The sequence below is a fragment of the Sarcophilus harrisii genome, chromosome 1 (assembly GCF_902635505.1).
Source record: "Sarcophilus harrisii chromosome 1, mSarHar1.11, whole genome shotgun sequence".
In the NCBI taxonomy this organism is placed as follows: Eukaryota; Metazoa; Chordata; class Mammalia; order Dasyuromorphia; family Dasyuridae; genus Sarcophilus; species Sarcophilus harrisii.
The window spans coordinates 256,074,821-256,146,909 of NC_045426.1; the positions used below are offsets into that span (position 1 = coordinate 256,074,821).

The 72,089-nt window shown below is 39.5% G+C and overlaps 1 long non-coding RNA gene across 1 annotated transcript; it reads right to left on the minus strand.

The window, feature by feature from the left end:
* Positions 1-11,976: 11,976 nt before the first annotated feature.
* Positions 11,977-57,318, minus strand: LOC116419650. Its single transcript, XR_004229915.1, has 3 exons — positions 56,940-57,318; positions 32,439-32,559; positions 11,977-12,573 (listed from the first exon to the last, which is right to left on the minus strand). It is a non-coding gene; the product is annotated as an uncharacterized LOC116419650 (long non-coding RNA).
* Between the last annotated feature and the right edge of the window lie 14,771 nt (positions 57,319-72,089).

Sequence of the window (72,089 nt, forward strand, 5' to 3'; positions counted from 1 at the left end):
TAAAAAAAGGTTTTGTACAAACAAAACCAATGCAGACAGATTAAAAGGGAAGCAGTAGACTGGGAAAAAATTTTACATCCAAGGATTTTGAAAAAGGCCTCATTTCTAAAATATATAGAGAATTGATTCAAATTTATAAGAACATAAGCCATTCTCCAATCTGAACCAATCATTCTCCTAGACTAATGATATTTGAGGGGAGTAGAGAGATATAATTCTATCCCACTGTCTCTTAGAGATAGGCAAAGGAAGGAAAAAATGTCCAGCTATTCTCTTGTTCCTGCCCTTAAAACAGGAGTCACAGTCTCTCTAGGAGAGGGCTCACCATATTCCAAAAAGATCTACTCATGCAACCTGCAAGCCATGTCTATACATTTAATCAATCCATTGGGGCACATAGCTTCCAAAAATATATCCAAATAATTAGGGAAGTTATTAGGGAAAGGTGCTAACAACTAGGGAAATTGGGAAAAGCCTTATGTAAGAGATGGTTGAATGTCAAGACCCTAAGGAAAGCTAAGGATTTTAAGAGGTAGGAGTGAGAGTACATTTCAGATGCAGAATCAGGAAAGGGAATGTTTATGGGGAAAAACAAGAAGCACTCAGACTTACAGAAAAGATCTGAAAAAAGTTTTTGGAAGCATATCTACAGACCCAGCTGCTCCTGCTCAGGATACAGCAACGAACAGTTTATATGGGCCCAGGAGTCTTTGCAGGCCAAAATCTCCCACCTCCGCAACAGTGGATTCATTCGTAAAAAATCAAAATGTTTTCTTTGCAGAAAGTATGCTCCCAGTTAAGATGCTCCAGTGTGAGAAACTGTACCACCCCGTAACGCCTCACTTGCCAAGGTCAATACAGCCCCAGTATCTCCAAACCAGGCCGTGCTGTCAAGGCAGCTGTCGCTTCCTTATCATCAGCACTAAGCCCCCCAAACAAACTCCAGCCAAACTAGAAACAGTCCCACCTGTTTCTCAGTTTGTTTAAAAAAGAAAGTAAGTAAGTAAGATGAGCAAAGACTCTCCCTGGAAGGGAAAGATAAGGCCTTGGATACGCCAGAATGATGCCTGCTGGAAAGAAATCTCTTTTAAACCTGTGCAAGAGAGCTTTTAGCTTGTGGGCTATTTTTCAGCTCTTTTCAAGTTCGTAGTTGGCTGAAGACATGTGAAACAAATTGGATAGCAGCTCAGCTCCCAGCACTGATGGGACACAGTTTCTCCCTGGCTGCCCTTGGTGAATGCTTTTCCAAGGGAGGCTGCGGATGCGGGTGGGTGGGTGGATGCCGAGCCAACCAGGGCCAGCGTGGTTACTTGGGAAAGGCTTGGAGGCTCAGGTGAAGCAGGATCCTCCCCTGCTCCCTCTTCTCAGGCTCCTTCCCCCCGATTCCCCCCAGGCTCAGCCTCTCAGGCCAGGTCCACCGAGCTGCGGCTTCAGCAAAGCCCAGTAGATTATATCCTGAGCCTGGGCCGTCATAGGCTATGTTTTTCAACCCTTCTGTTTTGTTTTAAGTGGAGCAGTGGGGCCCCCAAACAGTTCCAGAAAATTGTTCACTTTCAGTGTTTTATTGGCATGTGGAAATGGTTTTGTCTGGTTTTTAAGTCTGGCTGATTGCTAACCACCCCGCTTCCCGCCCACCCCTCCCCATTCCCACCATCCTGCCCACTCACAGAAAAGAGGTTGACAACTGCTAACATACAGCACAGCCCGAGCTTAATCACCCTTGTCTCTGCTGTGGCTCTCTGGCTGGGAGACATGCCGGCTGGTTTCCTTTTCCTACATGTAGTCATAGAATAAATTGTTGTTAAGGAAGGACTTTGGATACAAAGGTCTTTTTTTCCTCTCTCATTTTTTCTTTCTTTCTCCCTTCTTCCCTCTCTTTTTCTCTTTGTCTGTCTGTGTCTTCTCCCTGTCTCCTTCCTCCTCCTTCTCTTCTTCTTCCTCTTCTTTCTCCTCCTCCTCCTCTTCTTTCTCTTCCTCCTCTTTTTTCTTCTCCTCCTTCTTTTTCTTCTTCTTTTCTTTCTCTCTGTCTTTGTCTGTCTCTCTTTTTCCTTTTTCCTCTCTGTGTCCTTCCTTCCTTCCCAAGATCCTTTGTGTTTTCAGACTAGATTGATACTCTGACCCGAGATTATCACCTCCTCCAAAAGAAAATTTCCTATTTCAGTTTAAATCCTCTGTCTGGCTTTGCTTTCCATCAAGCTGAGCCTTTGGAAGTTTATGTGGAAAGACACTTAGAGATCATCTTTTGTTGTCTCCCCTCATAGAATGTCAGCTCCTTGAATGCAGACATTTTCATTTTTGTTTTTGTGTCCCTAGCCACCTGTGTGGTTCCTAGCACACAGTAAGCATTTAATAAATGAGTATCAGTTGATTCCTCTGATCTAACTTTCTTATTGGACTGAGGCAGAACCTGAATCTGGACACCAGGAGTGATCTGCTCAGGTCCTGTAGTATCTTAGAAACTGAGTAGGGACAAGAATTCAGAATTTCTGACTCTTCCTCCAGGGCTGTTTCCTGTCATCAAGATGCCAGTCAGTATCAAGTAGCAACAGCTGCTTCAAAACAACAATAACAACAATTATAAGAAGAACAAGAAGCAACAGCTTATCTGATTTTTAAAATATCCCTGTGAGACAGATGCTGTTCTTATTCCCATTTTACAGATGAAGATACCATGGCTGAGAGAAATTAAGTTGAGGGTGATATAGCTAGTAAACATCTGAGGCAAGTCCTCCTACCTCCAACTCCAGACCAGGATGCTCTTGGCTACCTCATTTAGACCTTGTATTAAGGTAGAAAAATAATGGAGAGGCAAGGGTTAGCAGCAGATTACTCAGTTTGGGGCTCTTCCCATGGAGTCAGTCACATATACTGGATCCTTTTTTTTTCTCACTTGAAACACTTAGAGTTAAGTGACTTCCCAGGGTCACACAGCTAGTAAGTATCTAAGGCTAGATTTGGATCCACTGTACCACTCAGTTGCTCCTCTCTGGCTCCCTTCTGAGAGAGATACACCTTGCTAAAACGAGCCAGGGAATTTCTAATCTCTCTCTTAATTGGGCATTCTCACTGGTTGTCTTCTTACTAGAACACTCTATCTCCTCCTTTTTGCCTCTTATTTACACTAGCTTCCTTCAAGTCCCTAGCTAAAATCCCAATTTCTACAAAAAGCTTTCCCAAAGCTTCTTAATGCTCCTATCTTCCCTCTGGGATTATCTCCAATTTATTCTTTGAATATTTTATATATAATGATTTGCAGATCATCTTCCCCCAGTAGATGGTGACCAACCTACTTGAGAGCAGAGTCAGGTTTTTTGCCTTTTTTTGTATTCCTAGAGCTTAACATGGTGCCCAGTACTTGGTAGGTGCTTAATGAAGGCACAATGATATGTAGGGTCAAATTAACCAAGGTGTCACAACTATTAAGTACCTGAGTCAAAATTTGAACTCAGGTCTCCCTGGCTCAGAATCCAACCCTCTATTTGTGGTACCATTCTGTCTCAGAATCTAACACCCCAATTGTTCTAGGATGGGAAAAACTCCCTAAATCAAGCCCCCATTACCTTTTTGCTAGGGTTATTACAAGCATCTCCTAATTGGTTTTTCTGCCCCCCAGTCTTTCTCCTTATCAATTCATCTTCTACAAAGATGGCAAAGTAATATATTTTTTTTTTGAGGCAACTGGGATTAAGTGACTTGCTCAGTGCTAGTGTCTGAGGCCATATTTGAACTCAGACCCTCCTGACTCCAGGGCTGGTACCCTATCCACCGCACCACCTAGCTCCCCCAAAGTGATATTCTTAAAACACAAGTCTGACCATGCTGAAGAAGCACATTCTTAACTTGAGGCTAAAAATACAAATTCCTCTGTTTGTCTTTTAAAGTCCTTCACAATCTGTCTTCCTTCTACCTTTCCAGATTTATTAGACAGTATTCTCTTTTACACACTTTGTATTCCCGCCAAACAGACCTCCTCCCTATCCTATGACACTCCTTTGCTCTCACTCATTTCTCTGGGCCTTTCTTTGCTCTGACTGTCTTCCCAGGCCTGGAATACTGCCCCTCTCCACTTCTGGTACTCGGAACTCTTGGCTCCTTTGAGACTGAACTCAAGTACTGTCTCTTTAAAGATATCTTTCCTGATTCCCCTAATGGACAGCAATCTGCTCCCTGCCCAAAGTACTTAGTATTTATTTTCTACATATCTTGTATTTACTTTTCTGCTGTATTTCTTGTATTGCCTCCGAAGAACACAGGGACTATTTCATTTCTGACTTTATCCTCAATATCTAAAACAGTGTTTGACAGGAAGTAGATGTGAAATTAATGCTTGTTGACCAAATGAACGAATGAATAAGTAAAAGAGTGAATGAATGAAAAGGTGGTGATAGAAATAAGGGAGGAACTACACAGGAATGCAATTCTGCAACCTCTGTCTTCTGTTTGTAAACTGTGAAGTAAAATTCATCAACTAGTGGCGAGTCCTCAGGTGATGTCTCTGTGAACTGAACGTGGCTGGTTGGAATGTAAGCTCTTTAAGGACAAGATCTGTCTTGCTTGCTTGTATTTGCATCCCCAGGATTTAGCGCATGTCCAGCACACATCCAGAAGCATGTGATAAAAGCTCTTTCTAACAATCATCATCTATCTAATCTATCTCTCTATCCATCCATCTTTTTCTATCTATAATCCGTCTAGTTTTCTCGATGTGTCTATCATCCACCTTGCTATCTCTTTCATCTATCCATCCATCTCTCTCTCTACCTGTCTGTCCACCATCCATCCATTTATCTGTATTCCACCTTTCTATATATTTTTCATCTATACATTTCTGTCTCTGTCTCTGTCTACCTGTCCATCATTCATCTGTCATCTATCTAAAATATGAGACTGTGTCTTCCATCTACCTGTCTATCTTTCTATCCATCTATATATCTGTCTGTCTGTGGGTCTGTCTTTCTATCTGTCAAAATGTCTATTTATCTATCTGCCTAGTTATCTACTTGCATTCTTTTTGACTCTAGAAAGAGTCTGCCAGACTTTACATTCAGTTGAAAGAGACAAGAAACTAATATAAGTTTCACTGAACTGTTAATACTTCATTACAAGAGACTTCTATGAAGTGGAAATAATCTGTAAATGTTTGTCATAATAAAAACAAAACATATCGATAAAACTTTTAAAAGTAAATGAAGAGAAAACCCAGGATCATCTTTGCACCACAATGGGGCTTCCAACAAGGACTTCAAGAAAGGATAGAAAACTGCTGTTCATCCTTCATTTCCAAAGAGTACCAATGACATCACAGGTACAGTGACATCATGGGGTAAAATAGTGGATAGTGGATAATGCCTTGTCTTGTAAGTGAATTGGATTTAAGTGAAACAGAGCTGTGCCAAGTCATCAGACTCACTTATTCTTCCAGAGTCATCAAAATTCAGTGGCAGGATGAAAGTCAAGATGATGGGCAATGATAAATAAATGTTACTTTTATTGAGAATATTATTAGTATTCTTCCTCCTCCCTTCTCCTTTTCCACCTATGGAAGTCCTTCCCATTTATCCTTTATAACTAACTTTTAAATACCACTTCCTCCACGAAGCCTTCCCTTGCCCCACTCTTAGGCAAATAAATACTTTTTTTTTTTTTACACAGAATAAGTAAGCAGGACAGCTAGCTGTCAGGAGACAGTGCTGGAGTAGTGGGAAGGATTTTAAAATTTATATTCCTTCCTGGAGTAATAATAATGATGATGATGACAAAACCATTCATAAAACACCTTATATAAGTTTATCCCAGATGTCTTAGTGCAATTTTAAGTTTTAATAGCTCAAAAGATTAAGATTAAGCCCTTTTTGTAGTGGCAAGGAATTGGAAATTGAGTGGATCCGTTGGGGAATGACTGAATCAGTTATGGTATATGAATGTATTGGAATATTATTGTTCTATAAGAAATGATGAACAGGCTGACTTCAAAAAGGCTCGGAAAGACTTACATAAAATGATGCTGAGTGAAGTGAGTAGAACCAAGAGAATATTATTCACAGTAACAACAAGATTATATGATGATCAACTGTCGATAGACTTGGCTCTTTTCAGCTATGAGGTGATTCAAGGCAATTGCAATAAACTTGTGATGGAGAGAGCCATCTGTATCCAGAAAGAAAACTGTGAAGACTGAATGTGGATCAAAGCTTAGCATTTTCACTTTGTTGCTGTTGTTGTTGTTTGCTTGCTTGGTTTTTTCCCTTTTAATCTATTTTTTCTTGCACAGAATGATGAAAATGGAAATATATTTAGAAGAATTGCACATGTATAACCTATATATATATATATGTACACACACATATATATTATATATACACATCAGCCTTGGGGGAAGGGGAATTTGGAACACAAGGTTTTGCAAAGGTGAATATTCAAAACTGTACTTGGAAAAAAAGAAAATGCTATTAAGCAAACAATAAAAAACAACCCCAGTCTATTATATTCCTCAAAACACAGAGTTTTGTTTTTGTTTTTTAAATAATGAAGCACTAATCACTATTGATGAGAGAAATGCAAATTAAGACAACTCTGAGATACCACTACACACCTGTCATATTGGGTAGAACGACAGGGAAAGATAATGATGAATGTTGGAGGGGATGTGGGAAAACTGGGATGCTGATGCATTGTTGGTGGAGTTGTGAACGGATCCAACCATTCTGGAGAGCAATCGGGAACTATGCTCAAAAAGTTGTGAAACTGTGCATACCCTTTGACTCAGCAGTGTTACTACTGGGCTTATACCCCAAAGAGATATTAAAGAAGGGAAAGGGACCTGTATGTGCAAGAATGTTTGTGGCAGCCCTGTTTGTAGTTGCCAGAAACTGGAAACTGAGTGGATGCCCATCAATTGGAGAATGGCTGAATAAGTTGTGGTATATGGATATTATGGAATATTATTGTTCGGTAAGAAACGACTAACAGGATAATTTCAGAAAGGCCTGGAGAGACTTACATGAACTGATGCTGAGTGAAATGAGCAGGACCAGGAATCATTGTACACAGCAACAGCAAGACTATATGATGATCAATTCTGATGGATGTGGCTCTTTTCAACAATGAGATGATTCAAACCAGTTCCAATTGTTCAGTGATGAAGAGAGCCATCTACACCCAGAGACAACCATGGGAACAGAGTGTGAAACACAGCAGAGCATTCTCTCTCCCTGTTGTTGTTTGCTCACATTGTGGTTTTCTTTCTCAGTTTTTTTCTTTCTTCTTGATCTGATTTTTCTTGTGCAGCAAGATAACTGTATAAATATCTATACATATATTGGATTTAACATATATTTTAACATATATAACATATATTGGCCTATCTGCCAGCTAGGGGAGGGGGTGGGGGGAAGGAGGGGAAAATTTTGAACAAAAGGTTTTGCAAGGGTCAATGTTGGAAAATTACCCATGCATATGCTCTGTGAATAAAAAGCTCTAATTAAAAAAAAAAGAAAGAAAGAAAATAATGAAGCTCTGCTATCACTAAAAATTCTTAGCAAAATTTTTGGCAAACAAAAAGGTTTTTTGCATCATTCATATTAAAAATATTGTTTTTCATCTAAAAAAGAGATTAAGTTTAAAACTGCATTGAGGCATTTTAAACACCCCATAGATTATGTCATTTGATCTTCCTGTAAAATAGGAGCTATTTAGCATCATTTTACAGAGGAGGAAACTGAGGCTGGAAGAAAGTAAATGAATTGGCAAAGGGTCCCATACCCGCAAACATCTCATGATTTGTACTCTTCATTTGTCACAAGAGCCTGACATTTATTCCCTGAACTTGTATCTTTGTTTTCCTTTATGCATGTCTGACCTCCCCAGTCAAATTATTAAGTGACATGTCTTCCATGTCTTTGAGTTGTCTACATAGGAACTTTAGATATATTCCTTGGTGCTAGTAAAAGGTGGTACTCATAACAGGAAAAGAAAAATGCTACAGGGGAGAGAGCTCTGGAGTTGGAGAACCTGGATTCAGATTTTGGATCAGTTCTTTACTAGCTGTGTGACTTTGGAGAAGTAACCTATTCTCTCTAAATTTCATTGTCTATAGAAATATATTTAACATGATTGTACATGTATAATATATATCCGATGATTGCTTATTGTCTGGGGGAGGAGGGAGGCAGGAAGAAAAATTTGGAACTCAAAATTTTATAGACAAGAATGTTGAAAACTATCTGTACATGTAATTGGAAAAAAATACTATTAAGTGGGAAAAAAAATGAATTCCATTATCCTTGCTTGTAAAAAGAGAGGATTGGACAAGATAGGACCCTTCTAGATCCATGATCATATGTATGCAGTAGAAGTTTATTTTTTATTGAGTGTTATTTCCTGGCAAGCAATTTGATATGTTATACATGTTCAATCATGCAAAAAAAATACCAAATTAGTCATGTTATGAAAGAAGACACAGTCCCAAAGGAAAAAATGTTTTAAAAAATACATAAGGTGAAAAATAGTATGCTTCAGTCTGCATTCAGACTCCATCACATATTTCCATCTGCAGCATTTAGCACAGTATCTGACACATGTTAAGTGCTTAATAAATGTTTGTTGACTGACTGATTGAAATTGTAATAATAATAATAATAATAATAAGGATGGAATTTCAGGGATCTGAGTAGGAGATATCTGGAGATATATTAAAGACAGATTGAAGCATATTATTTTTTAATATTCTATACCTTTTTCCATTTTTCCCCATGAGACTAAATCTTCTTTCATAACATGACTAATATTTTTATATTTTTGAATATATATAACCCATATCAAATTGTTTATCATCTCAAGGAGGGGAGAGAGATGAGGGAGGAGGAGAGAAAATTTGAAAGAATCTTCATATTCAGATCTTCATATTCAGCAAGTGGTCATTCCCTCTATGTACAATTTACATTATATTCTGTTTATTCTTATTACAAATATTGGGAAAACCATGGAAAATATATTAGGTGGTAAATGACGAAAAGGCAGAAAATATATCTCAGAGTATGACTTTATCCAGTGCTTCTGACTCCTTAAGTGAGGGCTTAATGGACCATTTTGACAATCAAATGAGGGAATCCTAATAGAACAAAAACTCTTGAAGTTAGAAATTTTTTTTTAAAACTATTTTAAGAGTAATATTCAAAGTGTATAGAAATAGCTTTTTTATATTAATATGGGATTGGAAATTGATATGTCCATCAATTGAGGAATGGCTGAACAAGTTGTAGGATATAATTGTATTGGAATATTAGTTATAAGAAATGATGAACAGGTTGATTTCAGAAAAACCTGGAGACATATTAACTTATGGGAAGTGAAGTAAGCAGAATCAGGAGAACATTATCCATAGTAACAATACTATATAATGATCAACTGTGAATGACTTACTTATTCTCAGCAATACAACTATTCAAGACAATTCCTAAGGACTCATGATGAAAAATTCTATCAACCTCCAGAGAAAGAACTGATGGGAGACTAAAGACAGACTGAAGCATACTATTTTTAAATATTCTGTATCTTTTTCCATTTTTTCCTATGAGACTGTGTCTTCTTTCATAACATGACTAATAAGGTAATATTATTATATTTTTGAATATATATAACCCATATCAAATTGCTTATCTCGAGGAGTGGGGGAGATGAGGGAGGAGGAGAGAAAACTTGAAACTCAAAAATTTTTAAATGAATATTAAAAATTGTCTTTGTATGTAACTGAGAAAACAATAAAATATTTTTAAAAAATATTTTAAAAATAAAAAATAAAAATATTTTTATAGAGTCTCTAGTTTGAATTTAGAAAGGTTCAAATGCTAGTTCTGACACTAGTGTGACCATAGGAAAATCACTCAATCCCTCTGAGTCTTAGGTGTATGAATTATAGACAGATTACTATTTGCACTGGTAAAGAATCCTGTACCAACAAAATCAGACATTTTTGAGACATTTTCAATCCCTTCTACATAGTAGCTATTTAGCAAATATTTGTGGAATTGAAATGAATTTTGCTTTCCTTTCTCCTAACACTTCAGTTATTTGTGGGAATCAGCTTAGGGTTGGAAACCCTTATGCAGCCATATCCCAGTAAATTGGCAAAGATGATGACAAAACATGGAAATAGTAAATGTTGGAAAGGTTGTGGAAAGTTTGGCCTTCTTATATTTTGTTGGTGGAGTTGTGAACCAAATTAGCCATTCTGGAAAGCAATTCAAAACTATACTTAGAATAGGAAACAAAGAAGATGCCCACTGATTGGGGAAATTGGTATTGAAATAGGGATTGGACCTGTGGATTCATTGATATCAGAAACTCTCAGATAAAGAGGCTCCATTTACCATTGAAGACTGGCACTTCCTCAGCAACTTATAATCTTAGAGAGTTGCTCATAGGACTAAAAATGAATAATACATAAAAGCATATGAAGACTTATATGAACTGATAAAAAATAAAATAAACTGAACTAGAGAATGATATACATAATTACTACAACAATGTAAATGGATAAAAGGCTATTAAAAATGTAAATGGAAAGAACAAACAAAAATCTCAAAATCAAATTACAATGACCATTAAAAAGGTCCTTCCCTCCTTCTTTCTATCCTTTCATTTCTTTTTCCCTCCCTCCCTTTTTTCCTTTCTTCCATCCTTCCATTTTTTGGCTCCAAAGAAGGGATGTGAGAATACATCTGTCTCCTTTTTTTGCAGAACTGAGGGAATGTGGTTATGGAATACTTCATATACTGTAGGACTTAGCTGATGTTTTGGTTAGTTTTGCTGACATGTTTTTTTCTCCCTTTATTTTTTTATTCTTTGTAATAAGGAATGGCTCTTTGGTTAGGGGAAGAGAGAGGGGGCTATATTAGAAAACAAAGGTGATATAAAAGAAAAAGTTATCAATAAAGTTTAATTTAAAAAATAAGTCAAACTGTCTTGGGAGAGAGGTCAATATGTGCTGGACCAGTTCTGAAAACTGTGTGGGAAAGGGGCATGGCCCCAAAAGGAGGAGATAAAAGCAGCTTGCCAGTGCCTGGTCTAAAGTGGCCTGATCATTTCTTCTGGGCCATTCTTATTCAAAGGCTGCTATAGGTCCATTGCCCATGAGTCATTACTTTAAACACCACTGGAAAGGACTATATAAAATCTAATTCCCATTCTGTGTGTAAGGACTGCACGTTAAAGTGCTGACACCGAGTTTTTATTATTATTCAGCACAGGATGTATTGATTTTTTTTTTTTAACATTCCCTTCCCCTAGCATTTTCTGCCCATCCAATTGCACTAAAAGGTTTAAGTCAACTCTTTGGCCCAGAAGGGGATTCTGTAACCTAGAATCCTGCCATGGAGAGAGTAATTTGACATGGGCAGAGTTGTAGGCAGTTCTCTGTCCTTTCCTCTAAGGAAGTGCCCTTGTACTTATGGCATACAGGCAGGAGCGGAACCACCCCAGAGCCACTCAGGGTGGTTTCCAGAACACTGGCCAATCAAGTAATAGCTGTCATCCTCAGAAATCTGATGGGGGTAGGGGGTTGGGGCAGAGGGAATAGTCTGATAAGGGAGTTAAAGACGTGAGCAGGAGCTGGAGCCAAAAAAAAAAAAAAAAAAAAAAAAAAGACCGTGGGTTTTATAAATGAAAAAGGAAGGAAGGGAGGAAAGAAGGGATGGAAGGAAGGAAAGAAGGGATAAAAGAATGGAAAGAAGGAAGGAAGAAAGGAAAGAAGGAAGGAAGGATGGATGGATGAGAGAGGTGGAGGGAGGGAGGAGGGAGAAAGGGAGGATAGAAGGGAAGAAATAAAGAAGGGAGAGAGGGAGGAAAGGAAGAAGGAAGAAAGGAAAGGAGGGAGGGAGGGAGAGAGGGAAGGAGGAAGGAAGGCAGAAAAGAAGGAAAGGAAGGAAGGAAGAAAAGAAAGAAGGAAGGAAAGGAGGAAGGGAGGGAAGGAAGGAAACATTCAAGGGCCTACAATGTGCCAGACACTATGCTAAGAGCTTTACAAATATCATCTCATTTGATCTTTACAAAACTGGATGGTAGGCAGTATTACTGTCGCTCCCCTTTTACAGATGAGGAAGCTGAGCTGTGTCCAAGATGACCAGGTAGTAGGTGACAGAGCTGTGCTTTTTGACTCCACAATCTTTGACTTCAAAATTATTGCACCATGTTGCACTGGAACTGAGAGATTGAAGTCAGTTGCCCAGGGTCACAATACTCTTTTGCTCCTCATTCGTGCTATTTCTCACAACCACCTAGAAATCTATCCGGCCCCATCAGCACACTCCTTTGGTAGTTTGGGCATTCTTATGGGCAATACACCTGAGCAAATGATCAGATAGCTTTGGGAGTAGTCCAAGGACAGCTTCATGACTTATCTAGAAATTCCGTAGGTTCAGCTCTGCTTTTAATTGGTTCATTGGGTGCTTTCTTTCCCTTTTAAACTTGGATTCATGTCACAGTTCAGCAATAAAATTAATTCTCCAGTTGGGTTGAAGGTTCAGCAAAGAATCCAGGCTCATTCCAGTTCGTGATCTCTCCTGGTTCAAGTCCCACCTGGAAATAGAATGAGACTTTAATTCATTTCTCATTATAACAAGTATAGTGCCTGGGGAGACACCTTAAAAACTATGATTTAGTCCTGGCTCCGGTTCAAGACTCTAACAAGCATGTATTAAACACCAACTATATACAAGGGATTGTGCTTGGGAAGAGGGATGCAAAATAAAACAAGGCTCTCAAGGAATCCTAGTCCTATGATATTATATAAGTAGATAAGTATATAGGTAATATGAGGAGGGAGAAACTCTTTGGGGGAATCAAGAAAAGGAGGAGTTATCTGAACTGAGCCTTGGAGGAAGCCTAAGAAATGTAAGCAATGGATAAAAGAAGCAAGTGCGTTCCAGATTTGGGGAGACAATCTGTGGAAAAACTAATATGGAAAGCCAAGTGTGAGGTGGTCACTGACTATGTGACCTTGGAAAAGATGCTCCTCCTACATGGGTCTAGGTTTCTTCCTCTATAAGAGGGATTGAAAAGGTTAGTTTCTAAGATCCCTCCCAGTTCTATAGTTGATTCTATAAGCGTAGATGTCAGTCAGATGGCAAGTTGTCTGTGTGTGATGAATGGGAGATAAAGGCCAGGGAGTTGGGGAGGTTAGGAGTCAGGAACTTCCCAGAAGCAAGAGTTCTTGGTTTCTTTCCCTGTAGATCCTATGATAGCTTATCCATTTAGAAAATATTCCACTCCACACCCTCGTGTCTCCTCCACCACTCTCTCAAATATTCAATTTTCCCCTGAAGTTTCCCTCAGCAAAACATTGTCCCCACTTCCCAGTAGAACCAAGGCACTTAGGAAAATAAACTTAATTACTAGAGACGGGAGCCTCTACCACTCCAGAACCTGTTAATAGTTCTGGTCTCTTTATTCTGCATTAGGAGCATGACCCTATTACAAACCACGCTTGCTATGTTAATATGTTACTAGACCAATCACTCACATGAATATTTTATGTACATTTACTTGCTAAACTCCAGGAAAAGAAAAAAAAACCCAAGACTTTTAAAACACGGACACAAAGAAATGGGAAAAAAAAAAAAAGTTGAAACCAGAAATTCCAGACAAGAATAGGACCTTTTGCTTTTTAGTGATGCTTGCCCTCTCTAGCCCTCTGCAAATGAGGACCATAAAGGACTTTATTATACCCATTTTACAGATGCACTAAGAGTGCATGCCATTTTCATGTGGAGCTCAAAGCATTTTTACAGGCTGCAGTTTGTGGTCAGTGCTCAATTCATAAATGGGGAAGGAGACTCAGAGAAACTTTATGATATTATACAAGTATGTACAAATGAGGTACAAGATAATTTGGGAGAAGGCATTAATAATGCACTGACAGCTGAAGAATCAATGAAAGCCTTGTGTAGAAAGTAGCACAAGCTATAGATTCAAGCACAATCCTGCTAAAAGGAGGAAGTTAGATTAAATCAGTGATTCTCACTTCTGAATTCCTTCATATTTATAGTCCATGGGGTTCATACTAACAATAATTTAATAGTGCTTTAAGAAGCAAATGATTGGGGGCAGTGAGGTGTTATGATGGATAGAGTTCTAGAATCAGGAGCATCTGAATTCAAATCTGGCCTCTGATACTTATTGTCTGATCCTGGGTAAGCAATTTACTCTGTCTGCCTCAGTTTCCTCATCTGTAAAATGAGCTGGAGAAAAAAATGTCAAACTACTCCAGTATCTGTGCCAAAAACCAACAACATCAAATAAAAATGGTGTTATGAAGATGAAGTGAGATGTTTGTAAAGTGCTTTGTAAATGTTAAAGTACTATCTAAATGCTAGCTATTATTTTATTATCATTATACTTCCCTTCCCTTCACTTTCTTGACCTTATACTATGATGTTGAAAAACTGAGGAAGAGGAAAAGATATCAATGACTAAAGCTTCCTTGCAGTCTTTCTTCATACACACAGCCTCTTTCTTTCCTCAGAAGCCTTAGGGTAATCATATTCTATATTGTTCATTGGACAGATTGCTGCCTCAGGTTCTTTTTGTGCAGGCTGTGTGTATGGAGAAAGAAAAAAAAATTGTTTAAATTCAACTAATTTTTATGGGATGCTTTTTAAAAAAAAATGAAACTTAGATTTCTCTGTATCTTTTCTCCCCCTCCAGAAAACCATTCCTTTTAATTAAAAAAGAAAAAAAAATTGTAGAAGTAGCCATCATATTGAAAAAGTTTGATTTTGCAAATTAAGACAACTTTAAGATACCACTACACACCTCTCAGATTGGCTAAGATGACAGGAAAAGATAATGATGAATGTTGGCGGGGATGTGGGAAAACTGGGACACTGATACATTGTTGGTGGAGTTGTGAACTGATCCAGGCATTCTGAAGAGCAATTTGGAATTGTACTCAAAAAGTTATCAAACTGTGCATACCCTTTGATCCAGCAGTGTTACTACTGGGCTTATACCCCAAAGAGATCTTAAAGGAGGGAAAGAGACCTGTATGTGCCAAAATGTTTGTGGCAGCTCTGTTTGTAGTGGCTAGAAACTGGAAACTGAGTGGATGCCCATCAGTTGGAGAATGGTTGGGTAAATTGTGGTATATGAATGTTATGGAATATTATTGTTCTGTAAGAAATGACCAGCAGGATGATTTCAGAGAGGCCTGGAGAGACTTACACGAACTGATGCTGAGTGAAATGAGCAGGACCAGGAATCATTGTACACGGCAACAGCAAGACTATATGATGATCAATTCTGATGGATGTGGCTCTCTTCAACAATGAGATGATTCAAACCAATTCCAGTTGTTCAGTGATGAAGAGAGCCATCTACACCCAGAGAGAGGACTGGGAATTGAGTATGGATTACAACATAACATTCTCACTCTCTCTATTGTTGTTTGCTTGCATTTTGTTTTCTTTCGCAGTTCTTGTTTTCCTTCTTGATCCAATTTTTCTTAGCAGCAAGATAACTGTATAAATATGTATACATATATTGGATTTAACAAATATTTTAACATATTTAACATGTATTGGACTATCTGCCAGGTAGGGGAGGGAATGGAGGGAAGGAAGGAATAATTGGGAACAGAAGGCTTTGTAAGGGTCAATATTGAAAAATTATCCATGCATGTGTTTTGTAAATAAAAAGCTTTAATATAAAAAAGGGGAAGAATAAATTAATTAAAAAAAAAGAAAAAGTTTGATTTCATATGCTGTATTCTGCACCCCATGGTCTCCTACATTTCTTCAAAGAAGCAAGGGAGGAGTCTTCTCCTATCTTTTCTTTGGCACTCATAATTCTGCAGCATTCAATTTCAATTGTTTTGTTGTTGTTCTTTCCACTTACATTATTATAGTCATAGTGTCTCTTGTTTTTCTGCTTACTTCATTTTGCATCAGTTTGCATAAGTTCTCCCACACTTCTCCTGATTTCTTACAGTATAATAATATTCCATCACCTTCATTTACCTCAACATGTTTAGTCATTCCTTAATCAATGGGCAGCTACTTTGTCTCCAGTTCTTTGCAATTACAAAAAGTTCAGTTCTGAATACTGTTTCATCTTCTTAACTATGTGTGTATTTATTATGTGTGTATTATCTGTTTTTTCTCTCTCTTTGCTCTATTTCTGACTCTCTGGACTTTATCATCACACCTTACCTTTCTTCAGCAAATTCTCTTTAAGCCTATGATTTTCTCACCCTGGAAGATCCTTCCTCTTCTATAATCCCTTTCTTCCACTGATTAGTTCCTCTCCAGATTTTGAGGAAGGATTCTTGCCAACTATACTTCAATCTTTTCCAGACCCTATCACTATCTCTCTAGATTTTTGCCACTGTTTCCTCCAGTCCCCAATCAGCTCCTTTTTTTCTTGATGTTTCCTCTATTATAGTGTAAACCCCTTGATATCTTTCTTTATTCCTGAATTTTTAGCCTTATTGCTTACCACAGTGCATAGAACAGAGTAAGTATTTAATAAATATTTCTTTACTTTACTTGGAAAAATTAGGTTGAGAGGCCTGCCACAATACCATAGAATGGATTTCTTAATATTCTTCACAGTGTCACTAAATAAAGACTGGTTGCTTGATCTTCATAGATGCCATAGCTCATTTAAACAACTCTTGAAATTCATGCTAAATGAGGTACTATTTGCATCCTCAAAAGAGAGTGAATAGACTTGTGATGGAAAGAGTCATCCACATCCAGAGTGAAGACTATGAAGACTGAATGTGGATCACAACATAATATTTTCATTTTTTTGTTCCTGTTTGATTGTTTTTTCTTTCTTTTTCATTTTCCCCCTTTTATTCTGATTTTTCTTGCACAGCATGATAAATGTGGAAATATGTTTAGAAGAACTGCACATGTTTAATCTATATGGGATCATTTGCAGTCCAAGGAAGGGGGTAGAAGGAGAGAGAAGGAGAAAAATTTGGAACACAAGGAATTGCAAGGGTGAGTATTGAAAGCTATCTTTGTGTGTATTTTGAAAAATAAAAAGATTTTTTTTAAAAAGAGAGAGATGGCCTTAGAATTAGGAAGACCCAGTGCCTAGTTGTATACGGTATATGAATGACACTGGACATATTACTTAATCTCTTAGAATTCAGGCACCTCTCAAGATTGTTAATTGAAAAGCAGAAGCTAATGTTTGGCAGAACGATTTTTCTTCCTGGGAGCTTTCTAAACCAATGAAATTATAGGTTTAGGCTGGAAAAAAAGGCACTGGGGGAAGACAGAGAAAGTGGTTTACATTAAGTTCATTGAATCACTGAATAAACACGACAAATATCTCATCTGCAACTCACAACAACCTTCTGGAGTAGATGCTTCTATTGTCTCCATTTTACAGTTGAGAAAATTAAGGTTAAGTGATTTTCCCAGGAGCACTCAACTAGCTATGTGTTTGAGGCCTGCTGACTCCAAGTCCAGGGCTCTTTCCATTTTGCTACTTAGATACTTCTTAAGATACTTCTAAAGATGACCTCAGATGCTTTATAACCTCCAAGTAACTAGGTGGTACAGGGGATAGAAAAGCAGTGTCAGGAGGACCCAAGTTCACACCCAAACTCAGATATTTAACACTTATTGTGTGACTCTGGGAAAGTCACTTAACCTAATTACCAAACAAACAAATCAACAATCTATCTATCTTGGAGGTGAGAAGCAGGAGATGAGATTCATCATTGTCCTTTGGAATCAAGGCTGGCCATTTCATTCATCAATTACTTTTTTTTTTCTTTTTATGTCATTATAAACTTTTTATTTTTTATTTATTTTTATTTTATTTTATTTTTTTATTTAATAGCCTTTTATTTGCAGGTTATATGTATGGGTAACTTTACAGCATTAACAATTGCCAAACCTCTTGTTCCAATTTTTCACCTCTTACTCCCCTACCCCCTCCCCCAGATAGCAGGATGACCAGTAGATGTTAAATATATTAAAATATAAATTAGATACACAATAAGTATACATGACCAAACCGTTATTTTGCTGTACAAAAAGAATCAGACTCTGAAATATTGTACAATTAGCTTGTGAAAGAAATCAAAAATGCAGGTGGGCAAAAATATAGGGATTGGGAATTCAATGTAATGGTTTTTAGTCATCTCCCAGAGTTCTTTCTCTGGGCATAGCCATCAATTACTTTTAAAAGTTGTTTGCTTTTACATCATTTCTGTTATTGTATAAATTATAAGACATAATCTTTTGACTTCTAATCCAGAGTTTTCTTTCCTGTAGCACATTCCCTCTCCAAACTGTTGTACCAGAGAATCAGTTTACACAAACATACTTTTTTTTTTTCAAAGTTGCTTTTTCTATGAATCCTTGGGTGGAACCATAGCTAAAATCTTCTAGAATTCAAAATCTACTCTTGTTCCTTCTCTCTAAAAAGCATTGAAAGTTTAGTTTAGGACCTGAAGATAAAATAAAATTGAATTAAAAATGAAAAATAAAATGAAAACACAGGTTATCCTACAAGAAACTGAGTAGATGTTCAATTGGACTTCAGGATGATTCCCCTAACCCTGATAAATTTGGGCCAAATAATATTATTCAGTCTGACAATATGAGGACCAGATTTCCTTATTGTCTAAATGTAATAAATGGTATATAGAATTTTTTAAAAATGCATTTTATTTTATTATTATTGTTATTATAACTTTTTATTGACAGAACCCATGCCTGAATAATTTTTTACATTATCCCTTGCACCCACTTCTGTTCCGACTTTTCCCCTCCCTCTCTCTACCCCCTCCCCTGGATGGCAAGCAGTCCTATACATGTTAAATATGTTTTAGTATATCCTAGATACAATATATGTGTGCAGAACCATACCTCTTGTTGCTCAGGGAGAATTGGATTCAGAAGGTAAAAATAACCTGGGAAGAAAAACAAAAAATGCACACAGTTCACACTCATTTCCCAGTGTTCCTTCTCTGAATGTAGCTGCTTTTATCCATCACTGATCAATTAGAACTGAATTAGATCTTCTCTTTGTCAAAGAAATCCACTTCCATCAGAATACATCCTCATACAGTATCATTGTTGACGTATATAATGATCTCCTGGTTCTGCTCATTTCACTTAGCATCAGTTCATTTAAGTCTCTCCAAGCCTCTGTATTCATCCTGCTGGTCATTTCTTAGAGAACAATAATATTCCATAACATTCAGGTATATAGAATGTTTAAGAAGACTAGCACCTCTGGTGTGAGAGCTTGCAGGACCTTCTTCAGGGCTGCTCATCCATTTTTGGTGTCTGTAATTCACTCAACTTTTACTTGTGGCTCCAATAAGCAGATCTGAATTCAAACAGCTTCAGATATTTACCACCTCATTCACTTGGGCAAGTCACTTAATCTCTGGCTGCCTCAGTTTCCTCAACTGTAAAATGTATACAATAGCATTTATTTCATAGACTTACTGTGAGGATCAAATAAAATACCATATTCAAAGCACTTTGCAATCTTAAGAGTGTTATAGAAGCTATAGCATGTATAGTGGTCACATGCCTATAAAATCATGTATTCAGGATGGAAAAATATGATAACATATTCCATTAAAGAGACAACATGGCATCCTGGATAGTGTCTTAGATGCAGCTAGATTGCACGGCGGATAAAACACTGGCAGTGGAGGCAGGAGGACCTGAGTTCAAATTTTACCTCAGATACTTATTGACTGGGTGACTCTGGGCAAGTCACTTAATCCTGAGTGCCTTTCCAAAACAAAAAAGAAAACCTTCCTATACAACATTTACTAGCTATGTGACCATAGGAAAGTAATTTAATCTTCCCAAGTTTCAATTTCCCCAACTGTACATGGGGATAATATTGTTGTATTGCTAATGTTCAAATAAGGTATCTATAATACAATTTGCAAGCATTAAGGTACTATTTAACTCTTAGTTATTGTTACTTACAGAGCATTTGGAGGGAACTTTCATTTGAGAATCTCAAAGCACTTTGTCTTATAACTTATGATGTTTTACAGTACCCCCTTCCCTCAGTTTGAAATTCTGTCCATTTTCTAGGTAGGGAAATTGTTCACAAAGATGCTTTGTTCTGGATACATGTATTTCAATGTCATCTAAGACATCTAAAGTCTTTTTGATTGCCATATCACCTAGACCCCCAGTTCTATTTTAAATGAACTGATATTTAGCTTTGTCAGCCAAATTTTATAAACTGTAGTATTTGCCATATAGTGATATCACTTGTCATAGAGTATGTTCATGTCTAACTAAAGAAGGGTGACTTTCAGTTTGGAAGCTCTCACTCTCACCTATATAAATCCAGCTAGGCTTTCACACATTAGTGTGAATAAGGATTCCCAGCAAACAGCGGCACTATTTAAATTTGTATTGCATATTTCCATTAGACTACAATAAGTTATCATATAATAGTTTACATATAATTTTGAATAGTGTCAATTCAAATAATACAACGATTTGTAAAGGTTGTTATTTGTGCTAACCAGGACCTGACTGTATTTTCTCCATTCATTGGCAGAGAGCCATGCCTCTGGTTGGGGCAAACAGATGTGATTAATGTTGGTGGAAACTTTCTGAAAAATGTACTGAACAGCCAGCACCATTGAGTTGGTACCATCTGGGTCTTCCTTACATGATGATTAAACTGGAAAATGTCCATGACAAACGAAACTGAACTTTTCCTTTGGGAGCACATTAACAGGTTCAGTTCTTGCCCTGGGCAACCTTTTCAAAGGAAAATTTTTAGGAAAGCTTTTGTAATGGCTGAAAGGGGGGCCAAGAGGGAAGAAATTATCTATTTTCTCACATCATGTTATATTTAAATGTAATAAGGAGAAATGACAGGAAGATCATAATTTGGTGCAGATGTTCAAAAGGGAAGAGGTGTTAGCCATTTACATATGTACTTAAGAGCAACTTTCACTCTTTCTACTCTTCCTATGAATCACTGCCCCTCTGCCTGATCACCTTAACTTTTGTTCCTCTTCATTTTTCCGTCCATCTCCCTCCCAAAATCTCCTCTAAACATTTCCCTTTATTATCTCATTACTTCCCCTTCTTTTCTACTTCCCTCCTGCCATCATTCACTCTTTCATTCATTCACATAGTAACAATAATAATAGCTAATATTTATATAGAACCTACTATGTGCTAGGCACTGTGCTAAGTGCTTTACAATTACTATCTCACTTGTTTCTCATAAACAACCCCATGAGGGAGGTACTGTCGTTGTTGTTATTGTTGCTCATTCTTAATTTTTTTTTTTTTTTTTTTTGCTGAGGCAATTGGGGCTAAGTGACTTGCCCACGGTCACACAGCCAGGAAGTATTAAGTGTCTGAGGCCACATTTGAACTCAGGTCCTCCCGACTTCGGGGCTGGTGGTCTATGCACTGTGCCACCTAGCTGCCCCCTCATCCTTCATCCTTGAAGAGGACCAATGATATCAGGAGGATGCTGTCTTGACTTGTAAGTGAATTGAATTTAAGTGAGACAGGGCTGGGCAAAGTTATCAGCCCCACTCTTTTACAGAATCATCAGGAATCTAGGGGCAAGGCATAGGTCAAGATAACTGGTGGTGGCCTTGGATGCAGGGGGAGATCTTGGTCATTTTAAGCTTTTCCTCAGGTCTCAATTTGTCTGATCCTTCAGCAATTAGAGGCTAATAAGAACTGAGGCAAAAAATGGCCTAATTTGCTTTCATAAAAGAAGGGAAAAATCAGGTACTCTTATGAGTCCCATTTTACAAATGAGGAAACTGAGCTTGACAGAGATAAGTGACTTTCTGAGTCAAACAACCAGTATCTGAGGTTGGATTTGAATTCAATTCTTTCTTATTCGAGAGCAAATCCTCTCCATTTCATTTGATCTATCCCTCTATTCACTCCATCACTTAGATACCTGGATACTTAATAACTATTTGTTGTATTCATTCATTCATAGAATATTTATGGTTTTCTCATGTGGAGATTGGATGGAAAGGTTACAGTATATCAAGGTTTCTTATTGGATAGATTTCAGGGGGTCAGTGAATTTCAATGGAAAAAAAATTTTCATCTTTATTTTCACTAACCTCTAGCTAAGAAATGTGGCATTTCCCTTAATTGCTTAAAGATGCTGTTCTAAGAAGGGGTCCAAAGGCTTCCACAGGCAGATTATTACCAAAGGGGGGCCATGACACAAAAGGAATGTTGCATTAGAGCACCTCTAAGGTCATTTACAGCTTTGCCGGTCTATTTTTCTAAGGTACTCTGTGCAAGATATAATGCAAGGTACTATGGGAATTGAAGGATGAATTTTAAAAACATGGTCCCTATCCTTAAGGAACTAACATAATCTTCTTCTTCTATTATCAGCTCTTCTATGCTATGCCCTTCTCCATTTTGCTTACTTTTATTCTTTGTGGCTTCTTTATTATTGAGTCCATCCCTCCTTCTCTGGACTTCTGACCATTCTGCCCTTTCTATCACCCTTCCTAGTTATGCTTAGAACAAGCTTCAGTACCTTCAGGACCAATTTAGGGCAAGTTCTATCCTGCAGGAAAGGTTCATGTGAGGTTTGGCATCTGTGTCAAGTGATTTTATTTGCAGCCTGGTGGGCAAGACCGCCAAGATCCTAACGGCAGATAAGCGCACCTCATTCTGCAAAGCCTTACAAAATATGCTTATGAGGACACAGTAGATTATTGCTGCTGCTGCGAGCTTGGAGATAAACTGACCCCTGGCAAGATGGCTCACAATGTATGCATGATCCTAGTCTTAGAGAAACTACAGGAGAGAGTGGGGATGGCTCAGCATAAATCTCCTTACTTTTAAAGAGACAACTTTTGTGTACAGGGGGAAGAGAGACAGACAGACACAGAGGGATAGAGACAGAGATAGAGAGAGGCAAAGACAGAGAAACAAAGAAATAGAGACAGAGAGCAAGATAGAAACCAGAGAAGAAGATGAGAGACAAAAAGAGATAGAGAGACACAGAAAGAGTGACAGAGAGGAACAGAAAGTCAAACAGAGGGAGGAGGCAGGGAGAGAGACAGAAAAAGACAAAAAGAGACAGAAAGACAGAGAGAAACAGAGACATACACACAGAGAAAGAGAGACAGAGAGAAACAGAGAGACACACAGAGAAACAGAGAGACAAAGAGAGGGAGGGAAGAAAAGAGAGGGAAGGAGAGACAGAGACAGAAAGGAGAGATGAGAAAGATGAGAGACAGAGAGACAGAGTCACAGAAAATAATAGAGAGGAACAGAGAAGTAGACAGAAGGAGGGAGACAGAGAGACACAGACAGAGACAGAGAGACAGAGAAACAGAAACATAGAGTCACAGAGACAGAGGGACAGAGAATCAGAGACAGAGAGCACATTCTAGACTTGGAGTGAGGAAAACCTGAGTTTCGATTTGGTCAGAGATACTCATTAGTTGGGTGACCCTGAGTAAATCACTTAACTTCTATCAATTTCTTCAACTGTAAAATGAACATGTTGTAATGTAATGTACATGTAATAATAGCGCCTTATAACCCCCACCTGTCAAGGATTGTTGTGAGGATAATAAGATAATCTTTGTAAAGCACTTAGTACAATCCTCTAACATTTTTGGTTGTTCAATAGTTTTTCAGTTAAGAGCCACTCTTCATGACTCCATTTGGGGTTTTCTTGGGAAAGACTCTGGTAGAGTATTTTGCCATTTCCTTCTCCAGTTCATTTTACAGCTGAGGAAACTGAGGCAAATGGGGTGAAGTGACTTATTGCAGGCTGAGTGCCTGAAGCTGAATTTAAATTCAGTAAGATGAGTCTTTTCTGGCTCCAGGACCAGCACTCTATCCATTGGGACATCCAGCTATCCTCTGGAACATCATAGGTGCTATAAAAATACTTCTTCCTTCCTTCCTTTCTTCCCAGTCCCAATACAAGAAGCCAGTGTAGTATATTATTAGTTTCTGAAGAGACAACAGCACCATTCAGCAGGAACCAGGTTACTGGCTCAGTTCCATTTAATAAAAATAATTAATAATAATAACATTTACTTATAGAGCATTTTGTAAGTAAGGATCATTTGATCATCTCGATAACTCTGGAAAATAGATGCTATTATTATCCCCTTTTACAGGGAAGGAGACTGAGGATGAGAGAGATTAAATGGCTTGTTAGTAAGTTGTTACAGTTAGTAAGTGTCTGAGGCTAGATTTGAACTCATCTTCCTAAATTCAAGATTTGCATTCTATCCGTGCTGTCTCAAATAACAATTTATATGGCACTTTAAGGCTTGAAAGTGCTTTTTGCACAACAACCCAGTGAGGAAAGTGCAAATATTATTATCTTATTTTATAGATGAGGAAACTCAGACAGGTCAATTGATTTTTCCTAGAGTCACACAGCTAATATCCTTGATCCTAATGAATCTGCTTAATATTGTTTCTATAGAGGTCAACATGACAGAAAAGATCAATTATGAAGGTTAGATCTAAAATATTCTTTCTGGTCAGACAAATTTGGGTTATCTAAGTGAAATTTAAGGAACTTTTTCTAAACATTGTGGTGCAGGGGTAAGAATGCTGAATTTTGAGTCCAGAAACTTAAATTCAACTCTCACTGATTCATTAGGATCAAGGATCACCATTCTATCCACTATACAACTTACTTATCTGAATAGCATATATAAAGTACTTTGCGCATTTTACTCATTTTGAACAAAAGTCAGTGAAAGAGAGGGTTTGTCTCAACTCAGAAATGGACAGATCACTCCATCTGACTTGTCAGTACAATAGGCATAATAATATTTACACAAGGATGTCATTGTGCAAAAATGTTTGTAGCAGCCCTTTTTGTAGTGGCAAGGAACTAGAAATTAAGTGGTTGCCCATCAGTTGGAGAATGGTTGAATAAGTTATGGCATATGAAAGTAATGCAATATTATTGTTCTATAAGAAATGATAAGTAGGCTGATTTCAGAAAAGTCTGGAAAGACTTACATGCATTGTTGCTGAATGAAGTGAGCAGTACCAAGAGAGGTTTGTGTACAGCAACAAGATTACGTGATAATGAACTGTGATAGACTTGGCTCTTCTCAACAATGCAGTGATTTAAGGCAATTCCAATAGACTTGGGATAGAAAATGCCATTCACATCCAAAGAGAAATATGGAGACTGGATGTGGATTGAAGCGTAGTGTTTACACCTTTAGTTGTTCTTTGCTTAATTCCTTTTTCTTTCTTTCTTGTGATTCTTTCCCCCTTTTACCTGATTTTTCTTGCACAACACGACAAATATGGAAATGTTTAAAAGAATCGCACATGTTTACCCTATATCAGATTGCTTGCTGTCTTAGGAAGGGGCTGGTAAGAGAGGGAGGGAGAAAAATTTGGAACGCAAAGTCTTGCAAAAGTAATATTGAAAACTATTTTTACATGTATTTGGAAAAATAAATCACTATTGAGAACAAACAACAAATATGTCATGAGAAAAGGCCTTTGTAAATTTTAAAGTAGTATAGAAATAACAACTATTATGATCAGTAGGAGACTGTTAGCTTTGTTCTTCAGATTGCACTGACCCAGATTTTGAGTTCTAATCTTCCTGATGCTGCAGCCACAGCTGGATAGAACATTAGAATTTTAGAGCTAGCAGGAAACCAAATCCCACTTTAAAATAACAACAACAACAACAGCATAATTCATTTTTGCATAAAACTTTTGGGTTTACAAAACACTTTCCTCCCGTCCAACAGTCCCAGGATGTAAGCAATGCAAAATTATTCCCATTTTATAGATGAGGAAATTGAGGCACTCTCCCTGTAATTACTCCCTCCTCTCCCTCTTCCCCGGAAAGAGTGAATTAAAAAAAAAAAAAAAAAAAACAAGACTCATTGTATATTTCTATAGTATGAGAAAACGAATTCTTGCATTAGCCATACCTGAAAATGTATCTCCTTTGCATCTTAAATTTCTCTCTTCTCTCTCAGGAGATGAAGAGACCCCTTTCATCTTCATTCTTTTGGATTCATGGTTTATTATTGTATTGATCAGGGTTTCAAGTTATTTCAGAGTTGATCTATAATTTTCTGTGTATGTGTGTGTGTCTGTGTTTATGTCTGTATATATCTTTGTGTAAGTTATTTTCTTAGCCCTGGCTTACTCTCTGTTTTGTATCAGTTCATAAAGTTCTTCCCAATTTCTTCTGAAATTGTCTATCTCATTATTTCTTATGGCACAATTATATTCCATCACATCCATATACCATCATTTACACATTCTTTAATAGGAAAATACCTCCTTATTTTAAAATTTTTAATGACCATGAAAATAATTTCTATAAACTAAACAGTTCCTGTTCTTAAAGTGTGTTTATTCTGTTAGTAAATAACATCTATACAGATGAATAAATGTGTGCAAAGTAATTTTGATGAAGGAAGGGCACTAACAATTATAACGAGATTTCCTAACTGGAAATAAAGCTAGTGTATGTTTAAGGTCGGATTGAGGTGAAGGTTTACTGGTGATCATTGTTTCCAGAGCAATGGTTCTCAAAGTGTAGTCCAGAGAATCCTGAGGGTCTCTGAAACCCTTTCAAAGGGTTTACAAATTCAAAATTAGTTTTTTATTTCTAATATAGCTATATCTATAAATATCTGTATCTAAAATATAGCTATAAATATAACCCATATAAACAAAACTTTTTGGACTGATCCTGAATAATTTTTAATAGTATAAAGGTACACTGAGAACAAAAGTTTGAGAGCTACTGATTTAGAGAAACATGCATGCTCAGCTGGCCTATAGCAAAAAGTTTCCCATCACTTCTTTTCTTTAAAAAGGATGGACTTGATTCTCATAGTAGCCTCTCTCCACACTTGCTTCTGATTAGTGAAGTATTAGAGTAGGCACTTTAATATTTTCATCCCACCCCTCCCATGCAGATGCCACAGAGGGCCCACCCAGTGTCACGGATCTCCTTCTGTTCTCTTGCTATTACAATGATAGCATCTGGGCGCATGTGTTGTCCATAAGTTGATTCACCCTCTTTCTATGTGACTGGCTAATTTTTTTTTCTTTTTCTAATAATATATGTCTCTGATGACATAATTTATTTTCCTTATATAGTATAATTTCTTATTTTTACAGGCTACAACTTGCTGACTTCCATCATATTCTTCTCCATTGGGCAGCTGTCCATGAATGCAATCATGTGAAATTAGTAATAAAGGAGAATGGGGTAGAAAGACCTTTTTGCTTAGTAGAAAGAGTGAGAAGACTTGGGTTGTAGTTCTGACTGGACCAAATCATGGAATAAAGATTCAAATCACTTTCTGTCTCTGGGTTTTAGTTCTTTCCTTTGTCAAATAAAGGAGTTAAGGCTGGATGAGATCTAAGAACTCTTTCTACTCTAACATTTTATCAATCAGTCAGTCACTAAGCATTTATTAATTTATTATATGCTGGGTATCCTGCTGGGTGCCGGGGATACAATGTTTCTAAGTCACTTTATTTTAAAATCTGGAGGTGTTTTGGGAGATCTAATATAATCTCTATCATTTTTTAGTGCTGCTCAGAAATTGTCAGTCATTGGGGCAGCTAGGTGGTGCAGTGGATGGAGAACCAGCCCAGTTAGGAGGACCTGAGTTCAAATCTGGCGTCAAACACTTCCTAGCTGTGTGACCCTGGGCAAGTCACTTAATCCCAACTGCCTCAGTTTAAAAAAAAATCTCAGTCATATATTGAGCACCATGTAATTAGATTGTAATTCATTTGAATATACAGAGCAGTTTTTCTATCTCTGCAGAAGGACTGATTGCAACATTGACTTTAGCATCTCATCTCTAAGCCCCTTATGCTACATGCAGTGAATCCACCTTTTTAAATGAGGTAGCTGGGTGGTACAGTAGTTAGAACATTGTTCCTAGGATAGCCTAAGTTCAAATTTGGCCTCAGATACTTAGGAGTTTCATGACTCTGGGTAAGGCACTTAATATCTCTCAGCCTAAATTTCCCCATCTGTAAAATGGAGATGATCATAATAGCACCTGCTTCCCAGTATTAGTTGAAGGGAGAAGATGAGATAATATTTGTAAAGTGCTTTGCAAATCTTAAGGCTCTCTATAAATGCCACTTCTTGTATTATAGTTATTAAGTAAGCAGTCAGAGGAATTGGCTTGGTGTGTGCGTTGGAAATTTGCTTAGTTCCCAGCATCCAGTTGTTTTGAAAGAGGATTCTGGCAGAGAATGGTTAAAATGGGGGAAAAAAATAAACCACATCATTAACATGCATACCATGTTTCTCTAGTAACATCACTGCAATACCATCTTTTCTGTTTTTAAATCTGCAGCAGAGAGAGACCTACCAGAGAAAGAGTGCAAGAGACAGAAATAAAGATAGAAGAACAGAGAATGAATGAGAAATTAAGAGAGAATGAGAGAAACGGGAATTGAGAGAAATTCTGAGAGAAACCGAGCAAGAGGCAAAAAGAAGAGGGAGTAGAAAGAGAAATGGAGGGATGAGCAGAGATGGGGAGAGAGAGAGAGAGAGAGAGAGAGAGAGAGAAAGAGAGAGAGAGAGAGAGAGAGAGAGAGATGGTGTAATGTAAACTGAGCTTTTGCTAGGACCCTGGAAACATCAAGTGATTCTTTATGTGGCAATAGATTTGGTCCTGCCAGTCTGAGCCCCAAGTCCCCCCTCCTCTTCTCTCCCCAAGCCTGAAATTCCATCCATTTATCAAACATCCAGATAAGAGCCCTGGCTGGCCCTGAACCCTGGAAATCTGTTCCAATCCGAGCCCATCGTCTCTCTGGAGGATTTCTTTCTTCTTAAATGGTGTTCAAAAGTACCCGGAGCTTTTGAAAAGAGGCCTGTCCCCGGAGACAGAGATTAAAAAGACGAGTGTGGAATTGGAGTTCTAGAATTGGCTTTAACTTTTTTTTTCTTTTACTCCCCTCCTCCCCTCTCTCCCCAAATGGAGGAGAAGGCAGCATAGAGAGTGTAGTGTGAGTCACTCTTGTTATTCTCCTCATGCAGCAGGAAACATTTCTGTGAGTATAATGTATCACATGGTGAGATCCTGGGTTAGCTCTAATTGCTTCTATTTGCATAATGAAGCTGGACTGAGCATCCTGCTGGTATTTGAAAGGAGAAAATCAAAATCAGCTCCAGGTAAACAGTTCCTCCTCCCCCTCCCCCCCTTGTAATTTTGTCACTTGCTTCCTCTGTTAATGCTGAGTACAGGATTCCTTCTTTTCTTTCTTTTTCTTCCTCCCTTCTTCTTTCCTTCCCTTCCTTCCTTCCTTCCTTTTTTCCTTCCTTCCTTTTTCCCTCCCTCCCTTCCTCCTTCCCCCTTCCTTCCTTTCTCCCTCTTTTCCTCCTTCCCTCCTTTCCTTCCTTCCATCATCCCTTACCTTTCTCCCTCCCTTCCTTCATCCCTTGCCTTTCTTCCTCCCTTCCACCAACATCCCTTGCCTTCTTTCCTTCCTTCCTTCCTTCCTTTCTTTCTTTCTTTCTTTCTTTCTTTCTTTCTTTCTTTCTTTCTTTCTTTCTTTCTTTCTTTCTTTCTTTCTTTCTTTCTTTCTTTCTTTCTTTTTCTCTTCTCCTCACTCTTCTCTGAAGCAAACAGTGAAACAATCCATTCTCCATTAATCAGACTTAGTACTGAACTGCACCCAGGTGCAGCTTTCCTTCATCAGACAGGACATGGGACAGGAATTCTTTTTTTGTTTTGTTTTGTTTTGTTTTGTTTGTGGTGGTGGTGGAGGAGGAGGTGTCTGAGAAGAGGAAAGAAAAGGTTCAAGGGATCTCTCAGGATTGGCAATTGGGTTCCAGGTGTATTGATGGCCAAAATCAGGGTTTGCTTAGCATTTATACTTGGTGCAAACAGTTATTAGCAGGAGGCAATTATGCGGAGTATGTGTTAGGTTCTTTCTTTCTTTTAAAGGAATTGTAACCTGTGGGAGGCAAAATGAAGTTTAGAAATCAGCTTCAAAGGAATCAGGCTCTCTACTGGGAATTGGTACAGATCTAATCCTGGCTTGGAAGCAGCTCTTAGTTTAGAGAAGGCGTGCCCAATTTTCCCCAGTTTCCAAGCTCCGTTTACCCTGGCATGACTGCTGACAACCACAGTGCTTAAAGGCCCAGGTGCCAAAGCTCCTTAGACTCCAGTGCCTCAGAGGTTCCTTCCAGCTCTCAAAATTCCACGCTTTTATTACTCCAAGAAGAAGGAGAACAGCTTTCTCAGACTTCTATCATTCCCCTCCAGGCCACTGGCGGGTCTAGTCTGATTAGAGTCATCCACCTTTATTAAGACTAGAATTTACCTGTTTTCTTTAATTTTCTCTCATATGTCTCTGTCTCTTTCTCTCTTTTTTCTCTCTCTTCTTTTCTCTATTTCTCTCCCTCTCTGTGTGTCTCCCTCTTCTCCTCTTCTTCCCTTCTCTCTCCTCTCCTCTTTTTTTCTTTCCGTCTCTCCTTCTTCCCCTCCTCCTCTCTCCCTTTCTCCCCTTCTTTTCTTTTTTCTCTCTCTTTCTGTCTCTGGTTCTCTCTGTTCTCTGTTCTCTCTGTCTCTCTCTATCTCTCTCTTTTAGCCAGAGACAAAAAAGACTTTGTTTGCAGTGTCCTATTCTGCACCACTGGAGAAAGGTAGGGGGAAAAGGCATCTGGCTGGAGTCTAGGATAAGATAACCAGGCACTCTCCAGCCATCTGAGAGGTTTCTTTGTTGGCTTTTGGTGCTATCATTTTCTTCTAGCCCATTGATTAATGTGTAAAATGCAATATTTTCCTCCTGAGTGGCCTGAGATATCTGTCAGACCCACACCCTTGTGGAATGCTGTGTGATAAGACCTTAGGACTTAGAATATCTCCTGGTGATGTTGGGCCAGGATAAAATTTAAGATCTGACTGCTCTTAATGTTTCGATGACCAGATCCTAGAAGACTATCTCTGAACCAACTCTGATTTTGGGGGGGTCCAGACCTCTGGGAGACAGCTGTCAATATATATCTCAGATGACTGATTTTACTCATCATTGTTTTTTTTTTTTTTTTTTTTTTTTTTTTTTTTTTTAAATCTAGTCCAACACCCTTCATTTTTACAGATGAACAAAATTAAGGCTCAGGGAAATAAAATGACTTAGTTCACAGAAGCAGCATGCATCAGAGGTGGGATTAAATCAAAGTTTCTATAATCAGTGTTTTTTCTTTATGTACTACAAGACTTTTCTCTCTCTCTCTCTTTTTATTTTTTTGCTGAGGCAATTGGGGTTAAGTGACTTGCCCAGGGTCACACAGCTAGGAAGTGTTAAGTGTCTGAAGCCACATTAGAACTCAGGTCCTCCTGACTTCAGGGCTGGTTCTCTATCCACTATACCACCTAGCTGCCCCAAGACTTCTCTTATAATGGGTATGACCTCCTAGAATGAGGTATGAGGTCATTGCCATTTGAACCATAGAATCTCAGAACTGAAAAGCATGAACTGAGATCATCCAAAGTAGGGGTTCATAATCTGGGGGTTTGTGGTCCACCCAAGAGGTCAATGCACCAATTTTTTGAGAGGGGAGGAGATATATGTGAACTTGGATGAGAAAAAAAATTACATCTTTATTCACTAACCTCTAACTGAAATTGAGAATTTCCTTCAATTACAGGCAACATAATATAGACAAAAGACATTTTGTTCATTGTAAAATAACAACCTTATTCTGAAAAAGCTACTACTCTTCTTCCCCCGGAGGCCCCAACAAACACAGAAAAGCACCTAAAACAACTCTCCCATTTGACAGCAGAAGAAATGGCAGCATAAAGCAATGGGGAGAGAGCTAGATTTCAGTCTGAAACCTAGCTCTGCCACTTAGCTACCTGTGTGATTTGGACAAGTCTTTGACCCTTAGTTTCTTTATGTGTAAAAAGAGGAGGTGAGACCCAATGACCTGTGGAGCCCCTGGCTTGCTGTAATCTGAGGATCCCATAAGGCCTCAAGGAGAAATCTCTAGCTAGAAGTCAGATGCTAGTTAGTGGCTGGGGATGAATTTCAGAAAGGAAACCACTATCCTCGCAGCTAACTTCCATGCTTCTGTACCCTTACTCCTCCTCCCTTTTTCTCTCCCACCTTCATTATGATTTTTTTTTTTTTGTAGATTTTAAAAGGTCTGGTGTTGATAAGGAGAAACCCCAGCAAACCAAGAAAGATTAAGAGCCCAGCAACCTGACCTCTTCAACTTAGCTGGGGGTTAAGGGGGTGTAAATCCTCTGATACTGAATCCAGCTTCAGCAGGAAAGGGGTTGGATGAGTTAGAATGAGATGCATTGTCCTGGCTAACAGGTCAGTAACAGAACTTTTTGCCCATTGGCAGTCCATATCTATTTGTCTTTTAGCTCTCTGCTCCCATGAGAACTGCTGAGACATGGCTTATTTTCAAACCTGGGGTGCAATGGTCCCATATTACTCCAAGCAGCCTTCTTCCTGGTGAGATCTGCAGAATGTTGAAAGTGTCTTCTAAAATGGCAGACCGCCTGGAAATGTCATCAATTGTACCTTGGTTCTGAAATAAAAAATTCAAAGATTGCTTCAGAGAAATAAACAAAAAAGCAAGAGAAAACAAGAATACTAAGTGGTTCCTTTTTTTCCCCCCCAGTGGGACAATTCTTATCCTTTTTGATCCAGCTGCAGAGAGCTCTCACCTCAAAAATCTGACTTTTTTCCCTCGCCCCCCCCTTAGATAACTGAACATTTTTCAGTGAATAAGCCGAGTAGAATATTGCATAAGTGTGAGTACAGGGATACCACACTCCGAAGCAGAGAGTGCTTTTACTGCAGTCCTGACAAGGGAAAGATTGGTTCCTGTGCAGAAATCACAAATATTTGTACCAAAGAGCATGTTACCTGAGTGCATCACAAACCCAACTTCATAAGGGATAGATAGGATTTCTTTAGATCTTCTAATAGAATTATAAGTAGGGTAGTATGATCAGTGCTTTGCTCTGGAGCACTAAAATTTGCTGCTGGATCTCAAAGTTCCTTAGATAATAGGGAGCTTACCATCAAGTCTGCAAGAATAGTTAAGAGTTAGGAAGCTATAACAGGCCATTTTCTCCACACCCCACCCCCACCCCCACCTTATAGAATTCCAAGTGGGCTCTTCAGCGGCTTCTGCCCCACTTTCCTTCCTTGCTTGCCCCAAACACCCCTGGCTTTCTCATCTAGTCAGGTGCCCTAGGGAGCTATCACCCTGCCCAAGTATGTTCTCCTAAGATCCATTCTTTTACCTGATTTTGGGAGTCAAGGTTCAGGCTGGGCCAGGGCTTGCTGCCACTTTGTCTTTTTATACTGACTCATCCTGGCCTCTGGCATTTTTTCTGTTCCCTGAGATTTCTCCATTTATGCATCAGTTTTGGCCACAAGCTGCCATCATGAGTCAGGGACCTTCCACCATCCACCTGACTCCTTTCTGATGGGGAATGTCGGAGGTGCAGCAGTGGCACAGTTGGATTGGGAGAGAACATTTAAGGTCGTTGATGTTTCAGCTCAGACATGTTTAGTCTAGAGAAGAGAAGACTTAGGGGGTTGTGATAGCTATCTTTAAATATTTATAGGATTATCATATGGAGGAGGGATTAGACTGACTTATTGTGCTGGGTTCCGGAGGAGAGAACTAGCACTAATGGGTAGAAGCTAGGAGGCCATATTTCAGCTGTACATAATGATGAATATTCTAACAATTAGAGGTGTCCACTACCAGAATAGACTTTCTTGTCAGATAGTGAGTTTCCTGTCATAAGAGGTGTTGTTGAAGATGTCTATAAGATTCATCTAAATAATGTTGAAAGCCCCTTCTAGCTCTAAGAATTTCTTGTTGTAATATTCCGTCTCTCATCTGGTTAATCAACCAATAACAAAAATAATAATTAACATTTATATAGTGTTGTAAAGTTTACAAAATATCTCACATAGATCATCTCATCTTCAAAAGAGCTTTGTGTTATAGATACACTTTACAGATGAGGAAACTAAGTTAAGTGACATACCTGGATCACACAGGTCTTGAAGTTTTTTTTTTTCCAGCTTAGGGATTGTCTTTCTTATCTTTCTGGTCAAGCCTCACTGTCTGGTCAAAGAATTCCTATAACTTACCTCTCCCTCCACAATACATTTCAGAATAAAGAGAAAGCATAATTATATTTTTCTTCATTGTTTTTCATTTGGTTTTAAGGCCTCTGTAGCAGTTGTCTGTTTTTTTGGTTTTTTATTGCAAACGCTTCAAAGGCTTATACGAAGCTTATAAGGTTTTTCTGAATTACTTAGTATTCTTTATTGAGGCTGGGGGGAAGGGGGCCAGAACCAGCCCTCATTGTTTCAATATGGGAATGAAACAAATCAGACTTCTTTTGAGTTGATTTGGAAGAGTTTAAGACTGACTATATTCCTATGAGCTTCAGGTCTTTTTTAAGCTCTATTGGCAAAGCCATCTCACCCCTTTCCCAGCTGGCTCTCTAATTACATCAGAATCATATATGTACAAGTAGAAGGAACTTTCAAGGTCATTGAATTCCCCTTCCCTTTCAATTTCTAGGGCAGAAAACTGAGGTCTAGGCAATAAGTGGGGAGGGGAGAGTTAAACATAGAAATTCCAAATCAAGTGCTCTCTCTATTGAACCTAAAACAGCGCTTCAGGACAACAAACGAATTTTCTAACCTAAGAACAAGTTTGGGTGTTCTTCCCAGCCTTGGGCAGCCTCCCGCCCACTGCAGGGATTTACTTGATGCTGCTTGAGTCTGCTGCCGGGCTGAAATGCCCCAGTTCTCCCTTTTCTAAATTGATAGGAGTTTCAGAAAGCATGAGAGTATTCAGGAGAGTCTTTAGCACAAGAGACAACCACCAGTCTTTCTTAAGTATGGGGAAAAAAAGAATTCTTTCTTCAACAGGACAGAGCATGGTGCTTTACTTCCTGGATCCTACAACAACCTCATTGAGATGGGAGGAAGATGAGAGGAAGAGAGAGACAGAGAGACACAAAGAGAGAGAGAGAGAGACGGAGAGAGACAGAGAGAGACAGAGAGAGACAAAGAGAGACAAAGAGACAGAGAGAGACAGACAGAAATACAGAGACCGAGAGAGAGAGAGAGACAAAGAAGACAGACAGAGAGAGAGAGAGAGAGAATAGCAGACTGCCAAGGTTCTTTGGTATTTTTTTCTAGGATTTTAAAAGCATTATTTATTTATTTTTTGTTTGTTTTTTGCTGAGGTAATTGGGCTTAAGTGACTTGCCCAGGGTCACATAGCTAGGAAGCGTTAAGTTTCTTAGACCAGATTTGAACTCAGGTCCTCCTGACTTCAAGGCCGGTGATCTATCCACCCTGCTACCTAGGTACCCCTAAAAGCGTTATTTATATTTTAATTTATGTTACTGTGTCCCAACAATTTTTTCAATCCTTCTGAATGTTAGGAATAAAGTCTATTATCAGCAAGGAAAACCATGATGGATTTGGGGCACTAATAGTTGGTCAGCCTTGCAATAACCTTGGTTGGGAACTGGATTAAGTTGGTTTTTCAGAAGCCAAATCCCCTAGCACAGAAGTGTTTTTCCCCCTTTCCCTCCAGCTTCAAGTCCTGCCCATTCTGGGGCTCAAGGTTTGTTCCAGAGGCCTGCATCTGTGGGTTTCTATGGTGACGATGGAAGAAGGGACCAGTGGGTGTCGCTACAGTCTATGGAATAGATGGGCTAGCTCCCTGGGAGAGTGGTGGATTTACTAGTACTAGCAAAGACCCTAAACATAGGCTTTTAGATTCCTTGTATAAACAGCCTTACTGTACAACAGCAGTCCTTTAAAAAAAAAAAAAAATTTTTTTTTTTTATCACAGCTGTGCCTACCATGCGTATTTATGCGTTCTTCCTTGGCTGCCATTGTCCCAGCAGTTAAAAGCTTTCTATCTGCAAACACACACACACCCCTCACCAAACAAACACTGAATAAAGCCCCTCTTGAGATCCAAGTGGATAGCTAAGCTTTCCTCCCCTCTAGAAGGTCATTACTTTGGGTTCTGGTCCCAAAGGTGGGACTGGATTCCTGGATACATAGAGTTCTTTTGACGGTCCGGCTCTCCTGAATCAAAATGACCTATAACAGTGAAATCTACCACAAACTTGCCTCCAAATCTTATATAAGTACCTTCCCGGCTTTGTAAAATGAAGAAATTAAATTAGGTTTTCCCTAAGGACACTTCCATCTCTGATTGGACATATGGTCCTAGCTAGCAATGGCCTTTGTGTCCTGGCTGAGTTAGAAGAAGCCCTGGTCAAAACAGGAGGTGCTTCACTAGTACATGGGGAGTGAGGTGGACTGGCTGTTCTAGATATCCATCTTTGGAGTCAGGAAAGAAAAGTGACTAAACTGTGTGTTCCCTTTGACCCAGCAGTCAATGCCACTTCTGGGACTATATCCTGGTAAAGCCAAAAACAGAAACCAAAGTACCATATAGATCAAAAGATCCTCAGTAGCCAGAGATTTAGAGCTAGAAGGGATCTTTGTGGCTAGCTAGTCCAACTCCATTATACAGAGGGGAATTTAAGTGATTTGACTAAAGGTAAGAGGCGATGGAAGGCTTTTAACCCTGGTTTTCTCACTTTAAATTCATCATTTTTTCCCCACTGCACCACATTCAAAACAAACAAAGCAGGTGCCCATCCGTAGTGGAATGGCTAAAAATAACTGATATATGAATGTAATAGAATATTGTGCAGGAAGAAAAGATAAATATAAGGAATTCAGAGACATGTGGGAAGATTTCTGTGGATGTACAGAATGAAATAAGATCTAAAATAATAGTATACACAACAAAATAAATGAAAAGATCACTAAAAGGAAGTCAGAATCTGAATAATTGAAAAAACAGTGATAATCTCAAAGAGCAAATAATAAATCACACGTCCCTCCTTACTCTTAGGAAAGGTGGGGGACTATTAGGGCAGAATGTCCCGTTCAAATATTTATCAAATAGAGTCACTATGTGAAGTGTTTTTGCTTAATTGTTTTTCTTTGTTGTAAAGGAGAGTTTAATTTGGATGGGGGGGAAGAAAATGACTAGGCTATAAAAGATAAAAACAATCTATATGTATGCACCTTTATATGTGTATATATGTCTCTGAGTATACATAAATACATTTATATATATATATGCATACATATATACATTTATACACACACACAGATACAAATACAGAGAGAAAGAAAAATAGAGACAGAGAAACAGAGATAGACACAGAGACAAAGAAAGAGAAAGCGTGTGTCATGGCATCGGCTCCCTGATGTCATGGTCCTCTTTGAGACGAGAAACATGTTTGTGTGTGTGTGTTAATCCAGAAAGAATTGCCACTTTGCAGACTCTTCTGTTGAAGCACCTTTGAATTAAGGGGAAAGGATGGAAGTAGCATGATGTAAAAGTGGTAGCCTAGGATTTAGGAGATCCGAGTACTAATCTTGCCTACGTGATTCTGTAAAAGTCCTTTCTCCTCTTTGGATATCATTTACCCCATCTGTGAAAATGAGTAGATGGGGAACTGGATCTGTCAGTGAGGGAGGGAGGAAGATACTACCTCGGATACTAGCTGTGTGACACGGGAAAAATCACTTAACCTCTCTCATCCTCAATTTGTTTGGTTGTAAAACGAGTGGAGCTGGATCCAATAACCTTCTAATACCCTTCTACTAGCTTTCATCTATGATGCTGGATGTTCCTTTCTGTCTCAAAGTTCTTGCACTCATGAGTTCTTTGTTCCTTGACCCAATGATCTCTGGATAGCACCATTGTTTCATGAGATTAGATGGCTCCCATATCAACTCTTGTCTGTGATAGAAGATGATGTTAAAGAGTTTATTTCCATGAACTACAAATAGCAAATAAATCCATCACAGAGTCAGGTAGCAGTCACTAGGCACCGTGTATGAAGTTGGCTTTTACTGTTTAAGTTCCAACCTCCGGGTCCCCTCATCAAAGTTGAGGCTACAGTTGTGGCTTAGCCATCCCATCAGTGAGTTTGAAATCAGCCTTATCATAGTTCCATTCTCAAATGTTAGAGCTGAAAGGGACTTTGGAGATAAGCTAGTCTAGAGCAAAGCTTCTTAAACTGTGGGTCAGACCCCATAGGCAGTTGCATAACTGAATGTGGGGGTTGCAAAAAATTTGGCAACACTAAGGAGTTTCTGAATGCTCTAGATCCTGCAGTATCAGATATTCCACCAAGAGTTAATTTTTATGTAAAAGTAAACACATCTATCTTATTAGTATGAAATTTTGCTTTCATCTTTAATAAATGGTAAAATTATAGGTATCCTGAAGAATTGTTTTAGTCATAAATTTCTTTATTATCAATAGATGTTTGATATTTTATATGCTTCTATACCTGGGATTGTGTAAAAAATTCTCAGTTGAAAATTAGTCACAAGGGAAAAAATTTAAGAAGCCCTGGTCTAGAGAAATGAAAAATGATTTGCTCATCACTGTGATCACACAATGTCAAGTCTTATTCTAGAAGCTCTTTTCATTTTTACTGCTCTCTTCACCCTTTCAGGCTCCTGAGGAGGAGGCACTGTGGCTTCTCTAGATGCCATTAAGTGCAGGATCATGGTAGAATCAGGGTGGAGGTTGAAAAGAAGCAAATTCAGGTTTGGAACACTTTCCTCATGAGGAGAACTATCCAAGAATGGAATGGGCTGCTTTGGGTGACAGTGGGTCACCTCTGACCTTGGAGCAAAGGTTGGATGAATCCTTGTTGGGCAAATTGCTGAAGGAATTACTTTCCGGTTATGGGTGGGATTAGGTGAACTCTGAGGTTCCTTCCAAGGTAGGAAGGACTGTGACTCTGGCGATTGGTGAGTAATTAACGGTGGGTCATTCCACACCCCAGAAATGTTGTTAAATCCAGGAATAAGCTGGGAATGGTTCTTGCTTCTTATGTCTTTGGAGAGGCTGAGGGCAGGTCCCCAGGAAGACCCCCAGAGATGTCTACAGTGTCTCTGCCTTAGCTTTCATGAGGGCCCAAATTCTCACCACTCAGCTGTGGGAAAACTGGTAAGCATTATTAGTCACATTTTATAGATGGGGAAACTGAGTCAGCACAGCTTGTCCACCCCCTCACAAAGCACTTGAGGTGATGTCATTGCAGTGGAATCAGAATTCACTGGCAGTGCTTCTCTCCAGAGAAGCGCTTCAAAGCCAAGTGAAGGATATTTAATGTATTTGGCATCAAATCTGAAGTGTTTGGGACTGATTGCATCAGGGCGGTCCCATTCTGAAGGTGCTTCCATTAGACCTTGGCATTAGATTGCAGGTAATAGAAACAGCAAAGGAGCAGGTTATTACCATCCCCCCCCCGGGACTAGATTAATCAGCGCCTCTCACCCTTCCCCCAGCACACACACACACTGCTCTCCTCTGAACACATCACTGCCTTCCTGAGGAAAAGTGCTGAGTCCAGACCTTTTCCTAAATGAGTGCCTTCTGCAAACATCATTAGTTTATTTTTCTATAGAAAGAAAATTAAAGTTAAGGAGAAGGGTTGGCGAATTTACATGGGCAGGGAATGGATATTACACTCTTCTAGGGATTAATCCAAGGGAAAAAACAAAATTTCCTGATTCATTTCCAAGAGGCTACAGTCTGCCAGTTCTGTCTTAGCCAATCATATTCCTCCTATATAAAAGAGGGAACAGAGGGAGCCCCTAGTCTCAAAGGCCACAGTGTTGGATTTGGTGCTCTGGCTCTTGCCCACAATCAAGCCCTGTATTGGCGTTTTTAAAGAGAGGAGGTTAAGAGATTATAAATGAGGAAGGGGCTCCACAATTTCTTTCTCTGTTCTCCCTTGGAATTGGTGCTCAGGTTCTTTCTTAGTTTCCCCACTGACGTCAAGGGCAAATGTTTCATCTCAAGAGACCCCTGGGCAAATGGGGCCAGGAATATGGAGGATTTTTCTTCTCTCATTCATCCTCTTTGGAAATTGAACCTTGCTGGTACCTGTCTGGGAGGCTCCGAATACGAAGAACAGACCCTTCTTGGCTCCTAGGATGGCATGATTCATAGATGAGCCTCCCCCCGCCAAGGTCCAGGTCACTGGTGTCAGTGCAATCAGATGAAAAACCTAAGAGACCAATTCATCCATCTCCCCGCCAGGGAAGGGCCCTGATGTCATGTCCTTGGGCCCACTGGAAAATAGGCCATAGGAAGAAGGAAAGTGCAGATGAAACCATCTTGTTAGGGCATTTAGAAAGAAAAAGAAAAATCCATCCCTTGCAATGTTAGGTGCTAAAGATTCACTTCTGAATAAGATGGGATGGTTGGAACACTCAGTTTGAGATGGAAAACAGATTACACGAATCTTTTTAATCCAACTCTCACCTGCCTGATTCAGATTTTTTTTTTTTTTTTTTTTTTTGGATGTGGATGCTTGTTTTTTAACTGCCAGGTAAATGAGTTTCTAATAGGTACATTACCATGAATAATGGTGTTTCCCAAGTGGCCAGTTAGGTTAATTATAGGTGTGTGTTCATTAGGGAAATCCCCAGGGACAAATGTTCCACCCTCTGTCCATAGGGAATGGAGTGATTTGAATCCAAACTAGATTGCCAGAATCTTTGGTAGGGGGTGGAACTAGGGTGTGGCAACTGAGGCATCTGCCTTAGGCCCCAAAACTGTGGGGTTTGGAGGGGGAAGATATCAGATAGCATCCAAACTTTCCAGACAGAGATTCCTCCAAGGCAAGGTGGTGCCCCATAGAGTCTAGGAAAGTCCCTGAGGCCTAATGAAGATAATCTCTAACTCCATGTACCACATATCCCAAATCTGAATCTCTTGGGTACCAGAGAAGCTCTAAGCAGAGTTCTCTTGGGGCCCTGCTAGTATGCTACACAGTACAACAACCTGGATAGAAATGAGGTCACATTCATTTCATAAAACATTTTTTTTTCTTTACATGTATAATCATATTAAGCATATTTATACAATTGCCATGTGAAAGAAGTATCAGAACATAAAGAAAAAACTCTGAGAAAAAAAAAAAAACTAACAAAAAAGTAAAAATAGTACACTTAAATCTTCATTCAGACTCCATAGTTCTTTCTCTGGCTATGGGGAGCATTTCCCTTCATGAGTCTTTTGGAACATTGTTTTGCTGAGAAGAGCCAAGTCCATCACAATCGATCCTGACATAATCTTGCTTTTACTGTACGCAATGTTCTCTTAATTTTGCTCACTTCTCTCAACATCAGTTCATGTAGGTCTTTCCAGGCTTTTCTCAAATTTGCCTGATCATTTCTTACAGCACAATAGTAATCCACCAAAATCACAATTTGTTCAACCATTCCCTAACTGATGGGCATCCCCTTAATTTTCAATTCTTTGCTACCACAAGGAGAGTTGTTATAAACAAACATTTTAGTACATGTGGGTCCTTTTCCATTTTTTAAAAGTCTTTTTGACATACAGACCTGGTAGCAGTGTTGCTGGATCAAAGGGTATGCACAATTTTATAGCCCTTTGGGTACAGACAAACATTTCTTAATGTCTGCTAATATTAAAGGCACTATTGTTCAGTTGTTTTCTAGTCATCTCTGACTTTTTGTGACTTCATTTACAATTTTCTTGGCAAAGACACTGGAATGTTTTGCCATTTCCTTTTCTAGTTCATCTTACAAATGAGGAAACTGAGGAAAATAGGGTTAAGTGACTTGCCCAGGGTCACACAGCTAGTAAGTGTCTAAGGTCAGGTTTGAACTCAGGATGAGTCTTTCTGACTCCAGGCCTAGTGCTCTAGCCACTGTACTACTTATCTCCCCTATTAAAGGTATCAGGCACCCCTGAAATGAGTAAGACATAGTACTACTGTCAAGGGTTTACAATCCTGTTGGGGAAGAAAAGGCTTGTACATAATAGCAAGGCAGCCTGAGTGAGTCCCTATATATTGACTAAGTGCTGATTATTCAGATGATAAGCTCAGGGAATTAAAACAGGAAGGAATCTTTGAGACCATCCTGTTCAACCTCAAAAGTGAGGCTATAAAGGTTTAAAACTGAGCTCATATATGTGCAGTAAGTAACCAAGCCAGTTTTCAAATTGTGGTCTTCTGACACCCAATCTAGTGCTCTATCACCGGGAAGAGCTTACCTCTGGTAAGGATGATCAATCAATCAATCAATCAAAGCCAAAAGCCAAATGATCCCTGATCTCAAGGAACTTATATTCTACTGGGGAGCAATGTGTATGCGTATAATAGAGAAGTAAATACAAAATATATACAAGCAGGAATGTGTTGGAGCCTGTTCTAACAGCCAGAGAATGATTGTTAAATTCTCAGCATGAGCATTTACACCTCTAAAATTGGCAAATGCTACAAGGCTTGATTTACTGTTTTGTTGATTGTCTAGATTTAAGGAAGTAGAAAACATTAATAATGCAGATTAAACTTAAAAGTGTTTCCTGTATATTTTTTCTTCTTTTCTGGAAATCCAGGAGTTAAGTATTTACCAGCATGTTCCAGTATACAAGTTGAAAGGCCTTTTGTAGGTAAAGATCCTTGAAGGGAAATCAACCTACCTTCCTTCCTTTTTTCCTTCTTTTCTCCCTCCCTGCTTTTCTTCCTTTCTTCCTTTTTTCCTTCCTTCCTCTCTCTCTCTCTCTCTCTCTCTCTCTCTCTCTCTCTCTCTTTTTTTTTTTTTTTTTCTTTTTGGAGGCATTTGGAGTTAAGTGACTTTCTTAGGATCACACAGCTAAAAACGTCTGAGGTTGGATTTGAATTTAGGTTCAAACCAAAACCAGGGCTGCCATAAAGCTAGTGTTTTCAGCAGGCAGAGATGAAAAAAAGAGAGCATTCCAAGCATGAAGACTAGAGGTGAAATGTCTTATACAGGAAGCATCAAGTAAGCCAGTTGGGTTATACTGCAGCATGGTGGGAGACAGAGGGTCTGAGAGGTGAATGTGTAATTAGCCTGAAGAGACAGGCTGAAGCCAGACTATGAATGATTTTAAATGCCAAACAAAAGATTTTGTATTTTATCCTGGAGGTAATAGGGAGCCACGGGAACTTCCTAAGCAAGGGAAAAACTGGTCAGAACTGTGTTTCAGAATTTCAGTAGGCATCTGCGTGGAGAACAGATAGGGCCAGAGGCAGGGAGACAGCTTGAGAGGATGTCAGAATATTGTGAGTGAGAGGTGAGGAGTGCCCATCCTCAGGTGAAAGAAGGGAGAGAGTTTGAGGGAGCCTTGAAAGAAAAGGAGGATTTCACTCAGCAGAGATTGAAGGGAGGAAATAAGGAATAAGAACATAAAGCTAAAGAGCTCCAAGAATGGGCAGACTGACTAGGCCCTTGGGCAGCAGTGAATAAGGAAATGCCACCACAGGTGTCTGTTCCTCTCCTTCTCCTGCCAAGATACTTCATCATGAGGAACACAATGTCCTCAGTGGGGGCTGGCAGCTCCATCCGGAAGGACAACCAGCAGCTATAAAAATGGAGAGCATCAGAGTCATGACTCCTGGATGCCTCTCTGAGGGTAAGAAATAAGTTCCTTAAGGTTTCCCTCTACTTAATTTATAGCAGAAAATTTATATCCTTTCCAGCTGCAGCAACATCCTGAAAGCTAGGGTGGGACTATGCTTGTCTGACCCATCCTCAAAAGGGAGGGAAATTTTATTAAAGATGATGATAAAGTACCCTAATATATTGCCTAAAGAAAGCGTGTATGGACAGTGGTGACTTTGTTCACTCTTTAGATGCACTACTGTCACCCTAATCAAGGAGGCAAGGCAACAGGGGCTGGGGGAGACAGGAAGGAAGCTCAGTGCAGTGGGAATACTCATTTCTCTCCGATTCTGAGAGGGAATACCCATTTCTCCTGATTGTGAGAGGGAATACCCATTTCTCCTGATTCTGAGAGGGAATACTCATTTCTCTCTGATTCTGAGAGGGAATACCCATTTCTCCTGATTGTGAGAGGGAATACCCATTTCTCTCTGATTCTGAGAGGGAATACCCATTTCTCCTGATTCTGAGAGGAAATACTCATTTCTCTCTGATTCTGAGAGGGAATACTCATTTCTCTCTGATTCTGAGAGGGAATACCCATTTCTCCTGATTCTGAGACTGCCTGTAGGCACACAGATAAACAGTGAGAGCAGCATTCTCTGGGATGCATTAAACCCGTTCTCAAGCTGTAATGATAAAGTTGAGTAAGCTGAGGGTCACCAGAAGAACCAGGCAAGACCTTCCGGCAGGTCCATCAGTGCCATCAGAAGTATCTTTGTTGTGTGCATGTGTGTGTCCCTGGCAAGCCCCTTGTGCATTGTGTGACCATATCCTGACTGAGAAGTCCTAAGCACAGGATATACCAGAGGGCTGGGCAGTGATGACTCTTATGTCACAAGCCACTGCTGGGACTGCGCCAATACTTTCTAACCTTCCCCTAGTCTCTCAAGTAAGCTTGTGTCTGAACCTGTGGGACCCTGACATATACTTTAGCAACCACAAATCTTAAGAGCCAAGCTAGATTTCCTCTTCCCACCCCACCCTCAACTTCTCTAAAATATTGATTTAGTGCCTACTGTTTAGGAGGCAACATGAGGCACTATGGGAAGTACAAAGAAATATAAGGCATGGCTTCTGTTCTCAAGGCACTGACAATCTAGTCCAGGAATGAGGCTTACGCATATTAAAAGATCAATTTATTGGATGCTCTATCTAGACCTAGAAGAGATCTCAGAGGTCTTCTGGTTTAACCCCCTCATTTTATATTTGAGGAAACTGAGATCTGGTGAGATGGTTAAATGACTTGCTCATGGTCATCGAAGTAATAGTTAAATAGAAGCCTAAAAAGAAGAATATGAGAAAAGTCATAAAGTTCTGATTTACAATTGCCCAAATGAGCAAATGTTCTTTAAGCATATTGAACCTCAACTCTTTTGGATTTTCTTGGCAAAAACCCTTCTGAATTTACCAATTCCTTCTCCAGTTTGTTTTACAGATGAGGAAATTGAGGCAAGCAGGGGAAGGGGACTTGCCCAGGGTCACACCACCAGTAAGTGTCTGAGATTTAAGCTGGGAAGGATGAGGCAGCCTGACTCTAGGTCTGGTGCTATGTGTACTGTGGTGTCCCCCAAGGGAGTAGTACATGCAAAGATTATCCTGTCTGAGGCTGGTGATCCCTGTGGTGGCTGTGACCTGGGAAGGCTTAATAAAGGTGCTGGTACTTGAGTATGGCATAAATCACTGAACAGGTGCAGCCTCAGTCAAACTGGGACCTGTTGAAGACCTTAGCTTAAAAAAATCCAAGGTCTCCCATGCATCCAGGACCATCTGCAGTCATCCTGATCTGTATCTGGTCATCGGACCCAGATGGCTCTGGAGGTGAAGGGAGACAGGTGACCTTGCACAGCCCTCCCTCTCCTCAGTCCAATTCACTTGAGTGTCACGACATCACTTCTCTGGATCATCTTCAAGAAGGAAGGACAAACAACTTCTGGGAAAGATGGGATTGTGATAGTGGAAGGGAGGAGGGATATGGTAAAGAGATTCCTTGTTGGGGATGAAGGAAGAGGAAGGTCGACGTGAACAAAGGCAAGAGACTGATTTAGGGGAAAGTGAGGTGTCCAGCCTGGCTGTAAAGGAGATAAGACTGAAAAGGTGGGTAGGGACCAGATTGTGAATCCTGGGATCAGAAAGCCTCATGCCTCCTACAGCAATAAATCACTACTCCATACCCATTATTTTCCAGGCAAAAGGAGAAAGAGGGGAAGACAGAACTGAAGCTGACTGTACAACCTCTTTGGGGAGTGCAACCTCCTTTCCGGTCTGAGCACCCTGTGCTGCTCCATTCTCTTTTTCTCGACATGTTCCTATTCTTCTAGCATAGTCCTCCCCCACCTGCCCCCAAGCTCGGGGCACTAGGACCCTGAAACCACTGAAAGCCCCCAGAATGAAGCTTATGTTGAATCGAAAGATTTCAGTTAAGGTTAAAGGGACGCTGTCAAGATAAAAATCACATCTATTTCTATGTCCTCTCTGGTGTTATTAATAACCCTCCGGATTATTAATGCTGAAATAATTTTTGCTCTCGCTCTGCAGTCAATGATGTTTACCGGTTTGGGTTTTTTTTTTTTTTTTTCATTTTTTTTTCTTTTCCTTTGCACTCTCAGATGGTGAAATTCAATTAGGCTGGTCCATGGGGGTGTATTTCTGATCTGGTTTGTCTTGGTGTCCCCCTGGGTGCCAGTCAAAGGTTGTAGGAGTTTGAGTTTGGAACATTTAAATTAAAGGAGGGGTCAGGAAGGTAGGGAGAGAGAAGAAAAGTAATTCCATTATTCGGTTTTCTAAAACTTTTTTTTTTATTTTTGGGGTAACCAAATCATCCCTGGAGACCTGCTTCCTTCCATGTCTTTTTAAAAAAATTACATGGGGAGGGAGAGCTGGTGATTTTGACCTTAGGTGCTTTGTCATTTTTTAGCTTTCATTGTGGTCATTTTTAGTTCTCTATGAGGTGAATATAGAGCCCTCACAAAGCCCTCCCATGGGCCTCTAGGCAAGATTGTGTCTCTACTGGATGGGCTTTAGAACATGCAAGTATTATTCCCCAAAGGGAAAATGTGCCACTGGTCTCAGTAATGAGGGTCCTGGCCTCCCTGACATTATTCAGCTTCTGTGGGATGGCTCCTCATCTCAGGGAAGGGTAGGAGAATGGCCCCGACAGCAACGCCGCCCCCCACCTTCTAGTCGAACCCTGTGTCTCCTGCTGGGTTCCTTATCCCCCTCCCCCAACGTTTGCATCTGTAATCATTCTATAGCTGAGCTCCTCCTGGCCTGCTGAGAATGGACGCCCATTAAATCCACACACTTAACTAAATGCACTGTCTGTAATGAAGCAAAGCACAGAATGACCACTTACGATACCAAATAGAACAATAATAACTGCTCAAAATGACCCAGACTCCTTGTCCTCGCTCTTCCACACATCACAAATAACCATTCAGGGCTAACACTGACATAAACAATTAGCGGGAGATGTCCCAGGATGAAGAGATCAGGCTTGAAGGTAAAGCTTCCAAAGCATTCGTGGGATCCGTGGTGTTTAGAGAGAAAAGGGGCCTTTTAAGAACAGCTTGTCCAACTCCTTCATTGGACACACGAAATCCTTCCTAGGGGAAGTGACTTGCCCAGGATCACATAATTTGTGTTAGGAGTGTCAGGATTCAAGCCCAAGCTCCCTTTCCCCCCTAGTCCCTGTACAAAAGACAACTCACAAATTTTGCCAAGCTATTCTCCATTACTTCTGTACCTTCTTCCTCCCTTGTTCTCCTTCTTGATTCTCCTCAAACCCCTAACTGCTCTTCTAGGGTAGAAGTCCCAAAGACCCAGCAAGTAGAATCTAGCATGAGTTCCTAATCTTGTTTTTGTGAACTTGGAGAAAGAAAGAAAAAAGCCTTGAGCTCAGTTTTTATCTTGAGATTCAGCCCAGTTGGAATGGCTCCTGACTACCATTACTGAATGTGAATTCTTTCCTGCATTGTGGGAGGTGAAATATAAATGTAATAAATATCAATCAATCAATCAATACTTTAAAAAGCACCTACTATGTGTGAGGCACTGGCCAAGAAGACACTGAGAAAAAAGACAAAGCAATTTCTATTCTTAAGGAGTGCTTATCGAATCAAAAAAATTCAACATCTATTTGGATAAGTTATTATGTATATATTTGCATTTGGATATGTTTGTATTTATCTTGTGTATATATTGTATTTATTGTATATATTTGTCATTTGGAAGAGGAAGGGGGAACAGCTGGGCATATCAGAATGGGACTCCCTGGGGATTTTAAAAGGCAAATGTGAGATGGGAGGGTACTCAAATACAAAGGCACAGACTCTGGAGATGGAGTACTGTGTGCAAGGAATGGCAAGGAGGCCAGTGTAGCTAGTCCAACAGAGTGGATCAGGGGGGTTAAAGTAGAACTGAAAAGATAGAAAGGGGACCAGATTGTGAAGGATTTAAAATACCAAACAAAAGAGTTTCATCCTAGAAATCACGGGTAGCTCCTGGAGTTTATTGAGGGGGTGAGAGGTGACCTGGTCAGACTTGCCTTTGAAGAAAATCACTTTGCTCAGCAGAAGATGGATTGGAAGATAAATGCTAGGATGTTACTCTAGGCCAGAAAAGATATGGGCCAGGACAATATAAAATGCTAAACCAGGACTGTATGGGGCATAACACTAAGTAGGCAAATAACCTTTGATTCCTGTTTTAGAGAAATTTAATAGTCTTTATTCATTCATATGAGAAATGCCCTAAAGAGGCACAAAGTACTGTGAAATCTGATGGAGAAGTCTCCCCTGCAGCTGGGAAAACACTAGCCAGCATGAAGAATTCTTCTTCTACAGACGTATTTCCTAGGAATTCTGATGTTGAAATCTGAAAAATAACATTCCTAGCCTTAGTTCAGTGTCCTATTCCCAAAAACAGGGGATCCTTTATTCCAAAAAAGTCTTCAAGTCAGCTCTCTTCCATCCTCCTCCAGATGACTTGTGCCTAAACCCAGCACAAGTGAATCTGTCTCTTCACATCTCTGGATTCTCTCAAGGAGACTGAATCTCCCATTTGCTTTCTTACTATCAGGTCCCAAATGAATCTATTACAAGTCTATGGAAGAAAGTGGGTTTCTTACACTTTTTTCTCTATTCTAAGAGCATTATTTATCCCATCATTTTTCTCCACTGTTACATGAGCTGCATTCAAGCCCAACTAGTGTGTGTGTGTGTGTGTGTGTGTGTGTGTGTGTGTGTGTGTTGGGGAGGAGCACAGGAATAACAGGATCCAGAGCTCAACCCCTCATTTTACATGAGTTCCAGAGAGATTAAGGAATTTGTCTAAGATTACAAAACTAGGATTTAAACCCAGGTCCTCTGAGTTCAAATTGAGGGTACCTTCTACTTCCCTGACTAGGCTGCCTCTAGTGATTTTGAGAAAAGCCCAAGTTCTGTCTATTAGGGCAGATAACAAAATGATAACCTTCGGTAAAGGAAACAATGATGGGAAAACCTGAGATTTCCTGTGCATCATTTGGGATCTTTGCAGATATATTTTTAAAAATGTAATGCTTCAAGTTTTACAATGTTCTCAGCAAGGTTCATACCATCCTCACTTGAGGATATATTTCTCGCAACAAAAAAATCTATTATCTGTATTTCTGTATTATCTGTATCTTAATTCTCTCTCAATATTTATTGCTTCCCAAAGTAATGAAACCATCCTATTGATTCATTTATCAGTCTGTTTGGGAATCCACATTCACGAAAAAGAAAGATCAGGAAGGATTTTCTTTCTTTTTTTTTTTTTAAATTTAATTTTACCAAAGTTTCCAGTTGGTGCTTCAAAGGGCCATACTGTGAGAATGAAATTGTTAGGACCACAGATGAATGTGTATGTAATTTGCATGCTATGTACATATGAGTGGCAGCATATGTTGTAGAAATAGTGCTGGGTTTGGAGTTAAAAGACCTGGTTTTGAATCCTGAATCTGTCCTGTGCTAGCTGTGTGACTATGGTCAAATCACTTAATTCCTCTGAGTCTAAGTTCCCTCATCTGTTTAAGGGGGACAATGATTTAGCTCACTAGGTTGTTAGGAGAAATCCCATTGTAAAAGTTAAAGCATAAATGTGAGTTGTTATATCGATTAAGAACTTAAATATTGCTCAGGTAATCTCAGATTCCTTTGTAGAAGGAATAATTTCTTGAGTTTTTTTCCTTCTCTGTCCCTTTCTTTTCATTATCACTGAATCTATAAAGAGTAAGAAGACAAATGCACAGCCAGAAAAATTATAGGTGTGTGTTTGTGTGTGTGTGTGTGTGTGTGTGTGTGTGTGTGTAGCACGGATGGGTACGCTCACCACTAAGCTTAACCAGATTGCCAGTAGCGCTGGAACCACAGTTTGAAGCACTGCTGACCTGTTCTGCTTGAAGGTGCTTCCCTGTGTTTCCAAGGCTTCTACTGAACAGGAATCAAACTTGAACATCTTGGCTTGGCTCCTGGGCATGTTTCAAGGATAAAAATATCACACGCTTTAAGTCTTGCCAACAACTGATTTTTATAAAAACCAAACTCCCAAATCCCCATACACAGCAAGAAGAAACCAAAACAAACAGAGGAAGCTGGTGCTTCAGAGGAGCATCTCAGCTCAGTTTGGCTGCTGAGAATCCTTGGGGGGTCACTTTAGGAAAGAGAAGGATGGTAGATCCCCACTTCCTCAGAGAACCTCCTCTTGGGGTTCACAATGTAGGTCAGAATCACTGATGACACCTTTATGTTGGCATTAGGATTAGGATTAGCAGCAGCCCTTCATTGTGAATCAGAGTCTATCAGTGGTCCCTTTTTATTGATACTGTGAATTAGAGTAAGTAGTGGCTCCTTTGTAGGGACAGTGAATTAAGTTGGGTGATAGCTAGAAGTCGTTAGGTGAATGGAGCTTTGGGCTTATAGTTAGGAAGATCTAAATTCAAATCCAGTAAGTATGTAACCTTGAGTAGGTATTTAGTCTCTCTTGCCTCAGTTTCTTCAATTGTAAAATGGGCATATTAATAATATCTACCTCCCAGGGTTATTTGTGAGGATCAAATGAAAGAATGTTTATAAAATGCTAATAGTACCTAGCACAAATGCTATTATTATTTATTGTATTGACATCATAAATTGGGGTCCATGTGGTCACCTTTGCATTGGCATTGCAGGTTAAGGTCTGTAGAGATCACCTTTGTGGTGACATTATATATTAGCTGTAGCGATGTTTCCTTTGTTGTGACACTAAATTGGGACAGTGGTAATGCAACGGGATGGTCACCTTTGATTTATACCATGTTAACTTTGAGGGTGATTATTTTGTAATTGTGATGCAAATTAAGGTTGGGGGGGATGACCTCTTTATATTGATATTATAGGGTAGGATTACTGAGTTTATTAGCATTGTAGGCACACATTAATAAATACTTACAACTAATTGCTATTTCCCAATAGGTAGATGGTTAAAGAATATGAACAAACCTCTCAAAAGAAGAATTTTCTAAATCACTAATATTAAGAGAGATGAAAAAAAAACCCAAAAAACCAATTCTGAGGTTTTATTTCACACCCTGCATATGGGGAAGGGGAGAAGGGAGGAAAAAATGTAAATAGCTAATGTTGGAAGGATTGTGAAAGGATAAGTACACTAATACATTGCTGGTGGAACTGTGAAATGGTACAACCATTTTAGAAAGTAAATTAGATTTAAGCAAATAAAGAGAGAAAAGATATTTATACTCTTTGAACCAAAGATTCCACTATTAGGTTTATATTCCAAGAAAGCCACTGATAACAAGAAAGTTCCCTATACTTCAAAATATTTATGGCAGGACTTGTGATAACTAAGAATTGGAAACAAAGCAGATGCCCATCAAACAGGACATGGCCAGATTATGGTGCATAAATATAATATATTATTACTATTCTGTGAGTAATAATGTATGTGATAACTACGAACAAGCATGGAAAGATCTTCAAGAATTGATGCATAGTGAAGTAAGCAAATCCAAGAAAATAACATATGCAGTAACTACGGTAAATGGAATAGAAATGGAAAGAACAACACATCAAGAAGTCAGAAGTAAATTTTAACAAAATTATAAGGATCTCATATTATAAACATTTCATCTCACTAGTAATCAAATCAAAATTATAAAGAACTTATCTCTATAAAGATTAATCAGGATTAACATGAAGAGATATGACATCTCTAACCTAACCCTTTGTGGAGATGGGAAGTCTACAGGTGTCATACATTGCTTGTGTTTTTGTACTGAATTTTTCCTTGCTTAAAAAATATTATTTGTCATATGGGATGACAGTCTGAAGGGAGATTCTTGGATAACTGTAGTGATGTAAGAAACAGAAAATATTAAAAATTTTTTTTTAAAATTGTAAGTTGGGGTTTCTACTGTCACCTTTGAATTGACTTTGTGTGTGGGAAGGTGATAACCCTCTGTGTTGATGCTATAAGTTATAGTTGATATTTCCTTTATGGTGACACTAATAGGGCAGGAGGTTGCCCTCTGTTGTCATTCTGTAGGTAAGCGTTGGTGGTGGCATTTTTGTGATGAAAACAAACAAATCCCATATCCCATCAAAAACAAGGGGAAAGGAAAGCTTCAGGACCCTTGCAAAGTGTCAGGTATCAGTCCTCACCTTAAATACAAAGTGGCCAAGCTCTTTAGCTTCCACAATTTGTCATAAAAAAATCAATTAGAATGGTCTGGATACTACTGGAATTGTTACTTTCCCTCTGGGCCCAATTCCTTTTCTGTAAACGCAGGGTGCTTGGAAGGTCCTTTCTAGCACAAATCTGCCTCTAATTCCAGCATCAATTTAAAAAATACACAACTTAAGAGGGTTCTGAGAATACAGTAATATAAATAGGGAAAGAAGGTAGTAACAACATGTGCTCATAAGAACAAAAGAAATGGGCTTTTCAGACTAGAAGGTCTGAAGGCAACTTAATAACAGTGTTTCAGATTATGAAGGGTTAATAATATATAGTAGTGTAAACAGCTGCAGAAAGCACAAGATAAAAGGAAGTAAGCTGAAATATTAAGAAAAGAGATCCACAGAGTCATGGAGACTTGAGAATAGGAAAGGCCTTTATAGGTCATCTAGTCTGACAATATAGACATCCCTTCAATACCTGATCAATGAGTTTCTCTCTGAACATTTCCAGTGCTCATGAGGCAATCCATTCAATTTGTTTAAATATTCTTTTATTTTAAACTAAGAATTTAATTAACAAACACAACTATTCCAATATGCAAATAACAAGGAGAATTGTATATGAAATAATTAACTTCTCTTATACAGTGTTTTTTAAATATCTATTAAGTTTGACAAAGTTAGTAACAAAATTGCTGTCTGTGTCATCTGAGTGTTTTTGTTTTCTTCTGTATATCTGATTAGTATTTTATTGATGATCTTTTCTTTCATTTTTAAAACTTCTGTACAGAACTTTTAAATTTTCTTTTACCCCATGAAGCCCTCCCTTGAAGCCAAACAAAACAAATCAACACATGAATTATGTCTGAAAACATGTCTCATTCGGTATCTCTGTTCCATTCCTATATCTTCCCTGAGTGAGGCATGTTTTATCAATACTCTTTTTAAGTAATAATTACCCATTCAAACTTCTTTTTCTTTACATTATTGTAGTCATTGTATATATTGTTCTCCTGGTTCTACTCATTTCACTGTATCAGTTCACATAAGTCTTCCCAAGTTCCTCTGAATTTTTCATAGTCATCATTTCTTCAAGCAGAATAATATTCCAAAACATTAATATACCACAATTTGTTCAGCCATTCCCCAAATGACAGGCACATATTTGTTTCCAGTTCTTTGCCTCCACAAAAAGTGCTTCTATAAACATTTTTGTTCATATGCAGCCCATTTAGTTTCACACAGCTCTAACCATTAGAAAGTTCTCCCTTACAACAAAATGAAATCTGGCTCTCTTTAACTTCCACCCATTTTATCCTATTTCTCTCAGCTGACACTCCATACACATCCTATCAGCTAAAGAGGCTAAGACTAATCCCTTTTCCACATGGACAGCCCTGAAGTATTTCATAGACTCAACATGTCCAAAAACTGAATTCATTAATCTGTCTTTCAAAACCCTCCCCCCTTCTTTTTCACAATTGAGGGCACCATTCTCTTAGTTACCAAGGCTCCAAACCTTGTCATCTACTTACACTCATCTTACATATATAATCTGTTTCCAAGTCCTGTTGATTCTATCTATGAACCATCTCTTCTTTATAGATCCCCTTCTCTCCTCGGACAAAACTGACACTCTGCCACAGGCTCTCATCCTCTCATGCCTGGACTATTGAAAATGGACTTCTGGTTGGTCTCTCTTCAAGTCTTTAATCTATCCTTGCTCAGAAGCCAAAGAGTTCTTTCTAAAATGCAGGTCTGACCAGTGGCTCCCTGTTACTTCTAGGGTTAAACATCAAATCTCCTTGGTTTTTAAAGCTTATCACCTGGCCCTTTTCTAACTCTCCATTCTTTTTCATATGTTTATTTCTTTCCAAGTACTCTGAGATCCAGTGATTCTGGCCTCTTTGCTGTTCTTTCCAGGACATTCCATTTCTCTTAAATCTGTTTTTTCACTAGTTTGTCCCAATGTCCATGTCTATGCCTAGAATATTCTCCCTCTTCACCTCCCCACCTCTTGGCTTCCCGGGCTTCTTTCGTGTTTCACCTTAAATGTCATTTCTACCTGAGGCCTTAACTAATTCCCCTCAATGTTAATGTCTTTACTCGGGGATTATTTCCAATTCACCCTCAAATCTTCCCTCCCCCCCCCCTTTTTTAATGTAAGGACAGGTATTTGGCGTAGAAGGCACCAGCCCTGAAGTCAGGAGGATCTGAGTTCAAATTTAGTCTCAGACATTTAACGCTTTGTGGCTGTGTGACCCTGGGCAAGTCACTCAACCCCAATTGCTTCAGCAAAAAACAAAAATGTATTTATTAGTTTGCAACATTTACTTTTATAATATTTTGATTTCCATTTTTTCTCCTTTCCTCCCTCTCTTCCACCTCTACCAAGATGGCAAGCAATCTGATATATGTTATACATGTACAATTATGTTAAACATATTTCCCCATTAGTCATGTTATTAAAGAAGAATCAGAACAAAAGGAAAAAATCTACAAGAACATAACAACAACAACAAAAAATAAAAATAGTATCCTTTGATCTGCAGTCAGATTCCAAAGTTCTTTCTTTGGATGTGGATAGTATTTCCCATCATGAGTCTTTTGGAATTTTCTAAGATCATTATATTGCAAAGAAGAGCAAAGTCTATCAAAGCTGATCATCCGCATAGTGTTGCTGTTACAGTGTACAATGATCTTCTGGTTCTGCTCATTCCATTCAACCTTCATTCATGTAAGTCTTTCCGGGTTCTTCTGAAATCTGACTGCTCATCATCTCTTATAGGACAATAGTATTTCATTACTTTCATGTACCAGAACTTGTTCAGCCATTTCCCAATTGATGACATCCCCTCAATTTCCAATTCTTTGCTTCTACAAAATGAGCTGTCATAAACATTTTTGTACACATGGCTCCTTTCTCCTTTTTTTATGATCTCTTTATCACCTGAATATATCTTGTAGGTACAAAGTTACTTGCATGTTGACTCCTCCATTAGAACTGAGCTCCAAGGCAGGAACTGTTTTCCCCTTTCTTCCTATCCCTACTGCTTAGCATAATATCACTTATTAAAATGCTAACTCAAGAAGAAATTCTAACTCAAACCCCTTAATTTACAAAATAGAAAGTTTGGTCCAGAGAGTTTAAGAAACTTGAAGCCAGCTCTAACAAACCTATTAAGCAAGAGCCTCCCGAAGAATCAATTCGGTTGTTAAATTTTCAGTGTGAGCATTTACTTACACAGTGTGTGTGTGTGTGTGTGTGTGTGTGTGTATTTCCAGAGAGTTCCTAAGTCTTTTTCTCCCTACAAAATAAACAACCCTAGTTCTTTCAACCACAGTGACATGGTTTATAGATCACTCACTATGCTAGCCACTTAACTGAGGACTAAGAATAATTTCTCAGTTTTGACTACAATAGTAGCAGGCCGTTGTCACATGCTTCAGTTTTCACTCTGGAGTCAATAAGTCTTTATTGAGCATCTGCTCTGTCGTGGGCTTATGCCCTAAGTGAAGCAGGCCTTTGTGTTGGCCCCCACTAAAAGATCCCTTTCCTTCATTCAGCAAGCATTTATTAAAAAGCCTGTTCTGGTACTGTGCTGGCTACAGGCATTGGAGAGACAAAAGAAGAAAAAAAGCAACAGTAGCTGCCCTCAAGGATGTTACATTTTATCCCTCCTCACTGACAGGTTATGTCTGAGCTTATATTGAAACATTATGTCACAATGTCCCTTTCATCTTTTAAACAACTCAAGTCTCTTCTTCGGAAAGCTTTCCTTGACTGAGACAAACCAATCACCAACATTCTAAATTAATGTCCACTGTACCGTCCCCTGAAGGCCATTCTTGGAAAGATCTAATAGGTCTTCATGCATTAATTATGGATTCATAGCTACCCTCGAATGTTTGATATTAAGACCTCTGCAAGTAATGTCTTTACTACTAAGAATAACAAACTAACCATTAATATAGCATTTCAAGATTTAAAAAATGCTTTCCTTAAAAGAATGGTTAGTGATAGTACTATTACCCCCATTTTACGGATGAGGCTCAGAGAGGTGAGTGACACATTCATCTCCAGTTCACGATTAAAATTAATTTAAAGGATTTGGCTACACGTGATCTCCCCTAGGCCAGGATAGTTTCCACTACCCAGGCGATCAGTAGTGCCTTAGGTACATTCCAAAGTGAATAAGGCAGAAGGAGCAGTAGTTGGATGGCCGAAGAAGGCAGTGTGGTGGGGGTAGGGGAAGAGGGATGATCTAGTAACCCTTTTCCCCTCCCCCTTCACACTTTTAATCAAACCCCCAGAGGCCCCTGTCCTTTTGTTGCTCCTGAAGCAGTCGGTCAGGGTAGAGTTCACTATCAGTTGGAGGTTCCACTCACTAGTATCTGGTGGGCTGGAGATCTGGCTGTATGTACAGGAGAAAGAAAACAGAAGACCTTTCATAAACCCCCGCAGGCTGTATTCCCGCGGAGGGGAATAGAGGACTTGTTTTGACTGGTAAACTTATCCAGGGGACAGGCGGAGGAGAAGAGAGCTTGGAGAAGCTGCAGCAAAAAAAAAAAAAAAAAACCCAAACCAAACCAAAACGAAAACAAAAAATCAAAACCCCAAACCAAACGATACAGCCCCAATCACGTTTCACACACTCACCTCCCAAGGTAGAAAAGACTTCTCGAGTCTTGCAATCGAGGGAGAGAAGTAGAAAAAGAAATCCCTCTGTGAAGAATAAGGAGGAGGGGAAAGTAAAGAAACATGGGGAGAGAGACTTCAAAATCACCTCTGCCTGCAACTGGGGACGTTGGGGGAGGGGAAAACAAAGCTTGCAAATTCCCACCCAGTTAGCCGCCCGAAGGGAGTACTGTAAGTCTTTGCCTCTGGGTGATTAAAGGGCTCAGGTCTCTTTAAGATCAGGACTCAGCCAAGTAACCTGTAGCTAGGGCTAGAGTTTCCAGTGGGAGGAGGACTATGTTTACACAAAAGCTTCGGAAGGCCGAGCCGAGGGAGAGCGAGACTGGGGATAGGGATGGGGGTGGGGAGGGCATGGGGGTGGGGAGGTCGGCTGGGTCCTTCAGCACAGCCTCCTGGCTACCGAAGCGTTGGGTTTCCTCGCGCTGCCCTGCTTTCTGAGAGCTCAGAGCTTGGAGGAGGCTGGGCCACGGAGCCTGGACTGCGGTCGGGCTGCTGCTGTTTGTTTGCTCGCCTCTTAAGGGCGAAACTCGACCGGGAGCCTCCGATCTGAGCTCAGAGCTGGCTTTTTTGGAACTTCCAACCTAGGCTTTTTAAACATAGACACCGAGAATAGATGTGTTCATTAGCCGTGCCCAGCCACAAGAGAGATTTTTGCAAAGCGGGGGCAGAGGGGGGTGTCAAAGAAAAAGAGAACTCTGGATTTTTATTTTTTAAAAAAATGTTAGTGTTAGACTCCGCAGGAGGCGACTCAATCTTTCGGTCTCTAGGCGGAACGGCCTCTGGCCGTAGCGGGTCTACAGGCTGCAGGGGTAGAGCCTTGGCCGAAAACCGGCGCTGGGCTTGGCTGGGCTGATACGAAGCGACCCTGGGTTTTCGGACTTTCAAGGTCATTGTGTAAACCTGGCCGCGCCTCCCAGCCTCGTGCGGTGGGATTCTGCGCGTGGGGTCGGAGCCTCCGGGACTATGGCTCCTGGCTGTGCGCGAGGGATTATTCCACGCAGATCCGGCGGGGAAAGAGGTTTGGGGTGGAGTGGGGAACCCAATATAAGTGTCTGTGGTGGGGTACGATGCTTACCACTCCCTCTACCCCACTATAGCCAAACCCTGGCCTTCCTGGATTTGAAATGTAGCTACCGGGGCTTCTGATTTCCCCGCGCCCTTTCTCTGCCATGCCTGCGCGCCCCCTTCCCGCCGCGCCCAGGCTGATAGGGTTCTTTTTTTTCTCCCTCCCCTTTCCCTGTTTTGAGAGAAACCCATTGTACTCTTTTCAGTAGGCTTGGGGCCCCTCTGTTTTTTTTTTTTTTTTTTTAAGAGGGGGCGGGATGGGCATTTCTTCCCTCAGGGGCTGGGAGGGAGCCCCGTGGGCTGGTGCTTTATTAAGCTTGGGAGTTTTCCGCCGCCTTCCTCCATTTGCACTTTTCCCTCTAATGGTTTTTTACCGGAGTAGGCGCTGCTTCTGAGCTCCAGGTTAGCTATAAAATATTACAAAGTGTGCATTTAAATGCACAACATGCAGGCAGCTCTCCCATTAGTGGAATTAATTTGAATAGATGGCGTTATATTTTTTTGGGGGGAGGAAGACTCCACCCCTCCTCCCCCCAAAAAGATCGCCCATGAAGAAATGTTCAAAGTGTTTGAGGCAGTGTCCCAGACCCCAAATAAAAATTTATAGGATGAGGAGAGATTTTTTTTTTTTAATTAAGGGAGGCGGGGGTGGTGGAAGGAACCGAATTACATCATCCCTTAAAAGACTGCAGAGCAGTTTGTTCATCAGATTAAAAAATAATGCACGCGAGAGTGGGGGAAAGGGGGAGGGAAGGGTAAGGTGGAGCTCAGAGTTGGAAGTGGGGGTGGGAGTGGGGGTTAAAAGGGGGAAAGAAGCATGTTCGGCTTTGCTGAAGTTTTGAAAAGGATTGAATTGTAGTCTGAGAGATGGAAAGCGGCGCGCGGGGTCGAGGGGCGAGGGGGAGGACGGCTTAAAAGGACATTTCTGCTCATATGGTGTGTATTAACTAGCGTCTTTCTAGTTGTAAAGAATAATTTAAAGCTTTTTGGGTTTTGTTTTGCATTGACAAATGAACATCTGGGCTGAATGCTGCCCTAGCTTTATCAGAGAACTTTCCTCCCAGAACATTGATTGCCACTGTGGCACTAACGGCTTTAACGGCTTTTCCCCACCCTCGGGCCCTAACCATCCTCATTTGAATAGGTTTGCAGTTATATTAACCTTTCAATATAAATGCTCCTTTCTCCTATTTTTTTTAAAGCTGCAAATTATTTCAACTCCATCTCTCACACTTTTCCCGAGGCTTTTGATTGTCTCTAAGTCTCCCCCAACTCCAAATGTGAAAGAGGAGTGGATGATGGTAGAATGGTACTCTTCCTTCCCTCCCCCCACCCCTTTTTACATTCCTTCAAGTGCGGTTTGGAAAATGATGGTTTTGGGGAATCTTTGGAGGCTGCTGCTTGGCTGGGAGTTGGTGGGTGATGGAGATGAATTTTATCTGGTTGGTGTCCAGCCCAACCGTTCACAAACATTTTTGTGAATTTCAGAGGAACATAAACACAGACTCTCAAAACAAACAGGATGAAAAAAATCCCCATGTCCCCACCAAAGCCTCTCTTTGGCCAAATAAATAAAACCACAAGAGTTGGAACCCCTTGTCTGAGGGCTGGGGGAGGGACAGTTGTTTTTACACAAGTTTTCCTTCACATCTGGAGATTCCCCAAAGGCTGTAAACTCTGGAGGATTGAAGTGCCGAGTTCCTTTGGCATTCTTGGGAGTCCAAAATGCAGGCATCAGCAGTTTCTCTGCCTTGGCAGGAAGGTTGAAATCCAGCATAAATACTGTACCGTTGAGAGGTTTGCTGTACCTTGCAATGCTTATCAGAGGACAACATCATTATATAAAGGACCATCACTTTCCCCCAAAGAATTGAACAGCTCTGCACTCCTTCTTCTAGGCGCAAACTTCCACGTGGACAGAAGGGTGAAATTAACAAGACCAGGAGCCTATTGAGTTAGGGGATTCATGTTTTCTAGGCTGATGGATGGATAGTTTTCCATTTAACCCAATCCTATTGTAAGATCCTGCCAAGCATGTCTACTAGGGTTGCCTGGATGTCTGCAGGAGAGACTTAAATACTGCTATTACTCAACCTGGATTGCAAGGAGAGTTGAGATTCTTTTATTAATAATGATTAAGTTATATTTTACATTTATAAGGTGCTTGCATAATGTTTTAGACTTTTCAAAGAGCTTTCACATTATTCATTTTATTCTTATACCTGAGTGAAGGTAAACCAAGCCCATAGTTGTGACCCCAATTTATTTTTGTAATTAGGTTTTATTTTCAGGGCCATATATTTTTCCTCCCACCTTCCTATCAGCCCCCTCCCCCTTGAGAAAGCAAGAAAAACAAAACCAGTTACAAATATGTGTATATGTGTGTGTGTGTGTGTGTGTGTGTGTGTAATATATACAAATAGATATATGTATATATAAATTCTCATATTTATCATGTCCAAATATATAGATATATGGGTGTATGTATAGATAAATATACTTACTCTATCCTTTGGAGGTAGGCAGCAAGTTTCACCATAAATCCTTTGGAATTGTGAGTTGGCCACTGGTCAAAGTTCCTAACTCTTTCAAATTATAATATCTTTACAGGGTTGTATAAATTGTTCTGCTAGTTCTGCTCACTTCACTAAGTATCAGTTTATATAAATCTTCCCTGCTTTCTCTGCAGCCATGCCCTTTATCATTTGTTACAGCACAATTATATATATATATGTATTTATACATACATACATATAGTACACACACAGACTTCTTATTCAGTCATTTTCTAATTGATGATCATCCCCTCATTTTACAATTCTTTGCCATCACAAAAACTGCTACAAATATATTTGCATATATGGGTAGGCTTTTTTTCCTTTTTCTTTGATCTCTCTAAAGTTTAGACTTAGTAATATCATTGGATTAAAAGGTATGTACAATTTAATAGCTTTGGGATCATAGTTCCAATTAGCCCCATTTTACAGAGGAGAAAAGGGAAGCATACAGAGATTCTATCCCATAATGGGATTGAGACCCGAAGTTCTTATCTCCCACCCCCAAACCAGCTCTCTTCATCCTCTCTTTTTAGCAGGAGACACGAAAGACCTTAGAACTGAAGTCATGTTTCCTTTCCCTAACATGTCAGCATGAAGAGACAGAGAGGCCCAGAGCGGGAGAGCTGCCGATTTCTAAGTAGTGTAAGCAAATCTTGATTTCTGAGTAGTGTAAGCAAATCGTGTCTCAGCAGCAAGACAGTTCCAAAGTGCTGATGAAGCCAGTTCCCAGTCCCCTAAGCTACTGCAGTACTACTCCCTAAATTCCTGTCTCATTCAGTACCGGACACTCCACAAAAGGACTCCCTCATTCGGAAATTTTAAAGGCAAAACAGGCTATTTTCAAGGCAATTTTCTTTTGCTCTTAAGGAAATACATTCCTGATTTTTGTTTTATTTATGCAAAATCTAGGGAATATAGAATCCCGTGCAAAAGAAGAAAATCTTCCCCCTCCCAGTAGTATTTTATTTTTCCAAACACATGTAAAGATAGTTTTCAACATTTGTTTTTGTAAAACCTTGTATTTCAATTTTTCTTTTCCTTCCTCCCTTACTTCCCCTCTCCCCAAGGACAGCAAGCAATTTGATATAGGTTAAACATGTGCAATCAAAAGGGAAAATCTTAACAAAAATAAAAAGATAGAAATATCAAGTTCCTCCTGATTTTGAAGAAATCCAATGGACAGATCTTTTAGAAATCTCTTAATTTCAGAACATCTAGGTGACAAACCATAGAGAGAATGCCAGAACTGGAGTCAGGGAGGGCTGACTCAAATTTGATCTCAGATGCTTATTAGCAGTTTTTTAACCCCTGTTTGCCTCAATTTCATCATTTGCAAAACTGGGTTTAATAAAAGCATTATCCTCCAGAGTTGTTGTGAAGATCAAATGAAATAATTGAAAAGGGCTTAGCACAGTATCTGGGATATAGTAAACCTTATAGAAATGTTCTTGTTATTATCAATTGATTTGTAATGTTATACTATTTTAAAGTGAAGATAAAGAAAAACTTCATTGCCTTCTAGGAAATTATATTTCAGATCACTCAATCTTGGGTTCCTTCTGCTACCCATGTTTAGGACAGGGGATGTGGGAGTTAGTTCATGGATAGATGGGAGGGGGCAGAGTTATGAACTTAGATGAGATAAAAATTACATCTTATTTACACTAACTTTTTGTTTTCTTTGTAATTTTTTCTTTCTTTGTATTTGGTTTCCTATATATTTTATTTTATGTAATTTAAAACATCCTGAGAAGCCTCCATCAGCTTCCCCCCACCACTGTCAAAAGGGTCCATGATAGGTTAGGAACTCCTGCATTAGAATGTTCAATGTGAAACTAGCCAAGGACCAAAGAAAAAAGTTGTAGTCCATAGAATATGTAAAGCACTTGTCCCTTGAATTAAAGATAATGGAATTGTAGTTTTAAACGCTGAAAGAAACTTAAGAAATAATCTCCAGAGAAAATTAAGTAACTTGCCCAATAGGTTCAGGTGGCAGACTTCTGTCTCTAGACACAAGACCCTTTCTACTGTGTTATCTTATATTAGGCAGTTGAGTTCTGGGACTTCTATTATCTGATCTATACAAATTACCACCTGACTGAGCTTATAACACAAGCAGGCCCTTAAGGGAAGGACTTAACTCAGCCTATAGCCTAGGGACCTATGGCCTAGAAGGATCCACACTATGGGTGTTGTTTTCAATGTAATTCAACAAATATTAAGGACTCATTAAATGCCAAGGAACTGTGTTGGACTGAAAATTTAATTTAAAAATATGAAATGAAGTAGTCTGCATTCAGAAAACTTATTGGAACTGCGGTGGAGATACACTATACATATACAGATAAATAGAAAGTATATAGAAAGGTTAATACAAAGTAATCGGGAGTGTAAAAACAGCTGGGATAGGGCTTAGGAAAGTTTCCATGTAGGAGGAGGCCAAGTTTTGAAGGGGAGATGGATATTCCAAAAGGTGTCAGTGATGACCGGGTATTGGTTTCAGGCTCTTTGGGACAGCCTGCGCAAATGCCCCAAGGAGTGTTCTGTCACTGATTCCAAAAGTTGGAAGGAGCCCCCAGTGATATGAAACAGCTCCCGGAAGCGTTTGAAGATGGAAAGTATCAGACTTTAGAACTAGTCTGCCTCAGTTGCTAATCAGGACGGTTTGCCAGGCCTTTTCCTGATCTCCTTCTGCCTGTCTTCTCTGGTGACTCTCCTAGATAAGGAGCAGAGGGGCCCTGATAAGGGGTTGATTAACCTGTTGCCCTTCCGCAGCCCCAATTGTACCTACAGTTACAGTTCTGGAACACTGGTAGTCGTCTCAGATGCTGTGGTCAAGTTACACCGGGTTTCCTCTTTTGAAACATTAATTTATCAAGCCCTTTCTGGAGGCTAATTTTAGCCAATGTATAATGTTCAGTTCCAGGCTTTTTTTGTTGTTGTTGCTACAGGCAGCTGCCATTCTCCTAAGGGAGAATGTAATGAGAAAGGGGCCACCTAAAATGGAGGAAAGGTAACCTTCAAATTGGCCACTGTAGAAACCCACTTTTGCTTTCGAGTGGAGAGGAAACTGTTGATTTTCTGGACTTTTTATTCATTTTCTGCTTTTAACTATGAATACTGAGGCCTCTGGGTGGGGTGGGGGCGTTCTGTTTCTTACTGGTTCAATCATAAATCTCCTCAGATCCAGGAACTTAGGAAGGGTATTTGTTTTATACAGAACACCTCCTCCTTCCCACTGCCTATTGGTGCCTCTGTTTATCAGTACTGATGAGAACCGGCTTCAGCCTTTCAGAAGAGGAAAAGACAAAAAAAAAAAAAAAAAACAAAACCCAAAGTCCCTGATATTTCCCTCCAAGATAAGGAGATAAGAAAGCAGTTATTAAGCAGAAAACTATTGGGAACCTCACCAACAAGGAAATGGTGCTTGGTACATAGTAAGTACCTAATAAATGCTTGTTGATTGGTTCTTTTTCAAACAACTTTACTTCTTTCATGTTTCATTTTAGGTGTTCACTTTGGAGTCATAGATCTTAGATGCCATGAGAATGTAAATTCCTTAAGGTCAGGGAATGTTTCTTTGTATCTCCATCAATAATACATACACACAGAAGTTCATCCCTAAAGAAGAAAAAAAATGTACTTTCTCTTTATTTTAGAGATAGATGACTGGGTGATGCATTGGCTAGATTGGATGAGCATTTTATTTTTTGTTATAAGAGGTGGCTATCTGAAAAGATGAGGGAAGGAGAGGCACATATTTGAAAATGAAATTGATGTCAAAAGAAGTATATCTGAAAATTTTTAAGATAAAATGTTTGTTGAATTGAAAGGAACTTTATTCACTCAAAGTCATGCTTAAAAACACATTGCTGCTACTGTATACAATGTTCTCTTGATTTGGTTCATTTTGCTCTTCATTATTTCATACAAGTCTTAACTATTATAAATACCCAAATTATCTGTAAAGGACATATGAAGAAAGATGCTATCTGCTTCCAAAGAAAGAGCTGATAAATGTATGTATAGGATGATTTTGTACATGTGTGTGTGTATATATATATATATATATATATATATATATATAGTGTGAGTTGTGTAATGGTAACCATCTCTAGGGAGGGGGAAGGGAATTTAAGAAAGATATATACATGGTAATTTTGTTGTTTATTTCAAAGGAATAGCAAGGTGTGCATAGCAGATTTACAGTTTCAGGTGCAATCATTTTTTAATTGCACTATGTTATGGAAATGTGTGTTTTATTCTATTTTTTTTAAAAAAAGCATTAAAAGGGACCGCACAGTGTCTCTATACACTGCTAGCAGGGAATTCTTGCTCCCATTTGATAGATGAGGCAACTGACACCCAAGAATGTAAGGAACCTTGTCTTAAATCACACAGCTAGGAAATGGGAGATAGGAGAGATGGGAACCCAGGACTCCTGCCTCCTAATGCCATATATTCTTTTTACTATAGCTATTACCTGACCTCTCTTTGTGTAGCCTTTTTTTTTTTTTTTTAATTTTGAGTTGGCATCTGAGGCACTAATTGTAGCTTTTTAATCACACTCTCTCCTGAGACTGCACTTCAGGAAAACATGGTTATCTTTGTCTTACCTTCATTAAGGTAAGCCTGGTTCATTTCAGAATGAGTTTCTAGGGCATGGTGATAGCTTTCCCTTATTCCAGATTCCACAGGAATGGTGTTTGTCATAATTGCCTCCCTGGAATATGTGAATGAGCACATACATATAACATATACACGCAGCTATGTATACACATTTATGTGTGTATTAAAATTGTCCCATCTACAGTAAGACACTGAGGCAGAGATCTAAGCCAATGGCACTTTATGAGCGGGTCCATGGGCCTTTCTAATGAAGAAGACCTCAGTTCTTCCTCATGATCTGAGATGCTACTTCTTCCAGGATTTGGTTTTTGTGGTATGATACTCAAATATGCAAAAGAGGTCTGGTGAAATACAGAATCTCATTGATCGACAGCCCTTGCTCTTGAGGGCCAAGAAAAAAAAAACATATTAGCATGGGGGGGAAGGTGTTCAAAGATTGGGGGAAGCATGGGGCATCTCCACTGACTAAGTGGTCATAAGATGATCACTTGCTTGTGTTAAACAAGAGAAATTGGTCTGGAGGTTCAGAAATAAGTTGGAGGACTTTCCATATGGTTGAGTCACCTCCACCACATTGGGCTTGGTCACCATGACAAGGAAAAACAAGGGTGGAGAGCCTCTAGTTAACTTCCTATGATTAAGCAAGTGAAGGAATCTGCAGCTCACAGAGGCAAATATACTGAACTTATAATCACCACCCCTGTAAAATTGTATCAAATTGATTAGTACTACTTTCTAAAACTATAGATTGCAGAGCATTAAATAGTAAAAGCACAAGTCCAATCAAAAATGTCTGGAGGTCCTGAATTATTATTAGAGATGAAAAGGCTTTGGAGATGGGCTCCTATTTTCTCTCTTTAAAAAAACAAACAAAAAAAAAATCACAAATTTTTGATAACTTTTGTTTTAGCATTGCCTAAATTTCTCCTTGCATCATTTCCTATTACAAATAATTTTTTAGAAGAAGAAAAAGTGGAAGAGGAAAAACAATTCCTTGAAATCTATGAACATGTGGAAGAAATTTGACAATGTATCCAGTGTTCCATACCTGTGGACCTCCCATATCAGCAAGAGAATAGTGCCCGTCTCCTCCCTTTTAAAATCAAAGAGCTTTCAGGTCTAGTGTAGGATTTCTCCAAAATTAAACAGCTAGTCAGAGGCAGATTTGGGCCCTAAATCTATGTTTTCTAGGAAATATCACTAGGAAGATTAGTGATATTCTCATGAATAGAGTGTAAACTTTTTGAAGGCAGTATCTGATACACAGAAGGCACTTCATGTGGGTTGATTTAAGAATAAAGCATTTTATTTGGTAGAGTGATGTCCCCAAATAGAGATGTAAAATCTCCAAAACGCTCCCATTTCTCCTTAAAGTCTTTTCCAGGGATTGAAAACCTCTGAAATATGTGCCAGGTGGTATCAATCTGGTGGCCTGTCAGAAAGCGAAGAAGCTTGTGGCTCCTCCCACCTATTTGTTTGTTGCCATATTCAAGCCTCTTCAGGGAATGAGATTTACAGGCAGAGTATCACAGGAGAGTATCAAAGTGAGTCTCTGGAGACACAGACCTGCCAAGTGCCCATTCAGAAAAGCTGGCAAAGGTGTAAGGTGGCACCCACTAGACAGGAGGATTGGAGCCAAACTGGAGTGCTCACACCAGCCCTGGATCTGTAACATAACCGCTAACCAGAGTGGGGTCCTTTTGTACTGTTGGGGGCTCAGTGGGGAGCAGTGGTCAAGGGCCAGGGCGAGTGGATTTTCCATTAGAGGTGGAATGAATGCCCTGTGAGACTTGTCAGCTCCTCTGGCTCCATAGACTGCTTTCCATGCTTATTCTTGTCCCTTAGACTTTTGTAGCTACCTTCTCATGCTAGGTCCGGCCACAGCAGAAGAATGGGCTTTGGAGGGGAGGGAAGAACAACCGAATTCAGACAGCTGAGAAGAGCTGTATTGGCTGACCATTGACAAGCTTTTTTAATTTAACAGCACCACCTGTTATAGGTAGCAATGCTTCTGCTCCAATTGCCCATCTCCTGCTTTGTGGAGGTTTTCTTGGGGGCCAGCCTTAGTCTTAGTTGAAATAAATAATTACTTCGAAATCGCACCCAGCTGGTAAAAATTGCAAACGTTTATTTCTCCTTACAAAATTATCCCGGTTAGTTGAGGCCTATCTCACTGCCTGGCTCCAAGAGATCTTGTAGTTTTGTCCTTGGCTCCTGCCTCTGCTTTCTTCAGCCTCCAGCTCAACTCCGTCTCATGACTTCTCAATCTCCAGTCTGTGGTGAGTAGTCTTTTCTTCCAGAGTGTTCTGTCTCAGAGCCCTGTTGATGTTCCGGAGAAAAATCCCCTTAGCTCCAAGAGCTAAATCATAAAATCATCATTTATGTGATCTCCCAAAGGTTAACTCTGCCTTCTGGAGGGAGAGGGATTCTGGGTTATCTCCCAGAGTGCTCTCTGGTCCTAAGGGAGGTGTGAATTCAGCTCTCACACTAGCCCTGAACTCCCGTGTGAACTCCATTGAGTACTTAGATACTTGAGCTCTCTAAAGGTGTGAACACAAGCATTGTTCAATCAGTTCCACCTAATACCTTGTTTCAAGTTCTGGCCCAAAATCAGATCAAATCAACTCCAATGTCTTCACACTTTGTAAAGAAATTTCTTAATACTTTAGTAAAGATTCCAACACTGCTTGACCTATGTGCCCAAGATATGCCCAAAGGAAAGGGAAAGCTGTCCAGATGGCATATGATGTTCTAATGGGAACACACTAGGTCTCCATTGCCTTCCCTTCTACCCTGCTATCTAATTTATTGTGTCAGATAGGGAAATAAAGATAGGAAATGGGAGAAATCAAGGATAAGAGCCTGACATAGCAAAGGATTTAGGAAAAAAGATTTAGGTGTCAGCAGAGCAAGCTAGTCAAGAAAGGGACCCACATCTGTATCCCAAAGAGATCATAAAAGAGGAAAAGGACCCACATGTACAAAAATGTTTGTAACAGCCTTTTTTATAATGGTAAGGAACTGGAAATTGAGTAGATGCCCATCAGTTGGGGAATGACTAATTAAGTTATAGTATATGAATGATGAGCAAGCTGATTTTAGAAAAGCCTGGAAAGACCTACATGAACTGGTGCTGAGTGAGGTGAGCAGAACCAAGAGTCCATTGTACACCATGATAAAAAATTTATGTGATGATCAATGTGATGGACTTGGCTCTTTTCGGCGATTCTTGATTCAAGACAGTTCCAATGGATTTGGGATGAAAAATGCCATCCACATCCAGAGAGAGAACTATAGAGATTGAATGTGGATCAAAGCCTAATATTCTCACCTTCATTGTTGTTTGTTTGCTTGTTTTTTTTTTTTTTTTCCCTCATGGTCGTTTTCTTTTTAATCTGATTTTTTTTTTGTATAACATGAAAAATCTGGAAATATCATTAAAAGAACCATACATATTTGACCTACATCAGATTGCTTGCTGTTTTGGGAAACATGGAGGAAAGGAGAAAAATTTGTGGAAAAGTGAATCTTAAAAACTAGATATATATTTGGAAAAACAAAATTAAGAAAAAAAAAAAAAAAGACGAGGGCCCAAAGTGAGAGCAGGCAGGGGTCTAGGTACCAGACCAACCAATTGGATACTGAGGTCTCTGTGGATGCTAAAAGCCAAGACACATGACAAGTCAGTCTGTGAGTCAAAAGAAGTTTAATAGTCTGGGAACTAGGGGTAGGAATGAGTACAGTTAAGCCAGATGAGAAGATCTAACTAGATCTCAGTGGTCATGATAGACAAGAGTGTGAAAGACAGCAAGGCAGGCAGACCAAGACAATGACTATCAACTGGAATAATGATAACTAGCATTATATAGTGCTATTTTATAGCACTATAAGTGCTATAAGTATTTTGCATATATGATCTTCATTTGCTTTTTTCGCACAGCTGTGTAAAGGAGATGCTATTATTATCCTCATTTCACAGCAAAGGTGGAAGATGGTACCCACCAGAGGAAATGGTGGCTGAGAAAGGTAAAGTATTTTGCCCAGGGTCTCACAGGTAAAGCATCCAAATCTGAATTTTAACTCATGTCTTCTTTCCAAATCCAGAACTCCACTCATGAAAGCATCTAGCAGCATACTTATGTATGTATATGTGTGGAGGGGGGAGAAGAAAAAAGACAGAGAGAGAGAGAGAGAGAGAGAAGACAGAGACAAAGACAGAGACAGTGAGACAAAGACAGAGACAGAGTGAGACAAAGACAGAGACAGAGACAGAGTGAGACAAAGACAGAGACAGAGACAGAGTGAGACAGAGACAGAGACAGAGTTAGAGAGAGACAGAAAGAGAGAGAGATACACACAGAGAGACAGAGAGACAGAGAATTTGATTTTAAGGATAGGATGTACTTGCTGGAGAAGTTCATTCTCTCTATCCGTGTAGGTAGGAAGTAGTTCCAGTGTAGAAGGTTACTCTGACCCTACAAATGTATGTGGAAAGTTAGTGTGTTTAAATGAAGAGACCAGTGACACCAGATAGGATCCTGATGAGTAATGAATATAAAAAGTGAAGGTGATGTTATAATGACCAAGCTTAGTCCTAGAGAACACTTGGGGGGAAAATGCAGGCAGTGGGGGGAGGAAGGAGCTATGGGGGTGCGTGCTGGTCACTGGAACCATGGGACTTGGTGGGTGTATGAGCTGGTTTCACTGAGTACTTTGTGCCTTTGTATTATTTGTTGCAAGAGATAATTGGCTGAGTGGGGAAGAGGGGAGGGATATATTTGAAAATGATGGTGATATAAAACCAAAATATATCAATAAAAATATTTTGAAAGATTTGGGCACTGGGGCAATTAGGTGGCACAGTAGATAGTGCACTGGTCTGGATTCAGGAAGATCTGAGTTCAAATGTGACCTGGATACTTATTAGCTGTGTGACCCTGTGCAAGTTACTTAACCCTGATTAAAGAATAAATAAATAAAATCTACCTTCCCCAGATTTATACATTTGGACCCTATCTACTCAGGACTATTCTGGTCATTCAGATGAGAACACAGTTTACTTTTATATTAGAATTTAAAAAATAACCTGCTGAGTAAATGGAAACATGATTTCAAGGGAGGAAGTGTTTAAATTCTGAATATATAGTTTATTCTACCAAGAATAAACTTATCGAGCATTTAAGAAATGCTTTTCGAACACAATGGAAATTCTCAAATTCTACATGTTGAAGGGGCTCTACTAAGCAACACTTTATGAGTTCATTTTCCTTACTGTGTGTACTTGAAGGTAATAAAGCTGCATTTCTTTAAAAAAATATTTCAGAATCTAGACTTTCAGTGACCTCTCCCCATGTCTGAAATTAGTGAGCTTTTTGCACTACAAGGAATAGAGACAAAGGGAGGAGATGAGAGGAATGGGGGAGGGGAGGGGAGAACATAAGGGTGGTCAAAGGCAAAAAGAGAAAAGATTGAGTTAGTTGGATCTCCTTGGGATTGCTGGTCTTCCCTGTAATTTTCTTGGGAAAAGATGGGGATACACCTGGCAGAGGCCATCCTGCCATCTAACTGAAGGTATCAAACAAGAACCAGGTGATGGAAAGACTTCTTGGGGACTGTTAGGTGGGATTACTTGGAGGAGTTATTAATAGACTATTTGAGTACTTTACTATCTGTAGTGGAGGCCTGTGGCAGCTGCTTTCCCCCCACCCCCATTAAAGGCTTAAAAGCACTGTGAACCAAGATCAATAAACCCATGTAGAACCAGAGCAGTTAAGGGTCTTGGCCATTTTATTTCTCCAACAAACCCCCAGCCTTCTGTTTGACAGGCTGCAATGTAAGGAAAAGGATTTGTCCAGTTCTAACCTGTGGTCTCCACAGATCCGCTGGCAAGACCTCGGATGGCAATTTCCTTTCCTTTTCATTGCAGAGAGCATTGGGTTCACTTTGGGGTGGACCAGGGGGACCAGTGGGGGAGGCTAATAGGGCCCTTGGCAATGGCAGCAAGTACTCAGACTTCTTCTCTGTGCATTCACCTGCTGTTGCTAAATTTTCTTCATCCTTGGCCCCTGCACAGATTGGGGGCCAGAGCTGTCTAGTACCAGCTGTAGATAAACTGCTAGAAGGTGAAATGTGTCTGCTGAATCAACCACTTTGGGATAGCATTTGTTTAAAAAAAAAAAAAATTCCTGTGTTTCTTGGAATGAAGAATCAATGGCTGTGGATATAGGATTTACAAACCCTAACATTCCTTGGAACTACAATATGCATCTATCTTTATATCCCTATACATAAAGCCTAGTTCAGTCCTTTTTACAGCAGGCAGCTAATAAATGCTTTTTTGTACTGAATTTAATTCCTATAATATATCCATACCAAACAGCCTGGAAGGATTACTATGATGTGAGCAATCCTGAGTCTTAGCTTCTAAGAGAATTGAGAAGTAAAGTGAATTTGGAAAAATAGCTTGGAATCTATTCCCTAATAAACAAATGAATGTCTCTGAATTGATGAAGAATTATGTATCCAAAATCCAAACTTGTCACTAAGGTGGATCAATAAAAAAATTTTTTTAAATGAGCTGATAGAATTAGAATTTGAAATGCTTGACGATTTCTCTCTCACTTAATATTTTTTCCGATTATATATAAAGAAATTTTCAACATTCATTTTTGTAAAATTTTGTTTCAAATTTTTTTTCTCCTCCTAATCCTCCCTCCTCCCCAAGACAGCAAACAATCTGATATAGGTAATACATATGTAATCATGGTAAACATATTTTCATATTAGTCATGTTGTAAAAGAAAAATCAGAATTTAAAAAAATACAAATACAAACTTAAAGACTGACAAAAAAAGAAAAA